At 51.7% G+C, this 70,642-nt stretch overlaps 1 protein-coding gene and 1 pseudogene across 3 annotated transcripts; both read left to right on the top strand.

Annotated features, from left to right (window-relative positions):
* Window positions 1–36,308: 36,308 nt before the first annotated feature.
* Window positions 36,309–36,944, top strand: LOC309793844 (methylsterol monooxygenase 1-like; annotated as a pseudogene). The gene has a single exon. The product of its transcript is annotated as a methylsterol monooxygenase 1-like (transcript).
* An 11,362-nt stretch (window positions 36,945–48,306) lies between these two features.
* Window positions 48,307–67,327, top strand: TNS4 (tensin 4). Of its 2 annotated transcripts, XR_014291920.1 has the most exons (13): window positions 48,307–49,419; window positions 55,063–55,465; window positions 56,606–57,027; window positions 58,543–58,641; window positions 58,967–59,092; window positions 60,182–60,274; window positions 60,367–60,444; window positions 61,792–61,863; window positions 62,739–62,907; window positions 63,709–63,777; window positions 64,018–64,044; window positions 64,519–66,668; window positions 67,050–67,327. XR_014291920.1 is itself a non-coding variant. In XM_082603960.1 (12 exons), exons 1-12 carry the CDS (start codon window positions 48,981–48,983, stop codon window positions 64,658–64,660), a joined length of 2,139 nt encoding a protein of 712 aa, XP_082460086.1. In that variant the 5' UTR covers window positions 48,307–48,980; the 3' UTR covers window positions 64,661–66,949. The 2 variants fall into 2 exon arrangements, 1 of the variants encoding a protein (XP_082460086.1); XM_082603960.1 differs by lacking the exon at window positions 67,050–67,327 and having other exon boundaries at window positions 64,519–66,949.
* The last annotated feature ends 3,315 nt before the right edge of the window (window positions 67,328–70,642 follow it).

Raw genomic sequence — 70,642 nt, 5'->3', positions numbered from 1 at the left:
CTCCCAGGTACTGTGTGCCTATGATGTGCCAGGACTGTGCTAGGTATACCGCCTCCTGCTGAAGCCTTATGACAACAGGTGAGGAAACCGAGGCTTAGAGAGCTTGTGTCACTTACCTGAGGTAACGCAGCTAGCAAGAATAGCTACAACCTTATTAGGATTTTATCAGATGCTACACACTGTACTAAGCATCACATCTTATCCCATTTAATCCTCACCACAACCCTACTCGAGTCCCATTGTACAGAAGAGGAAACTGAGGCTCAGAGAGGTTAAGTAACTTTGTCAATGTCACACAGCGACCATGTGATAAAGCTACTAAATTCAACCAGTTCTAGCTGGGCTTCCAAGCCCGCACGCTTGCCACTCCACTCCACTGGCCAACTAAATAGCTCTTTATTCGTCACCAAATATATACAGAGCCCCTACTTGGCGCCCGTCATCATGCTGAGTACCTCCAACACAGTGAATGCAGAGCACCGACCCAGGAAGAGGGAGAATCAAATGGCAAAGACACAGCCCACTCTGCCCAAAGGGACGTAACCCCACAGCTGGGCAGCAGCCAGGTCTTTGCTGTCCCCTGTGAGCTTTGTCTCCCCTTGTCTCCTCCGGGCCCTGCTTTCCCCACAGACTTCCTCCACAGGCTAATCCTGCAGGGCTGTATGCTTGGGAGGCTCGCTGGGCGACACTGGCAGGTCGTCTCCCCTCTCTGGGCATCCATCTCCTTAGCTGTGAGATGAGGGAGCCGGACTAAATGGGTGGGGTCAGCCAGCAGGGCTCTGGGCAGCTGATGCCTGGAAGAGGCGCAGAGTGGATGGGTGAGGGGGCCGAGGAAGCTGCCCCACCCCCAGCTGTGGTTTCTGGTGGGGCCACCTTAGCAGCAGGTGGAGGGAAGTGCTTGTCACCCATCCAACAAAGACAGTAAAACAAAAGCCTCCCGGGGCACTGTGGGAGCAGGCGGCCAAAGAGCCAAAAATAAAACACACACCTTTCCTTTGATAGACCCCAGCTGAGGAGGGGCCAGGCCTGGGGGTTGCAAGGAAAGAGCTCAGATTTCATACCAAGCCCACACCCCCAACCCCTAACACCGCCCCACCCCGGCCCCCTGCCCGCCCGGTGCACGTGCACACACACACACAACACACTCACTCATATACACCACCAGCTTCATGGGTCTCCAGTGCAACCACACAGGGCATGCACTCAGGAGGACCCACACCTGGTTTAATGCTCAGTTGTCTCTGTCTTGAAATTCTTAATAATTTTTTTTTTTTTTTTTGGCGGTACGCGGGCCTCTCACTGTTGTGGTCTCTCCCATTGTGAAGCACAGGCTCCGGACGCGCAGGCTCAGCGGCCATGGCTCACAGGCCCAGCTGCTCCGCGGCATGTGGGATCTTCCCAGACCGGGGCACGAACCCGTGTCCCCTGCATCGGCAGGCGGACTCTCAACCACTGAGCTACCAGGGAAGCCCCCGCAATTCTTAATAATTTTTGAACAAGAGGCCCAGCATTTCATTTTGGGCTGGGCCCTGCAAGCTCTGTAGCTGGTCCTTTGGGTATGCATTCATAAGTACGTGCATTCACCAAATGTTTAGGAAGCACACCAACATTTATATCGGAGAGTACATACACTGCACGCATACACACAGAAGTACAAATACATGCACGCACATACCCACATCCAGCAACAGCCCCCTCATCCCTCACGCACACTCACTGTAGCGCACACACATGACCCAGAGGGCCACGGACACTCACAAGTGACGCTCAGACACCTGCAGCCCCATTGGCACCGTTTGATCGACTTTAACATTGGGGGCAATAGAGCAAAGCACTAGGAAAGGGGCCCGGGGGCAAAAGAGATTTATTTCCTCTACGCCCCAACATTCCCAACAGCTACAGCTGGCTGCTCTCATCAGCCTGGGACCCAAAGAAAGGAAGAGCTTGGAAAGTGGAGGGATGGATGGGGAGCGGGCAGGGCATGGGGGGAGAGGGAGAGAGAACAGCAGGGCAGGAGCCGAGTTTCCCGGCAAATGAGCCCGAGCGGTGGTCCCATAAGAGCTTAGAAGGTCTTGGACCCAAAGAAGAACAATTCCCCTGACCTTCCCGAAAGTACAGCACCCCTCACCCCACCCCAGAAGGGAGGCAGTCCTAAGATCCCACCTCTGCTTCTTACCAGCCACAGGGCCTTGGGCAAGGCACTTAACTTCCCAGCCTCAGCCCTCTCCTCACGTCCCCACTGCAGGGTTGTCAGGTAGGCACGGATACTACGGCCTCACCTCCTGGAGTCTCCCCAGCGCTGGACATCTGGTCTCCTCGTCAGGACTTGCAATCTCATCCTGGGTTCAGAAACTCCAGACCCGTCCGTCCCTTCCCAGCCAGAAACAAACGTTAGAGGTGGACCTAGCCCAGCATCCTCTCCGGTACCGTCAGCATCCCTAGGTTCCTTTTGAGCCCACTGCCCCTCCCCCACCCCCGAGCCAAGAGGACCCCAAGACCTGGAACGTTTTTCTTCCTCTTCTACTTTCCGCCCCCAAACCTAACCTTCCCTACTTAGAACTATTCCAGGCTCTTCCCCTTCCCTGAGAGCCCAATCATCTATTAGGTGGCACCAGACACCAAGGAGTTAATTGGGAAACGAATCAGTTCTAAGGGGAGTCTACCATGCCATTGTGCCCCGTCCCCACTGCAGTCACCCACGTGGAGAGAAGAATAGCCACCCAAGTGGCCACCATAAGAACCTCGATTGGGCTTCCCTGGTGGCGCAGTGGTTGAGAGTCCGCCTGCCGATGCAGGGGACATGGGTTCGTGCCCCGGTCCGGGAAGATCCCACATGCCGCGGAGCGGCTGGGCCCGTGAGCCACGGCCTCTGAGCCTGCGCATCCGGAGCCTGTGCTCCGCAACGGGAGAGGCCACAACAGTGAGAGGCCTGCGTACCGCCAAAAAAAACAAAACAAAACAAAAAAAGAACCTTGATTTCACTGGAATTCTTACAAGGCCGTAGGTCGCTCAGATTGCATTCCCCCCACCCCACCCCACCCCCCGCCAACATACTCCCTCGATTTAGTGAGAAGGAAACGGGAGGCCTTGAAGAGTAAAAGGATGTGGGCAAGCAGCACAGTTGGGGTCTGTGGTCTTTCTGATCTGCAGCCCCTAGGAAACCAGACACAGAGCGGTCCCTTCCCCACCACCCAGACTCTCCAGCGCACAGCAAGCTCCTATGCCCCAGGCCAGCCGGGGCAGGGGTCTGGTCATCAGAGGCCCCTTGACAGGGAGGAGGGAGTAAAGCAAAGCCTCTGGTGTCCGATTCCCATACCAGCTTCACCATTTACCTTCTGTGTAACCTCAACAGTACGCTCTCCTCCCCAGCCTCAGTTTCCCCATCTGAAAACGGGCGCAACGTGGTCCTAACAACTTTCCTAAAGCTGTTGGGAGAATTCCATTCAATGAGATGGTGGATGGAGGAGCTCTCTGTGACCGCAAAGTGACAGGAAAAAAAACCCTCTTTTTTTGTATTGGCTCGCTTAATGATTCTAACCGGGAAATTAACACACAACAAGGGCCTCATCTTGGTGGTGACCAGACATGAAATCCTCCAGCCTAGACATCAATCTTTGGGGATGGTAAAGATAGACACTCTTCCCATGACAGTCAATCACTGGAATAATCCCCTCTCAAGGCGTGGGTGCCAGCTTTGACCTCTTAAGGGTAATTTTTTCCCCAGAGATGTAGGAGTTAGCTCCCCTGACACGTGAGAACAGAAGTCCCTTGCTTTGGCTGCAGGGTGAGGGGAGCGGCATTGCTGCAGCTGTGTGCTCCAATAGCATGTGGTCTCCGACAAGTCCCCGCTGTGCCCCTTTTCGACCACAGTTCCTTCCAGGAAAGGAGGTTTCAACTACCAACCTTCGCAGGTACGTACCAGCTCCTGATTGGCTGGCCTAGCCCAGTGCCTGGCACAGAATAGATCAGAAACGTTTGTGGAGTCAATGTAAGAATAGCGAATTTGGGGGTCTTCCCACACCTTTGACTCATAAGTTTTCAATCTACCCAAAAGCCCCTGCATTGCAGAGATATGCCTGGGGCCAACGGGTTCCGTTATGGGAAAAGTGCTGGTCAAGGGCAAAGGTAAGGGCGCGCTTTCAGACTTGCTGTCCTGGGAGAGTCCCGGGCAGTAAATAGACGACCCTGACCTCCAATGTCCACCCCCGCCGCCCCACACAAGCACCCGGTCAGAGCCGTCCAGCTCTGACGCGGGCTCCTTTGCAAATAGATGCCGTTTCCATGGGAACTGAAACCCCTGGGGTTTTTTTCCCTCTAAGACACTCTGTAATTTCCAGCTTGGTCTGTGTAACAGTCAGTATCGTAACCCCGTGGCGAGCTGCTCCTCCGAACGTGTATCCCGAGCAGGGCAGCTGAGCTGAGCCGGAGAGGTCACGACAAGGCTCCCCGCTCCACCACACAAGAAGGGCCTTCAGTGGCCGTGGTCCCCAGCCCCCGCTCACCTCCCCAAGAGGCTCACAGAGCAGGCAAAGCCAGAGATGAGTCCTTGAACCTTCCCGAGGGAGGCCTGGCCGTGGCGGGGGGGGGGGAGCGGGGGAGCGCTGATGGGGGCTCATTTCCAGTAAAAAGTGGGAGGGAAGCAAAAGTCTCAGTCTGGCAGCCTGGGCCCCAGCAATGGGTAACAGATGATTTCTGGCTGCAGGGGGAGGGGAGGTTGTGCTCTCAGCGGTTGGATCATCAGCTTCTATTGTCTGAGCCTCTGAGGAAACAGCACAGAAGCAAAAGCAGAGCGGAGGAGAGGGGGACTTGGGGCGCTGGGAGGGTGGGAGTGATTGGTGGGCGAAGGAGTGGTGAACTTAAAGGGCAGGACGAGAAGAGGGGGAAGGGGCTGCCCTTCCCGGAGGGTCCTCTGCTCTCTGTCCCTTATCCCATTCAGGCTCAGGGCCTGGGGAGGCAGGTCCTTCCCCAGTCGAGCCCTGAGAACACAGCCTTGGCCGCAGCCTGCGGGAGCCCCAGAGCCCAAGGACCCAGCTGAGCCTGCTCGGACTCCCCTGGCGGCCGTGGCCCTGTCTCCTTACATCTGCAAGGGCAACAGGGAAAGGTCTCTCTTCGGGCCCCCACCCCACCCCGGGTAGAAGGGCGTAGGCCCTCGCGGGCCCCAGGAGGGGAGTGTGAGCCAGGGCTGGAGTCTAGATGCCTTTGAACTGGGCTCTTGACCTCACTGTCACTCAGAGCGCCCTCGTCAGCAGATGGGGCATGACAATAACGCTCACTCTCTCCCCTTCCAAGGCTGTGTTGTGGGCGAGGTGAGGAAACCGGTGTGAAAGTGCTCGGGCCCGGAGCCCTTGTTGTTGTTGTTATTATTATACCTGTAAAGAGAGCTCCACCCCACCCGGTTTAACCCCAGGCTCCACGCTGCCCACCCCCTCCTGCAGAGCCCCCAGCCACAAGCCAGGGCGCTCAGGCCCTGTTCCCCAGTTACGCAACAGGGTCCGCCAGGGAGGCTTCAGACCCGGCCAGCAGGCGCGGGAGAGGAATGCTGGAAGGGAAACAGGATGCGGCTGGCGATGTCCTGTCCTCAGATTGACGGCTGCTTTCGGGGGACCCCCGTGGTTGGGGAGCCAAGGGGTGGGGACCTGGTGACCCCTGACCCCAGCCTTCACCCTCCTGCCCTCAGCCATCAGCGCTTGCTGAGGCCACGCCAGCTCAGGCCACCTCCGCACTGCATCGTGCGGTTAGCAACAGCAGTCAAACCACTGACCTGATTTTCTGCAAAAGGGAAAAGATAATAGGGCACCTCCACGTGGGCGGCACACACACACACACAATGGAAACTTTCTCTGTTTCCTTGACAGGAACCCAGCCCTGAGAGAGAGAGGGAGAGGCTGAGGCATCTGTGCCGGGAGCTTCCTGGGGTACAAAGCTAGGTGTTTACCTGCTGTAGGAGGCCTGAGTTTCCGGAGCCCTCCTGCCAGGGGACGGTGCCTCTAAAGCGATCTGAGTCTCTGTGAGGCATCTGCTTTCACACAAGGGTGATAAGCTCCCACAGGGTAGGGCCGTGGACCAGGCCTCTGCAGACCCCCCAGCTCTGGCACTGAGCTGGGCACCCACAGAGGGATTCATAAGAGCTTCAACCCCTCCCTCCCCAAAGGACCGGAGAGGTCCTGGGTGGAAATGTTTGCTAAATAAACAAATGTCTCTCATTCCTGCACTTTCTCTAAACCCCGGGGTCCCACGGGCCTCAAAAATATCTTGGGGCCAGATTCTGCCATCTGTAAGGGTTGAGATCTCCTCACAGTAAGTTCTTGCGGATGGGTAACTGTCTTATTAGCAATCACCCACACAGGCAACCACCTTCCTCTGGGCCTGGGACAGCACCCAGAGGAGCAGCTGAGGGGATGGACTCAGCACTGGCCACCCACCAACACGTGGTGTTAGAGATGCACAGCAGCAGAGCAGAAGGGACACCAGAGGTCACAGGCCAGCCTCTTAGGGACATGCCTAAGGCCTGGAGCGTCCTTAGCCCCCACTCCCAGTTACCCACCCTCACTCCTCAAGCTGCTGGTCCTGATCCAGCAGCGCCAGCAGCAGTGGGAGCTTATAAGACATGCAGATGCTCAGGCCCCGGACCTTCAGACTCAGGATCTGCCTTTTGACCAGATCCCTAGCTGATTCCTCAGCTCAGGCCTAGGCCTCCTAGGAGATACGTTCTGCCCAGAGCTGCAGGGCCGTGGCCAAGAGAGGCTGAAGCCAGCCCCCCTGAGACACCACTGCTTTCCTCTCCCAGCCAAGACAGTCAGATGAGGTTGGTGTGGTTATAGCCTCAGAGGGTCCTAGCTGCCCGTGTGGAAGGTGGGCAGGATACAACAGCCCCCTCCTGGGCGTGGAGAAGCTGCAGGCCCTCTCCTGCCTCTCACCCCACCTCCTTCCACCTTCTAGACTTCGCCCTTCTTAAATCAAAGGGCAGTGGCGGGCAGTGGGCCACATGCAAGGTCCCACCTGGTCTGACCTAAACTTTTAAGGCCTTCTGGCTCACCCACTTTCTAGCAGCTGATGGTCACAAAGGTTCCAGTTCTGCCTGTCCCTGCCCCTTGGCTTGTGTCCCTTGGTTAGCCCTATTCCAGACCCCAGATTAGAGCCCAGGCTTGGGCCTCCGCTCCCGGCAGGCAATCAGCACTCCAGCTGAGCCCCAGCCGGCTTCAGCGGGGAGAGCCGTGCTGGTAAGAAGGCAGTTTGGCTGAACCGGAAAGCCATTAACAGCTATCAACACCCCTAGGGTGTGAATATCATTGATTCATTTATTGCTATAACATCCTGGTGCAAATTCACTGCTGGCTCTTTTTCAATGGGCTGGCAGAGAGTGGGATGGGACATCTGGACTGTCAAGTTTTGATAGAGGAAGCTGGCCTCAGGAAGGAGAAAGCACAGGTCCAGCTCGTTTCCACCCCTCCCACCCTACTCCAGCTGGCCCCTTGGCTTGTCTCAGCCCCACGCGGTCCTAGGGCAATGATGCAGGAAGAGTCTCCACCCCAGAGGTCTGCACCTGTGGGTGAAATTACCCGTTTCCTGTTTTCTCCAGTGTCCCGGCCTGGGATTCTGAGGGTTCTGTGGAAAGGGGGGTTGCCTCCATCTACCTATGGGTCATCCCTCTCAGAGCTCTGCTTTTAAGGCGGCCATCATATTCCCCATGAAGGAGGGAGGAAGGGAGAAGGGAGGAAGGAGGAAAATTATATCTAAGGGGCTCAATATGTGGCAGTCATATGCTAACTGTGTAACCATTAGGTCATTCAGTTCATTAGGTCCCCTCACAACACTGTGAGTTGGTACTGTTATTATTCCCATTTTACAGTCAATGAAACTGAGACCAGAAGAGGTTAATAATGTGCCCAAGGTCACCCAGCTCATAAGCGGCTGAGCCAGAGTTAGAACCAAGATCTGTCCATCTCTCCCACCAGCTGCCAGGTCCAGAGACGTGAGGCCGTGAGTCTGTCTGCTCTTCCTCTGAGACCAGAGGAAGGAGGTGGGGGCTCGAACGCCTCCTTCCTCGTGGACTCTGGACGAACACTGGCAAAATGAGCCTTCATCCCGAAGGCTCCCTCCTACCGTCTCTCCTCCTGGAGAAAGTTAACAAAGGGAAAGGGAGATGGCAAGCCAGACTGTGCAGCGCGGTCTGGTGACCTGGATTCCTCGCCCTTTTCTGGACCCAGTGGCTATGCCAGCATCGGCCTGGGGCCCAAGGATGCCTGAGCCCCCTGCATTCTCATTCTCGGCCTGTCACTCCCTCTAGGATGGTCACTCCCCGGGGCCCACGTGCCTCTGGCGCTCCCTCGGGCCTGATGTGACGCTGGCCAGCATGGCACAGACCCCGGGGCAGGTGGAGGAGCCAGCTGGGCCTGGGAAGGGGCCAGGGCTCCCCCCAACCAGGGTGGGCACAGGACGAGAAGGAACAGGGGCGGCCTCTCCAGACTGAGTTGTCAGCACCACCGAATAGCTGATCCTCTCCCGCTCCCCTGACCTGTGCCAATCCCAATATTTAAGAAACTAACATTTACTGAATGTGTGGTCATCACAGTTTACCATGAGTGGTAGGTGCTGTTACTCCACATCACTTCGAGGAAACTGAGGCCCAGAGAGGTTTACCCACGCACCCAGAGTCCCGCAGCGGGGTTGTGGGGCGTTTACTGAAGCTAAGGGGCAAGCCCAGGCCTCTCTGCTCCCCGCCTCCCTCTGGCCTGATACCAGGACCACAGTCCTTTAAAAGTGAGCCTGACTTGATTCCAGAGATCAGAAGCAGAGTCTCCGTGCTCCCAAGTCCTCCGGACCCTTGACTGTGGTCAGTGTCACCCTGAAGGCTGGAGGATCTCATCGCAGGGCGAGGGCAGCTGGGAAGTTGTGTCCCACATAAAAAGCAGGCTGCCAGCTACCTTATCACCCTTCCTCTGCTCCAAAACCTCTCAAGGCTGCCCATCGCCTGCTCAATGACGCACACTTCCCATACAAGCCCTCCTCCATCCATTGACCCCCCCAATTACCTACCCAGTCTCAGCGCCCCCGCGGCTTCCTACCACTCCTCTTGTTTCAACTAAACTGGACAGTTCTGTGCTCCCCCGATGAGACCTGTGTTTCCCTCTCTCTCCACCTTTGCACGTGCCCTTTCTTCCCCCTGAAGCCCCCTCCCAGCCATCGTCACCTGTTAGAATCCCATGTCTCCTTTGTGACAGATGCCGCTTCCTCCAAGTACCCTTTTCATTTGAACCTGACCCCTTCACAGGGTTTATAGTTCTCCAAAGAACATCTCATTCCCCCAGTCGACTATGAGCTCCTGAGGGCAGACTCCTGTCTTGTTCCTCCGTGTATCTCTCATGGCGCCGGCTCAGGGCAGGTGCCTAGCAGGCCTGGTGGAACGGAATCGCCAGAGCATCTCTCTGAGGCAGGTCTTGCACCTAGAGCGCTGGGGTGGCTCAAAAGAGACTCGCGTTTCCTGGGGTGTGGGGTCTCCTTAAGCAAGGCTCTACCCCTCTCCCGAGCTGCTCAGAGGTACCAGCTGTGTCACCAGGAGTCAGGAGAAATCTGGGAACAGTGAGCAAAGCCAAGGAATGTCCCACCCATGGCATCTGGAGCCACTTCCTTCCTGGAAGGTGAAGAAAGGAGAAAGGGGAGACCCAACCTCCCCCTGCAGGGAGGGTGTGGAAAGCTGGGCTCCAAGGCGGGCAGACCTGCGGGAAAGGAGGCTGCCTGGTGACAATCAGGGGCCCTGGGGGACCCCTTCTCTGCTCCTCTGTGAGCCCCAGACTTTTGTCGTCCACCCCTTTTCTCTCTCCTTCCTCTCCTCCTCCTCCCACATCTCTCACTCCTTTACCGCCATGAGCACCACTCCCCGGGACTCCACTGCAGAAAGACCGCGCATGACTCTGAATTTCTGCCCCTTATCTTGCCATTCCAGGCCTTCCCAGTGGGTGCCAGTGCCTCTCCACCCCTTCCTGCCACCGACTCTCCCCCTCCCTGAGCTTCCCCACTTCTTGACGCTGTTCCTGTGATTCCCTCAGCCCACAGTGACCTTCCCGCCCTGCTCTCTCCATCTCACCCTGTACAAGTCCTGCCTCTCTTCCAAGGCACTGCCCGACCCCCCCCCCCTCCCCCCCCGGTCAGGATACATCCCTCCCTTTCCTAGGCTCCCACCATGCTTTCACGTCCCAGCCAGCACTTACTATACCCTGCCCTGGATAGAAACAGTATAATTACAATAAAAGTAATAAAAGTCTTTGTTTACCAAGTCCTTTTCCCCTTCCATAGTATAGGGTTGACCCTGGGAAGTGGCTCCCCACTGGGGGAATTTCTTTCCCAGCCCCCATGGCACTAAGATGGGGCCATGCGATGAGTTCTCACAAATAGAATGTGAGCAGAAGAGGCACTTAAGAAGCTGGTGCGCCTTCTCCACTCTCTCTTCCCCATCCACTGCTTGGATGCCAGTGGCCAAAACGATCCTGGAAGCCACATATTAAAAAGGGCAAAGCTGTCAGCAACCTGGTCTCTGGATGAGCACCACTGCCAATCTGGCATTTCCTAAGACCATTACAAGAACAAGAAACAAATTTCTATCATCTCTAACCCATTATACATTCTGAGCTATTTGTTACAGCTGCCGATTTACTGAGCACTTACAATATGCCAGGAAAAATATGAAGTCCTTTTACATCCATTACCTCAGTGAATACCGCACTTCTAGGAGGGAGCTACTGTTAAGTCCCCATTTTACAGATGAGAAAACTGAGGCTTAGAAAGGTTAAGGAAGTTGGCCAAAGTTCTCCAGTCAATAAGCTGCATTGTCACTGGAGCCAGAGTGCAGAGCCACCGATGGTGAGTTTGGTACACGTCTAATATCCTGCCCTCGATTACTGTCACTGGGAAGGTCCAAGTGGTGTTATGGTCACACCTTTCCCCCCTGCAGAGACAGGGGTCTGACCCACACCAGATATTTTTTAATGTGATTGCTTTTTAGCTCCCATCTCCTGAAACTGCTAGGTCCTACAGAGAGTGGAGGGCATGTCACAGATGTCACTCGGATCATCCCAGAAGCCGTGCCAGGTGGGTATTTTGCTGATCTGGAAACAGACTCTGGGAAGCTAAGGGACCTACCCAAGTAACCCAGTGAAGAAGGAGCGAGGTCTGTTGAGCCCTCACCTCCGTCCTCCAGCCCACGCCTCCGCCTTGCCGGGTCCTTTCTGACCGCAGAGGCAGCGACGGCGTGGGGTTGGGAGCTTCCAGCAGGACGGCCGTGAGGGTGGAGAAGCGCATGCGTGCAGTGCGTGCACGCACATGTCCTGCGTGTATCAACGTTCCTCCGCTTTCCGTCGCTCAGTCTGGTTTTCACTTCTTCAGGGAAGGGGGTGGAGTATGACAGAAGAGTGGCGGGAAGGAGAACTCCTCAGGCTGAGGGAATAAAAGATCAGAAAACATCATAGTCCATAGGAACTAGACGTGTCATGGCCAACCCACTGGCTTCACCCGGGAGGAAAGGGGCCCAAAGAAGCAAACTTGCTCAGTGAGTTGGGGTGGAAACCTGCACTTCTAAAGCCCCCACAAGTGCTCTTTGCACCAACCCCTCTGCCCCAAAGGTGCCAGAGCACCCACTGTTACATGGCTCAGCTCAGGGGTCACCTCCTCCAGGCAGCATTCCTTGGCATCTCTACAACTCCCCTGCACCTCAGTGGTTTACTCACCCACTAGACTGGGAGAGGGCAGAAACGATTCTGCCTTTGTCACTGGCGCCTTCCCCGACCTCAGGAGACCTGGCACATGGTAGGCACTCGATAAGTATCTGTGGAACTCAATGTCCAAATGAGTGCATGGATAAACCACATGATTATACACAATAATGGCCTCACACCCTCACAGTACTTTCATTTATCAAGCCATATAGTCTCAGTGGAACCCCATAAGACCCCTATGACAAGAAGAGTAGCATCAAGTATACGCACACATGTGCACGAACACACACACAAACCAGCATGTGCAGCTCCAACCTTGTATGTGTGTACGTGTATAGACTCACAGACCCATCCCCTTCCTAGCCAGCAAGGAGGATGCCATGACATGCCATTTTCTGTTTTATCTACAGAGACAGAGGCCTCCCCGACCCCAACCCCCACCCCAACACACACACACACACACACACACACCCCTGGTCCTTCGCCAGTGTAGGGCCAGTTTTCCTTTTTAGCTGGGGGTTAGCAAAAGAAAGCCAGCTGTCCACAAGGGGGCATCCAGAGACCATCGACTCCGTGTACTACTTACTTGGCCTCAGAGAGAAGAGAAGATCCACAGGAAAAACTGAGGAGCCTGGCTGGGGTCTCGTGCAGGAGCCCAGAAGAGATGGTCAACTACTGGAGTAACAGGACAGAGAGATGGAAACAGAGGCTCAGTCACTAAATAATAGAAACGCTGATAATGGTTGCTCTTAATATTTATTCAAGGTTTGCCTGATCAATGTTTGCCCTGTCCCATGTGCTGTAATCACTTAAGGTGTAATAACTCATTTCATCTGCATCTCACCTCACAAGGTGCAATATTACTCTAGTTCCTGTTTTATAGATGATAAAAACAAATGACTCAGAAAGATTAGGTAACAAAGTCAGAATTCGAACTCAGGACTTGTTGGCCATCACGGACTCCAATAACTGCTCACTCTGCTCCCTTGGCGCCGGCGGGACTTCAGATTTCCTACTTCTAACCCAGTACTCCTCACTGGACTCCTCTCTCTGAGCTCTTTCTGGTAGTTTTCAAAGGGCCTGGAAGCTGATTTCATAGGCATGAGAACCTTGTTGCCCTGAAGCTACCCCCTCATACGCTCTAAACTGTCCATGTTGAGTTGGCATAGCTCCTTTGAAAGCAATAAAGCAATTCCTAGCAACACTCATAAAGCCGTTCCTCCCCCTTCGACCCAATCATCTCATTCCTGGGAATTTATTCCAAGGAAATAATTCAAACGGAAGCCAAGTGTTATCTGCATAAATACATGCACTGGAGTCTTTCTTTAAAGGTCAAAAACTGGGAACCAGACTGGGGAAGTGGTTTAGTAAACTGGGACGTCCACACAATGGGCAATCAGGCCTGGAAAACCGCAGCTGTATGACTGTGACGGGAACAGGGAAAAGGCTTTTACTATACAATGCGTCACCATCGTGCTACCCCCAAACTAGCTAATTCAACAAATCATGCTTATCGGAGAGGGAGAGAGAGGGAGAAACCTCTGTTCCTGTTCAAAATAGATTCTTAGCCTCCACTGCCCCCGAAGAAATGGAAGAGAAGCTGAAATACAACACCAACATCAAATTAAACAATCCTTGGCTTTGGAGTTTCCAAGGCCCCAGCTCCTGACAATCTACGGGATTTTCTGAGAGCAATTTTCATGATTGGTTATTGGTGACTTTCACCTTTCACACTGTACTGTGATGCAATTCTTCATATTAAATTCTGTAAAGATAACTGATGTGGTTTTTGTTTTCTGACTGGACCCTGATGGACACATACACAATCCATGGACCCTGAAGGATGATATATCTCCCACATTGATAAGGAAAAAAGAGAACTTCAAAATTAGAGTGCCCACCATGATTTCAAACTACGTGAATATATGTACTAGGATGTTGACAGGTATGGCTGGCCTTTTCCAAATTAAACTAAGTATTCCTTACCTATTGCTGCAAACTATCCTAAAGCTTAAGTGCTGAAGGTCAGGAATCCAGGTGCAGCTTAGCTGAGCCCTCTATTTCAGGGTCCCTCGCAGCTGACAATCAAGGTGTTGTCCGGGGTTGTAGTCATCTCAAGGCTCCACTGGGGAGGGGTCCACTTCCAAACTCATCCACGTGGCTGTTGGCAGGATCCAGTTCCTGGTGGGTTGCTGGACTGCAGGCCTCGATTTCCTTGCAGCCTGTTGGCTGGAAGCCGCCCTCAGTTCCTTGGCACACGGGCCTCTCCATTGAGCAGCACCATCGTGGCAGCCAGCTTCGTCAGAGCAAAGGAGAGAGTCATGGAGAGTGAGTGCGAGCAAGATGGAAGGCACAGTCTTCAGTGGCCCCATCTCAAGACTGTCATCCTCTCACTTTTGCCATATCCTATTCATTAATAACAAGTCCCTGGGTCCAGCCCACCCTCAGAAGGAGGGGACCATACAGGACATGTGGTCTGCCTACCACATACTTCAACATTTATAGCATTTTCTCAATAACAAAAAGAGTATTTTCAAACATTACTTGTCTAATATGGAGATTTTCTAAATCGGTCTGTGAATTCCCATTTCTCGCCAGCCACAGTCCCCCTGCCCCCTGCCTCCATGGAAGGAATATCCACAGCATCAGACTTAGCAGAAAGCCCCCGCCACCCCCGCAGAGTGAACTTGGAGGGAAGGAGGCAGCTGTGGGAGGACAGGGGCAACTAGGCACTTTCAGAAGCCAGAGGAGTCAGAGGAGGGCAGAAACCCAGGGCTCCACCTTCGAAAAAGGCTCAGATGGTCCCTGCCCCGAGCGCATTCTCAGTGCTTTTATTTTTCATTCTCACTACTTTCTTTTTTTTTTTTTTTCATTCTCACTGCTTTTTTTCTTAACCAGCCCAACAAGGCTTGGCCAGAAGTGGCCTCATCTACCCTCTCCAGGCTCAACTCACCTCTTTCTTCCCAGCTCTCCACACTCCAAGCACACCAGCCTCTTCTCTGGTCTCGGGCCAGACTCTCCCCCTCCTCTCCCCAAACCTCACCTGCTTAACTCCTACTGAGCCGTCAGCCTCAGCTGGACATACCTCCTCTCAGAGGCCTTGCCTGAGTCTCCAGACTAGGCCACTTCCCCTCCCTGGGGATTTCTGATTCAGACCAGGGATAGTATTTACAAGCCCCGGGCAATTTTTTAAATAGAGCACACTTTGGGAGACCCTGCCCACCCCTGTCACAGGCTCTCGCTGGGCTCTTCTTCTTCCAGTCTCACTCGGCACACCTGGAATGGGTTAGTTAGTCCCTTAGGGCCAGGTACACATCTGTCTTGTTGGAGCTCAGAGGGGGTGAGTAGTGAAGGGAGAGGCAGATTGGAAGGAGGTGAACTTGAACTGCTACTGTAAAGGGGGCGTGGAGTCAATGAGTACGTTGCTTCTGATACGGGCACGAGCGGGGCTCAGCCTGGTTCTGAGAGAGGCAGGCCCTGCAGGACATCTAGGTTTCGCTAAGAACATCAGGGTGCTAGGGGAGAGGCAGGATCCAGGAGCAGGAGAGATCTTCCAGAGGTCCTGCAGAAAACCAGGATCTTTGAACTCCTTCGGGTATAGTGTGGGTTGCCCACAGACCCACTCTTTGGGATTACAACCGGGAGCCCGAGATTTAAAGTCACCAGATTTAGCAAATAAACATGGAAATGCCTATTAAATTTGAATTTCAGATAAGCAACAAATAATTTGTTAGAATAGGTATGTCCCAAATAGGACACGGGCATCTTGTGTTTCATCTGGCAACGCTGCCAAGTATGAATTGAGTCTAAGGCACCAAGGCTGGGGTCCATGATTGTTCCAAGGGATTTCTGGAGAATAGAACAAATCCTAGGGCTCTAAACAGGCCAGGCGCCAACCATATGGCTCAGAAAATGGCAGCAGCCAATCACTACTATAACAGTTCCACATTGGAATCAACCTAAACATCCTTCAAGAGGAGTGTATTAGTTTCGTAGAGCTGCTGTAACAAATACCACCAACTGGGTGGTTTAAAATAACAGAAATTCATTGTCTCACAATTCTGGAAGCTAGAAATCCAAAGTCAGGGTGTCAGCAAGGCCAGGCTTCCTCTGAGACTCTGGGTAGAATCCTTCCTTGCCTCTTCCTTGCTTCCAGTGGTATCCATCAGTCCTTGGTGTTCCTTGGCTTCTGGCTGCATCATGCCAGTCTCTGTCTCTTTCATCATGTGTCATTCTCCCTGTGTCTCTGTCTCTCATCTTCTTGTAAGAACACCAGTCCTGTTGGATGAGGACCTGCCCTAATGAAGTATGATCTCATCTGAACTCATCAGTTGCAAAGATCCCCTATTTCCAAACAAGGTCACGTCCATGGTTACCAGGAATCAGTGTTTCTACATATCTTTTGGGGGGACACAATTCAACCCATAACTGGGGAAATGGATGAATTAGGAATAAATTATGGAAGAATGTCCATTATGGATCTTTGATTTAAAAAAAAAAGAAAAAGCAAGGTGCAAGAAAAAAAGCATACATAGAATGATCCCCTTTTTGATCCTTTTTTTTTTTTTTGGCCACACTGCATGGCTTGCGGGATCTTAGTTCCCTGACCAGGGATCAAACCCATGCCCCCTGCAGTGGAAGCACAGAGTCCTAACCACTGGACTGCCAGGCAATTCCCTCCCTTTTTTGATCTTAAAAACAGAATTTATATATGAGCCTTTATGAGTGATTTTTACTTTTCATTTATTCAGTCAACAAATATTTACTAAGCTCTCACCAGGGATATAGCAGGTATCCCTGCTAGGGACTAGGGCAGGTCCCACCCCTGCCCTCCTAGAGCCTACAATTAAGTATGCAGCTCGCTGGGAGGATGCCCATTGTTTCTATCTCCAACTGACCTTGTAAGGAGAAAGGGAAATATTTTTAAATTTATTTTTTTCTGTATTGCTTGAAGTTTTGTAAAAAGCATGTTATTAATTTGTAACTTTTTAAAAATGTTTAACCTTTTTTTTAATCCTGAAGGCCAGCCCTTTGGAAGCTTCTTTGTATGTCTTCCTGAGCACAGTGGCCCTGACACAGCTGTGTAAGTAGTGAGACCACCATGTGCCAAAGGCTGTTGGACCAACCAGCCTAGCTTTCCCTGAGTGTGGGTAAGTGCAAATTAGTAGGAATGTTGTACACAATTCAATCGCTCACTTATTAAAATTTTATTGAACTTGTAATTATACATTTACATATGTGTTTATTTGATGTCTGTCTCTCCTGCTAGATTCTGAACTTTGAGATAGTGGGGCCATGTTGGTTTTGTCCAACAGTGTATAACCAGCCTCCAGCACAGCATTCAACACATATTAGCTACTCAGTAAAAGTGTGTTGAATGAATGAAAGAATGTCAAGCCTTGGGTTGGCTCCTACCATTGTCTAGTCTAATCCACTTATTTTATAACTGATAAAATTGAAACCCAGAAAAGTCAAGCCACAGAGCAAGTTAGCGGTAGCCAACCTCAGAAGAGCCTTATCGTTCCCAATCCAGACTCTAACCTTAAAAAAAACAATAATAACATGATACACATTTTATAGTGAGATGAAAAGACATATAGCCAATTAAACACAGAGAAGTACTGTCTAATAATAATCAAAATTGTAAACCATTCTTTTCACCCAACTGTGCCTTTTCCCACTGGGGCTAAGTATTCAACAGATGTTGGGGTTTGTGGGTGCTAGTTAATCACACCCCTCACTTTTTCAAGTTCTGATCCAATTAAGAAATAGGCACAGGAGACAAGTAGGGATAAAAAATGTCAGCTTTATTGCTGATCCAGATGGGTTGGAGGAGGTGGCTTAGACCCAAGGCCCAAATGGTCTTCCTTCCGTTCTCTCCTGATTTGACCTTACCCACCCACTCACAGCAGAGCAGCTGGACCATGGAAGTCCTCCCGAGAAGGGGCTGGGCCTGCCCTGGTGTTCATTGCCTGGAGGAGGTAGGAGCAGAGAACACATGCTGCTTGTAGTTCGATCAGTTCTAGACAGAGAGCCAGGAATGGGCTGAGCAAGGCACACTTGATACCTTTTCCCAATGCTGCCAACCCAAGAGGTCACTCCTCCCCTCCCAGTGAGGAACAGGAAGTGGGTGTCAAGAAAGTCAAACAAGTTTTATCCCAGAACTTCCAAGAGAATGTCAATTCCTGTTTTATGGGCTGATAGGAGAACGCAGAGAGGAGAAAATTGTCCCCCTTAATGACAGCCTTCAATTCACTCAATACCTTTTCATAGAATCTAAAAACCTCTGTGTTCCAGGAAGCACACTTAAGGTTAAAGTTGTGTCAATGGAAGGTGAATTGCTGAAAAAAATAAATAAACAAACAAACAAAACAGGAAATTAAACAATTGGTAACTTAAACTAATAAGGGGTCTGTTTTTCATAATCAACAGGAAATGCAGAGGCAGGCAGTCCTGGATCCATGTGAAGCTCCAGGGCCAAGGCTCCTTCTGTCTTTCTGTCACACCATCTTTACCAAGTGGCCTTTGCCCTCACGCTCACAGGATTTCTTCTCCATCTCCAATCATTCTATCTACATCCCAGGTGGGAGGAAGGGTTAAGGGCAAAGGGACAGCTAAGTCTGTCCCTCTTATCAGGAAAATAATAGCTTTTCTGGACACTCCATTCAGAGCATATGTGTTTTCATCTCATTGGCTAGAACTGTGTCACTTGCCCCATTTCTCTGCAATCGCCTTTGATTTAATTTCTAACTTGGCAAAATTGCATTCTTTCAAATAAAGGAAGAGTAAGAATGAATATTAGATAGCAGAATGACCTGCCAGAAAGGTCACAAAACAATGTTGAAGGGCTTCCCTGGTGGCGCAGTGGTTGAGAGTCCGCCTGCCAATGCAGGGCACACCGGTTCGTGCCCCGGTCCGGGAAGATCCCACATGCCGTGGAGCGGCCGGGCCCGTGAGCCATGGCCGCTGGGCCTGCACGTCCGGAGCCTGTGCTCTGCAATGGGAGAGGCCACAGAAGTGAGAGGGCCCGCGTACCACAAAAAAAAAAAAAAAAAAAAAAAAAAAACAATGTTGAAGAAAACATAGAAAATATTGTCAAAGAATTGCTTTTTTAAAAAGATCTAAACAGGTTGGGTTGTGTATATGTGTGTGTGTGTGTGCGTGTGTGTGTGTGTGTATATTTCATTTTTATTTTTTGGCAAACATTCAAGAAAGAGATTATTCCCTGTGCAGATACTTTCAGAGCATAAAAAGATAGAAAATTTAGTTCATTTTACAGAGCTGGCATAACCCTGATACCTAACAAAGAGAAAACACACACTAAATAAACAAATTAATTAAAACTACGTACCAAGCTAACTTGCAAACTGACAAAAATCCCATGTTTCCCCCCTCTCTTGGTTTCTCCCTTGCTTTATTGAAGCACATCCTCAAATGACTTCCTAAGAAAGAGTATGTGGGAAGTAAACTCTCTTAGTCCTTCTGTGTCTAGAAATGTCTTTGATCTGCCCTGGTACCTAATGGACAGTTTAGTTGGGTATTGAATTCTAAACTGAAAGTCATTTTCAGTTTAGTCATTTTCCCTCAGAATTTTGAAGATATTGTTCCATTGTCTTTTGGCATCCAGCACTGCTGTTGGAAATCTGGTGCCTTTCTGGTTTTCATTCCTTTGTAGGTGACTTTTTTCTCTCTCTGGGAACTTTTAGTGAACATCTTCTCATGTTCCTAGGTATTCTGAAATTTCAAAATCTTGTTTGTTCTTTATGCTGGGGACTAGAGGAGATCTATTAATCTGAAGACTTGAGTTTTTTTGGTCTGGGAAATTCTATTCAATTATTTATTTGAATATTCTCTCCTGCTTTCTCTCTTCTACCTAAAATACCTATTAATCAATCCTAGACCTCCAGCACTTTTTTGTGTCTTATCTTTTCTCTAATGAAATTCTGTTTCTTTCCCTTTCTGCTTTATTTTCTGACAGAATACCTTGACCTTAACTTTCTATCTTTCCACTGAATTTTAGTTATATTTTTTATGTCCAGGGACTTTTTTTGTTCTCTAATTGTTCCTTTTTCATAACACTACTCATGTTTCATAGATATAGTGTCTTCTTGAATTCTCTTTTTAAGTTCTCTTCTACCTATAAATTGTTTCTGTTTTCTTGGAGGTCTCTTTTTCAGTTTGTTTATCTTAGTTCTGTCTACTTCGTATTTCAGATTTCCTCAAATAGCTTCTGGCTTATGGTTGCCCATTCATAGTTAAGAATGAAGAAGTAGAAAAGTTTCCTGAAAGCTTTGTGTACACAGATAAGAGGAACTGAATGGCAGGTCTTGTTTCAGAGTGAGCTGGTCTTTGTGTTTGGGGACTTCTAAATGTCAACCTGCAATGTGCTTTACTCTAGGATACCACCTTAAAACCAGCTCTCCTAGTCTTCCTCAGACAGTTTCATTTCTTTAAAGAAGACCCTCCCTTTTAGTGGGGAGGAGGAATATGGGGAAGGGAGTGGCAGAGCTGAGCAATCTGCATACCTGGCTGAGTATTCTGTGTACGAGGGGCAGAGAAATTTTTTGTCCCGTTTATAGACTTTCAATTAGATCCCCGTTTTCAGCCACATACCCACTTCCCACCCTCCATTGCACCCAGCATATCCACATCTCAAACTTCTTCAGGCTTCCATGGATGGGTCAGCTCCCATCTTGGCTGCAGATCCTGCCATGTGCATCCAGCCTACAGCATCTCCATCCTTCTTCCTCAGTCACGACTCTTCCATCAAACCACTCATCCAGAAATTTGTTGAGACTTCTCTTGTCCACAAAAGCCCTCCCCCCAACTCTTTTCTTTGGAAAGACTTATATGTTTCTTATTTATTTCTGAGACATTTCTGAGGAGGAGGAGATAAACCCATGTGCATTTGGTTGGCCATCACAAACTGGAAGTCCCACCTGCCTTGTAATGGGGGGTGGTGGGTGTTTGGGCATGGGACTGGGTTCTCTTTTACAATTTTACATTTTTACAATTTTACTGAGCAGAGTGCGAAGTCTTTCTAAGAGATGACACATTTACAAGAAATTCAAAAATATGCACAGAGATGCAAGGAAAACTTTTTTTTTAATTACATAACACATTTGAGTGTGTTGATTAAAATATATTTTAAATATGAAACTAAAATCAGACATGTCCCTAAAGCATCTCCTCAGAATCTTAAACATTTCATAGAATATACTCAAGAAACCACTGGCCTAGTAAAAAGAGCATGGAATTGGGAGTCAAATAAACCTGATTCAGATCCTGGCTCAACCATCTGTTCTCTCCAAATGTTACTTCACTCATCGGTACCTACCTCCTTACATTACTGGGAGAATTGAATGAGACAGTATACATGCAAAGTACCTGGCACAGACCCTGGTGATTAGCAGGTGCTCAGTAAATGCTGATGACTATTTGTAGGTGCTCAGTAAATGCTGATGACTATTCTTTCTCCCCACTTCATACTGAGCTTCTCACCACGCTCCACTTTGTTCTCCACTATTTCTACCTCCCTCCTTCTCTACCTCTTTGAGTGCCTGCTCGCTCTTTAATGTTCAGATCACACATTCCCACATTTACAAAGTCTTCTCCCACCCTCCAGAAGGTTCACAGTTCTTTCTTCTGTGCCTCCATCCAACCCTAGCACTTGTTCACACCTCCGTTGTAGTTCTAATCTCTCTGCGACAGAGAGAGCTGTGTGCACATCTGTCCCTGTGCTGGAGAAGGATTCCCCAAAGGCAGCATCCTGATCTTGTTCCTAGGTTTCCCCCCAGCACCCACTGTGGCAGCTGACACATAGTAGGCACTCGATAAATGTTGGAATCTAATTGAATTGCAACAAACCAACCTGAATTAGGGACAGCCTGAAACAACTGCCAGGCTGAGATACAAAAACGAAGCCATGACCCAGAAAGACAGATTCTAACTTGTCCATGACGCAGACACCTCGTTCCTTTCCTGTAGGAGTTTCTGAGCTGTTGTCATCATGACCTCCGCCCCCAGTCCTGACCATGTGCCAAACACAACACGTTCAACTCCGGGAGACAGAACGTTGGTTTGCCTCGGCCCTTTCCCCACCCCATGAGACAGGGTCAGGAGGACCAGACAGAGCTCACCTGGATTTACGGGAACCCACTGGGTGGGGATAGGATTTTTCATCCTCCAGAATGACATGTTTAGCTCTGGGGCTGGGCTGGGGCAGGATGCTTGCTCTGTTATTCTCCTTTGCCTTCTTCGGAAGCCCATGACAGAAGAAAACATTGGGGGCTCTGGCCTCTCCCCTCTTCCGCCCTCTGCCTTCACCTCTGACACAGGCAGGGTCAGGCCATGAATCAAGCAAAACCTGTTTTGTGTCATATCTCTTATGACACTATCTGTAAGCGGGACCCAGTTCTGGGGCCTCACACAGACTACCCATATTGGGGGTCACTGGTGTCATGAAGGATGCAAAGTCCCTGTCCTCCAGGAACCCCTAGTCTAATGAGCGGTGGGGTAGGGAGATACAGTATAGTCCCAGCCCTCGAACTGCTCCCCAGCTGATGCAGTCACACCCACACTAGGGAATACCCAGTCCAGAGTGGGGGACTGTGCAGGTGCACACAAGCATCATCCAAAGTTGAGTAGATACAGCCCCAGTCATGGCACCTACTGTGTACCAAGCATTTGACATATGTATCATGTACATGGTCATACCCCGGGGGTGCGGTCTCAAAGCTGTGCTATCATCAAAGGTGGCAACCAAAAAGTAACAATTTCAAAGTAACTCGGTTTGTTGACTTGAAATGCCTGAACCCGAACAAAAGGGCTTCATGGATCACAGCGATGCTTCTTCAGTCTTCTTGCTCCCATCCGCTCTTCTCCCTCATACACTGAAGCTGCTCCCAAAGCCCCCTGCTCTTTCTTCCTCTCTCTATCCTGCCAACTCTATACCACATTTGCCCAAGGATCTTTCTGACAAATCAGCCCCTTCCTTAGAGGCCAACGGAGGCAAAGAAACTGAGTCAGCCAAGCCAGAATTTTCTCCAACGGGCAGGGAGAAGGGAATGCCTGGGAAAGAACACTCATACACTAATAATTTCCATCCTGTCATATATATATATATATTGGTTGACACAATTGTCCTTATTTTATAGATGAAAAAACTGAGTTTAACAAGTAACACGTGACCAATGGCAGGCCATTGGGCAAGAGGGACTTGAACCCACGCCTTCTGGCTTCTGTGCAAGGGGAGATGTGGTCCCTGAAAGGACAAATATCAATTAGCAGGGTGCCCAGAGTAAAGGAGTCGGGTGACTCATGGCTCTGTGGAAAGCATCTCCAGGGTGAGGCAAATTTTTCTTCACTACCTCAGGATACGTATGTGTTTGTGTCTGTGCATCTGGGGAGGCGGTGAGGTGACCACGGGGAGTTCCCCTCCGCCAAGGTCCACTGCCCACACTTCCCAGTGTGGGAGGACATTCCACACGGAGCTGCTCATCCCGGGGAGGTTCAGGGAGCACTGTGAGGCTGCCTCCAACGCTAAGGAAGATACACAGGGTCAGAGTGGGCCCGGGGGCTCCTGGGGGCCAGCCTGAAAGCATAATTCACTCACGGACGTCTTGTTACAGAACGTGAAGGTTCTGTCTTCAGCAACACCAGGCTGGTGTAGCAGAGAATTTTGCCAATTTTACAACTGAGAAAACTGAGACCCAAAGGAGTTTCACCGCCAGGCTGACACCCAGACCTTCTGACTCCTTCCACAACCTGCAGCCACCCCGGCTGCTGGGGAGGGGTAGACACACCTGTACCCCTCTCCCACGCCCCCAACCCACCCCAAAATGGTGCCTCAGATGGCCTTTGACACCTCCCGCTTTTCTTTCTGGAGCCCCCAAGTGACTCTGGACATGGGCTCCTCGGGGTAGACCCAGGGAGCTTGTCCAGCTGGCTCTTTCCTGGGCTCCGCGAATGGAGGGCTGCAGGCAATGACCACACTGTGGGGTGGGGATTTGAACCCTGGGCAGGGGACCGCTGGGGACCTCTTCCTGCTCTGCCGCAAGCCCACACCCAGGGCGGTCTTCCTCCACTGCCCAGGAGGAGGTGGGAACATATCACAGGGTATAGAACCCCGGTGGGGGGAAGGGGACAGGACAGGAGGGCAGAGGGCCCTGAACAGTTGGGACACTCACCCCTCTCCTCCCTGCCCAGCCCCCTTTATCTGGATTACCTTTGTCTTATCTGTCTACACTGACTGGCAAGCTTCCATTTGAAGAAAGGGTCCAGCATCCTCCCTTCTTTCTTAGGAATATCTTTTCACAGGCTTTGTTTGCAAGCATTTTCTGTTGTGTGTGTTTAAATCGGGATTTCCCTCTCCATTCAGGAGGTTCCTAGGTGGAGAATGAAGATGGGCCAGGGGAGTTGTCTCACCTTCACTGCTCCTGGGTTCCGCTGCTCTTGACCCAAGAAGTATTGAAAATCTGGCTTCTCCTTGAGGCCTCCGCCCCTGGACACCTCTTCCTTCTCAGTATTTGAACTTTCTGAACCTCCTCTGTCTTTTACCCACCGTGGTTCGACCCTGCCCGATTCAGATGCTACTACCAAGAGTTATTTCCCCAGTTCTTCTAGAAGGGAGTTTGTGTGGGATATCTCTGAGGTCCTCAAAGACATCGGCCGCTCCCGTGCCCTCAGACCTTCTCACGGCAGCTTGAGCATCCGTGGGTTCCAGGAGGGATTTTGCTTCACCTGCACGTCGGTTCCATGTCGGATGTAGAAGATGCCCCTGAATGATGCTTGTTGGCAGTTAACTGCGCTTTCTCTTCTCTTGTCGCCTCTGCACAGCTGTTAAACCCCACGGCCTCTTTTAAAGCCCTCTAGCTCCACTGATTCTGGCAGTGGAATGCCTGGAAGAAGGACCTTGGTCCTGGTCTTCTTTGAAGAAAGAATTCAGCAAAGAGATCAAGATTGTGAAATTGAGACAGTGTTTATTAGTAGCAAAGGACATGAGGAAGAGCACACGGGTGAACTTGGAGTGAGCTGCTCACAATAGGCGTGGCTTAAGTTGCTCCTATGGGTTTTCTGGGTTGTCTCTGGCTAATCATCTTGCTTGTGCCCAGAGTCCTTCCTGGTGTGCACGTGCATCTCTCAGCCACGTGCATCTTCCAGCACAAAGGTTTCTGGGAGGTTGGCAGGACATATTATGGGCTGGTGACTCCTTCCTCCTTTGGTCCCTCCCCTAGTCTGAGGACCCCTTCTGCGCAGGTGTCAGGCTGGGCTTTCACCTAATCAGGACCCATGCTCCTGCTGGTATCTTGTGTCAGCAGGAGACCAGTTGCAACTGCTCAGCCTGGGGCCTATCTATCTCCTACCCCACCAGGACACTTCATCCAAAGACCTAGAGTACTAGGGGAAGCAGGTGTTCTAGTCCCCCATGCACCCTGCCCTGTGACCTGAGCACTTTGGGTGGACACCCAAAGGTAGTGAGACCAGAGCAAGGATTTGAGGCTGTTCAGTTCACAGCTCACATTGGAGAATCCTACCCTGGAAGGAAGGCAGGGGGCTGGATTGGATGACCTTGGGCCCTCAGTGCTGAAGGTCAGTGGTGGGGCTGCTCCCAGAGCCCCAGGTGCTGGTCAGCAGAGTCTCTTTTCCCTCCGACCTTCGAGGAAGATGTTCTTCCCCTCCTCGTGCAGGTCTGTTGACTGGTCTGTGAAGCAAACCCATGAGGCAAAGGAGGGAGCCAGAGGCAAGGAAGGCAGTGGGAAAACCAGCCCGCGATCAGAGGCCTGAACTCCATGTGTCCCCAGCATCCCCATAAATCCGGACCCCCATGCCAGCCAAGGCAGGGAGTGGGCCCTGGGGCTTTATGAATGAAATGAGTGGAGAAGCACCTCGAAGCCAGCGAATGCACCCCACAGCCTGAGGCCTGAGCCCTGCCAGAACCACAGGGAGGACGGAAGGATGGGGAGACAGAGTTGCGGCCCCACAAACCCACCCCCGCCACTCACCACGCCGTACATCAGGAGGGTTCCTCGGAGGGTTCCTCAGAGCCTCTTGGGGAGCCTGCGGGTGGCAGGGTGTTACCTGGCAACCAGGACTCTGGTAGGGAATGTTCCTCAAGGCCCCAGTTTCAAGACAAAGAAACAGCCCTGCCCTTAGGGAGCTCCACTCCAAGGGGGAGACCCAGACCTTACTTGGGGTGTAGCAGGCGTTGGGTCAGGCTTGCTCACTGGGACACCTCAGAGGGTGGAGATTCCGTGAATAAGCAGGGTTCCTAAGGGCTGCGCTTCCAAGGAAAGTGACTCAGGCAGGGAGAGAGGAGAAGCCCTCACCTGGCCTAGTGGGCTCAGCTGCCCGGGGACCTGGGAGACTCCTGTGCCTTTGCGCACCCTCAGGCGCCACTACTCCCAGAAAAGTGCCTTTGGAGACAGGCCCCTGTGTGGCTCAGGGAAGATCCCCAGGGGCAAGAGGCCTGTAAATGCTGGTAGGGTCAGGAGGAGACCTTAATGAACTCCTCTCCCAGAGCCCTGACTTCTTTCTGCCCGGAGCTCAAACAGCGTTTTCAGGAAAGCATCCACTGCAGGTGCCTGGTCTCCCCCTGGGCATGCGCCTTGGACACATGCCAGCTGACTCTCCTGAGCACTTGGCACTTCAGCCTGGCTGGTCTGCCTCCAGCCTGTCCTCCAAGACAGGCAATGAGCTGCCTGAAGGCAGAGCCCAGCCTGGCTCCAGCTCCCCAGGGCACTTTGCTCAGAGCAGACTCACGATGGGTGTTTGCAAGTGTTGAAAAGCCTACTAGGTACAGTATTTCTTAAGGCCGGTCACATGCCCGCATCTCCACCACCACCACCCTAAAGCTTGCACCCTCTCGGACCTGCCACGACCTCGGAGCTAGTCTTCCAGCTTCCTCTCTTGACCGCCAGTCCCATCCTTCAGGCATACCACAGCCAAAGGACGTTTCAAAACAGTGTCATCATGCTGCTTCAAATACTGTTGTTCCCACTGCTCTTGGGATAGATCTAAGATATCTAACCCGGTCTGCAAGGGCTGGGCCCTGGCTACCTCTCCAGCCTTGTCATTGTAAACCCCATTCTTTGTGTACCAGCTGCACTGACTGTCTCTGGCTCTTCAAGTGGACTACTATCACTTCTACCTCAGGACCTTTGCACTTACAGTTTCCTCCACCTGCCAGCTCTTCCTCTCTGCCTTCACACTCTTTGCCTGCCTAATTCCTATTGTCTTTGGACATCAGATTAATTGTCTCCTTCTTGGAGAAGCCCTCCCTGATCTCCCAGAAGCAGGTTCCCCACTACATATTCTCAAAGCGACCACAGCTTTTCCTTCATAGCATCTTTCACCATTTGTAATTATACATATGCATGGTTCTTTCATCAATGTCTATTCCCCTCCTGCCCCACAGTCTGTCAGCAGGATATAGACCACTGCCCAGCCGCAGCTGAGGGACACACCTGACCTAGAAATGTTCTGCACCCCAGTGGGCTGAAACTTGGGAAGTACCTGACCCAAGAGGTAAGCCCCACCCTCTGCCAAAGGTGTGGGGAGGAGGAACAGGGGTGGGGAGAGGCATGCATTCTCACCAAAAGGGAAAGAGAAAGCTGAGGAATATTTAGAGAGGGAGATAAGGTGGCCAAAAAGCAGGAAATGAGCTGCTGGGAGCTGTTGGCTTCAGGCAGGGCAGTTTAGAATGAAGGTTGCAGATCAAAGCCACAGGAAGTGGGCTGTTTTCTCAGTAACGGAAGAATCAGATCAAAGCCACACTTTCCTGTCTGGGTGGGGTAGGCAATTCATTCACTTATTCATCCGGTACATTATCATAGGTCATTCAACAAATATCGATGGAGCACCTTCCTCTGTGCCAGGCCCCGTGCTATGCCCTGAGGCTACAGTGATGAGTAAAAGTGGATTGGACCCCTATTCTCCTGAATTGACAAGCATCTTGCTTAGTGTCCAGACCAGTTTTTAAGTGGCAAGGTTGCAGTCCCTTTAGTGAGTTATTGCCAATAGTTTTAGAAATGAAATACAGAATGGAATGGGATGGGATGCAATGGGAGGGAATGGAAAGGGATGGGATGCAATGGAAAATATCACTGTATCCCACAAAGTAGAAGAAAAAGGAAAAGCACTGTTTCAGTTGTATATGTATTATGTGAACTGGATACCAGCATAAATTGTATTTCTTACTGTTGGTCATGATCAAAAAGGTTTGAGAGGGATTCCCTGGTAGCACAGTGGTTGAGAGTCCACCCACCGATGCAGGGGACATGGGTTCGTGCCCCGGTCCGGGAAGATCCCACATGCCGTGGAGCGGCTGGGCCCGTGAGCCATGGCCGCTGAGCCTGCGCGTCCGGAGCCTGTGCTCTGCAACGGGAGAGGCCACAACAGTGAGAGGCCCGCGTACCGCAAAAAAAAAAAAAAAAAAAGGTTTGAGAAATACCAATCTCAAATAAATATTATTTAACTAATTCCATAAGCCCATAACGAAAGTCTGTGATAGGGAGCACACAGGGACAGAGTGCTATGGAGAATGGAATGGTACAACCCCCATCTGGTCGGGGCTGGAGAAGGGTGGTCAAGGAAGTCTTCCCTGGGGAGAAGATGCTTGAGGGAGGAGGAGAGGGAAGGGGTGAAGGAGGGGGAGGGGGAGAAGCTGTTAAATAGGCCTATCTTGAGAGGCCCAGCGTGGGGCAGAGACAGGCAGAGAGAACTATGGGGGCCATCTGGGAGGAAGGAGCATGGAAACTTTAAGGGAAGGAGAGCAAGGGCCTGCAGTTTGGAGAGCAGAGAGGAGGATGGGGAGGCAGGAAGGAGTCTTGTGGGGCTTGTTGGAGAGCTTGGCCTCTGAAAGGCAACAAGAAGCCGCTGATGGGTTTAGTCATTCCTGTGTTCAGCAGCAGCTTTAGTCATTCCTGTATTCACCAGGTCATCCCTTGACCTGGCTGTCCTGGTTCTGGAGACACAAAAGTAAAAGCACCTGCAAGCTGCTTCCAGGCCAGCTGGGGGTCAAGACAGGTAGGAAGTGGTCAAGGCAGACTCTCATCCCAGTTGAGCAAACTGGTATCTTGGGTTGGGTTTCCCCGTGGCAGACTCTACAACAAGAATGTGCATGCCAGGGACTTCCCCAGCGGTCCAGTGGTTAAGACTTAGCGCTTCCTTCCACTGCAGGGGGCGCAGGTTCGATCCCTGGTTGGGGAAATAAGATCCCACATGCCGCTCAGTGCGGCCAAAAAAAATAGAAAAGAATGTGTATGCCATGCACCCCAATGTTCACTGCAGCACTATTTACAATAACCAAGACATGGAAGCAACTTAAATGTCCAATGACAGAGGAATGGATAAAGAAGATGTGGTACATATAAATACAATGAACTATTACTCAGCCATAAGAAAGAACAAAATAATGCCATTTGCAGCAACATGGATGGATTTAGAGATTATCATACTAAGTGAAGTAAGTCAGACAGAGAAAGACAAATATGATATCACTTGTTTGGAATCTAATTTTTTTTTAAATGATACAAATGGACTTATTTATAAAACAGAAACAGACTCACAGATTTTGAAAACAGACTTATGGTTACTAAAGGGGAAACATGGGGTGGGGAGGGGATAAATTAGGAGCTTGGGATTAACATACACACACTACTAATATAAAATAGATAACCAAAAAGGACCTACTGTATAGCACAGGGAACTCTACTCAATATTCTGTAATAACCTATATGGGAAAAGAATCTGAAAAAGAATGAATACGTATATATGTATACCTGAATCACTTTGCTGCACACCTGAAACTAACACAACATTGTAAATCATCTGTACTCCAATTAAAAAAAAAAAAGAATGAGCGTGCCAGTCCTTACTTGGGGGGTGATCCCAGGAAACACTGGTAGGAAAATGGAAAAGTGACACAGAGAAGGGTAGGAGCCAATAGAGGGGGGTTGATGAGCGCCTCCCACCAGGGACCTCCAGGAGACCGCAAGGAACAGAACTTCCTAGGGGAGAAGAGCTCTGGTTTCCATCATCTCAGTCTCATCTTTCACTGGCTGAGCCTGCTCCTGGGGACACTCCTGGCCTGTCTCTTGCACAGGCCGGGCCTGCTTCCACTGCAGAGAAAGCCATCTGGAAGAGCTGCAGGGTTGCAATGCCAAGGGGATATGGACAAGGCATTGACCGTTTCTGCCAAAATCAACCTGTACCGTGTCCAGAGCATTCTGTGGTCCCTTAACTCATCTGCATTTGATTTAGGGTGATGACCTCGAAATCTCTAACTCCAGTTTTCACTTTTCCTCTGGCCTCCAAATCCTTAAATCAACCAACCATCAGCCAGACCTCTCCCTTTGGATGTCCCATGAGCACCTCAAGTCATCAGATCCTAAACTTAATTCATGTGAATCTCCACCCCCACCAGCAAACCTCCACCTCCAGTTTCCCTATTGGTATGAATGGAATCCCAATTACCCAGTCACCCAAGCCAGAAACCAACTCCCTCTTCCCACTGCCTACAACCAGCTGATCACAGCCCCTCAATCCCATCACCCCTTGGTCTTCTCCATCACTCCCAGCCTGAGGGTTCCCCACTGCTTTAACCCAGATCCACACATTGGCACCCTGGTTATCTTTCCCACCCCCCATCAGGCCATCCCTGATGCAGCCCAGTCGAACCTTCCAAAACACAGATCTGGCTGGGTTTGTCCCCTGATCGAAATCCTTGATGCCTCCCCAGCCGCCCTGAGGATGAAGTCAAACACTTCTGTGTGGTAGAAAGGCTTTCCCATCCCCTCCTAGCCAACCTAACATCCCACACCATCATGACCACCATCCCACCACATACGCTCCAACTATTCTAAATTATTCCTAATTCCCCTGACACAAATCCATTCCTTTGCTAAATCCACTCTCTAAACTCAACATCCTCTGCCTTGTCCATCTGGCACATAATCCTTTCAGTCTCAGCTCAACTCTGCCTCCTCTGGAAAGCCCACCCTGATTCCCCCCACGCTCCCACCATATCTTAACCGCCCACCTTCAGAGCAAGGACGTCATGAAATTGTGAAATTGTTGTTTAACCGCAGATCTGCCTCCCCTGTGAGAGCTCTTTGAGGGTAAGGCATTATTTCATCTTTGTTTTCCCCAGAAACTCTCACACAGACTGCTCCCAGAAAACCCTCCATAAATATTGGCCAACCAATGAAGTGACCAGGCTCAGGTGACACTGCTAGACAGTGGCCGAGCTGAGATGGGAAGCTGGACTCTTTCCCACCCTCATGTCAACACAGGTGACACTGACCTGTTAAGACGAGAAAGCACAAAGTGGTCCTTCATCTCCCTGCACGGCGCTGAAACTTGTCAGCAGGACTCGGAGTTGTCAGGACAGTGGGGACAGTTAGCACTGAGCCATCCACACTCTCTCAGGGCCAGAGGCAGGGTCAGACCAATAGACAGGCTTTGAACCTGGGCAGAGCAAGGAGTTTCTATCTCACTGGGCACTACAGACAGTCTTGACTTCAGGGCCACTGGGCTCTACCCACACGGGCCAAATGGCCAGTGAGCGTCGGGGCCAGCGATCTGCTGTCCGGTGGGTGACTCTGGACAAGTCACTTCCCCTTCGTGGGCGTCAATCTCCCCACCTGTAAAATGGCAACTTGAACCAGGGTCCGTTCCGGCTCAAAAATACTATGATTTGGGGAATTCCCTGGCAGTCCAGTGGCTAGGACGCTGCGCTTTTACTGCCGAGGGCGTGGGTTCAATCTCTGGTCAGGAAACCAGGATCCCACAAGCCACATGGTGCGGCCAAAAAAAAAAAAGTCAAAACAAAATACACAATGATTTTGACTGTAATCCCCCCAAGAAACAAGACTGAGAGCCAAACCAAGGGCTAGTGACATGATGTGGAAGAACACAGTGTTCGGGGACGCCTGCCCACTGCCCAGCCTCTGCCCTCGGTACCCGTTCCCTTTACCTTCAGTTTCCTCGTCTGTAAAAGAGAATAACGGCCGCCACTCTGTGAGGCCTGCTGTAAGGAGAAATGCCCTGAACGACGTTAACGTGCCTGCTGCACTATTTGACCCCCGGTTGATGCCATCATCGATGCGGTCTCTGTCCCCTGGTACTAGAAGATGCCTGTGGGTGCAGAGCCCGAGACCAGCTCACCTCCTCCCCTCCCTGCCTCACCCCCAATCCCATCTGTGGCTTCCCTCACCGCTAAGCTCAGCTCCTCGCCGGAGGCTGGCAGAGTCCCCAAGTGGCCAGGTGAGCGTGGTCAACCACAGACGTGACCACCCAAGATCCCAGACCAGAGTGGCAGGGCCTGGATCCACACTGAGGTCTGGGGGCTCCGAGTCACAAAACAGCAGACCCCCGTGTGACACAAGCCCACTGGCTCACTGCCCACCCACTGTCCAGCCACCCTCCCTCTGTCCCCAGGTGACCCCACCGCATTCCTGTGGTTTGGAGTTTGCTGGTGTGAGGGCAACCGAAGTCTTGGTCCCCTCCCACCGGCAAATGGGGAGGGGTCTCCGGGGGCCAAATTCTTTTTCAAATGAGATTTCCGTGGTTTCCTCAGCTGAGGCGTCTGCGGAGCAGAGAACAAACAACGTGGAATTAAATTTCTCTGTGGAATTAAACAGGCCCCGTAAGTGAAGATCTAAGCATCTCTTTGGGCGTGGAGCCGACTTCGCCCGGTGCCAGGCTGCACTCCCACTGCCTTCCAGCCCCAGTGGTTGAGCAATCCCAGCTCCCGAGGCCATGCACCCCTTCCCCCACCAGCAGCCTCTCCACCCCGTGTGACCTCAGAATTGTCACCAGAGAAGGGCTCCAGTTTTTAATGGATTCAGCTGGGGCCCCCCGACCGGAGACCGCAGGAAACCCCGAAACAGGGGCATCTTCCTGGGACAGGTCCACACCAGCTGTGTCTGATGCCGCCACCACCACTGGGCAGGATTTCGGGATCAGGTTGCAAAGACTAGGGGAGGAGGTGAGACTGGCTGTCTCCCTGCGTTCCCAGGCCCCAGCAGCGTGTTCTAGATGGACAGACCCCAAAAGTCACAGAGGAGAAAAGAATAAAGGAGCAGAACCACCAGCTGACTCTCCCCAATCCCCAGCCCGGTACCATCTTAGACCCTGGCCGGAAAGGCCACTGTACATGTGGTCTGTCCATCTGAAAGAATATTATTCTGCCACTATTTCATGCATGAAGTACTGATTCATGCAACAACACGGATGAAACTTGAAATCACGTGCTAAGTGAAAGAAGCCAGTCACAAAAGACCACAGAGTGTATGATCCCATTTATATCAAATATCCAGACTAAGTAAATCCATAGAGAAAGAGCACAGATTAGTGGCTGTCAGGGCCTGGGGGAGGGAGGAACAGGGAGTGGCTGCTTAATGGGTCTGGAAGTTTCCTTTTGGGGTGATGAAAATATTCTGAAACTAGATAGAGGAGGTGGTTTCACAACATTGTGAATGTATCAAATGTCACTTAGGGTAAACTTTGTATGTATTTTAACACACTAAAGGGAGACAAGCAAGACCCTTGCCCTGTGTCCCCAGCTGTAGAGCAATCCTGCTCTGGCCACCCCAGGGGAAGGAGGAGTCAGAAAGTCCTAGTGGATGTTCCCACCAGAGCCGTGGCCTCCCTTCTAGACCATACATGGCACATCAAAGACGATCACGTTCCAGCCTGAACAGGCCTCAGATTCTCCAGGTTCCTTTTCCTAAAGGCAAACCACACCCTGGGCCCCAGGGCCAGGCGAGGGACAGCTGTTTGCAGGGGGAGTGAATGGTATTTAGGTCATCTGGCCTGGGCTCTCCACCCCTCCTTGTGCCGGATGGAACCAGGAATGACAAGAGAAGAGGGGTCAGACCACAGGCCAGGGACTGGGACCCAAGGGCAAGCCCTCCCTGGGCAGCTACCTGCTGGCACAGAATTCTAAATCATCAGAATTACGAATTTGGCCCTGGCCTCCAAGGTCATTATGAAGGTGTATATGTCAAGATAGATGGGTAGACCATATTTGATTAACAGTTCGTAAGCTTGACTTTTGGCTTTGGAATATTTAGACTTGTGGTATTCGTCTGTATTTGTCTTCTGTTGCTGCATAACAAATGACCACAAACTGAGTAGCAAAAACACCCATTTATTAACTCACAGCTCTGTGGTGAGAAGTCTGGGTGAGTTCAACTGGGTTCTCTGCTCCCACAAGGCCAAAATCAAGGTGGGCTCTTATCGGGAGGTTCTGGGGAAGAATCCACTCCCAGACTCGTTCAGATGGTTGGCAGAATCCAGTTCCGTGTGGTTGTAGGACTGAGGTTCCCATTTCCCTGCTGGCTGTCAGCTGAGAGTTGCTCTTGACTGAAATCCTTCTGGTGCTTTCAATCTCTCTAACGTCCTATTCTGCTACCAGAGAGGAGAAAATGCTCTTCTTCTTATAAAGGGCTCATCTGATTAGGTCAGACCCATCTAATTAATCTCCATATTTTAAGGCCAACTGACTTGGGATTTTAACGATATCTGCAAAATTCCTTCATACAGTACCTAGATTTGTTTTTTGTTTTTTAAATTTATTTATTTTTTGGCTGCATTGGGTCTTTGTTGCTGCGCGCGGGCTTTCTCTAGCTGCGACGAGCAGGGGCTACCCTTTGTTGCCGTGTTCAGGCTTCTCATTGCGGTGGCTTCTCTTTGTTGCGGAGCACAGGCTCTAGGCACACAGGCTGCAATAGTTGTGGCTCGCGGGCTCTAGAGCACAAGCTCAGTAGTTGTGGCGCATGGGCTTAGTTGCTCCAGGGCATGTGGGATCTTCCCGGACCAGGGCTAGAACCCGTGTCCCCTGCATTGGCAGGCGGATTCTTAACCACTGTGCCACCAGGGAAGCCCCCCTAGATTTGTTTCTGATTGAGGAACCAGGGGATGAGGTCTTAGGACGGGGACATCTTCAGAATTCTGCCTACCACTGCTTCCTTTTGAAATCTCCCCCCCAGGCCTTGAAACTGTTAGTGGGAGCCTGTTCCAGCCCAGCCTGTCCAGCTCTTTCTACCTCAGGATTTAACTCATGGGAACTTTGCTTAACCTAGAGCAAGCGTGGTCGACATCTGTGATACAAATGCCACCCTTTCTCCTTCAAGGACTTGATGAAATGCCACCTCCTCCATGAAGTCCTCAGCCTGAAACCCAGGCCGAATTAATCTCCCCCGGACAGCACTTCGCTGGTACCTCTCCTCTATGGCACTTCCCAGCCTGCCTTAGGGTACAGCTGAGAGCTCTGAGTCCTCTCCAGACAAGGAGCCACCTGGGCAGGGGCCACTGGACATTGGACACTCTGCCAGGCCCAGCAGGGACCCAGAGAGATGAATCAAAAGCCATCCCTGCCTTAGAGGATCCCTCACAGTCCAGCAGGGCCAACGAACCTGTGTGCCCATCACTGTACATACCTTCCAAACACGCTGTGATGCACATACATCTACAAGTGAGGAAACTGAGGCTCAGAAACATTAATCAATTTTCCCAGAGTCACGTGGTCCATCTGTGGGAGAAATTGGGTGTCCAGCTCCAGAGACTAAACCTGTAACTTCCACACTAAAAAATCTTAAAGAATTTGGGAATTCCCTGGCGGTCCAGTGGTTAGGACTCAGTGCTTTCACTGCCGAGGGCCCGGGTTCAATCCCTGGTGGGGGAACTAAGATCCCACAAGCCACATGGCATGGCCAAAAGAAATCTTAAAGAATTCAAACCCCCTGACTTCTCATCTGGGGTCAGACACTGTTACTTGGGCTGTCACCTGCTGTACCCACTCCAGTGTTTCCATGGCTTCGCATATAAAGATGTCTTTCTCACACAGGTGCAATGGGCATAGGCTCTGTTACTCATAGTTCTTCAGGAACTCAAGCCCCTCACAGCCCACTGTAGTAAGGGCCTTGCCATCCTCCCCTGGGTCCTCCACATCCGGCCACCGGACAGGGGAAGAGAGTGAGCCAAGGTGGAGTTTTCAGAGGTCAGACCAGGACGTGGCATGGTTTACATTTCTTCAGCCACATTCCACTGGCCAGAACTCAGCCCATGGTTCTGTCTGACTGCAGGGGAGACTGGGAAATGTAGTCTTACTACGTGCCCAGGAGGGAAAGGAATTGAATTTGAAGAACAGACACATGGGTGTTGCCATGAATGCCACACGCTTTGGCCACATGTGGCTCCAGGGGTGCTGTATGCAAAGGGCTGCCTGGTGCCGTCAGTGACAACAGAACTAAGCTCAAGAAGTGAAGACAGGGGTGCCTAGTGAAGCTCAGGAGGCAGCAGCCGCAGACCCAGCGGTGTGCAGAATTATAAGGCTGTCTGCTGAGGTTTGAAAAATGGCAACAAATGAGAGTATCAGCATCTTTAGTTCAGCATCCCTGGCTGGGGGATATGTAGATTCACTTTTACCTGAGAATCCTCTACAGGAACCATTTTAAAATGCTTGGAACTCTATGTTGAATAATTATACAAAGTTCCAGATTGCAACATGGGGATCCCTCATAGTTCATGAGGTCCTTTATTTCTTGTTCTGTTTACCTGGATTTTTGTTTCAATTTATACCTTACATGAAAAAGTACAAAATTCAAAAGGATAAACCAGAAACGTGGGAAAATCAATGGAAATGTTTTAAAATGCTTCTCTTTAATCACTTTTGTATCCAGCTTCTTTGATTTGTGGAACCTATTATTTTACAGAGTATTTCAATATTCCTTATGATTGGGAAACAATGCCAAGATGGTACATGCTTTTGGCAAGATGCTTTGGCTGTGCAGTGATTGAGGTTACCGGTGCTATTTCCTGCATAGGCTCTTAAACCACAAAAGAATACATAAGCATATTCACAATATTTGTCATGAGCTTCAGGCGCCATTTGGAATGGAAGCTGAATATGCACATCCTCTGGAAACCCTAATTCTTGGAACTAGATATTTCATTGGAATCATGCTTTTATGTGATCCTGTTATTCTTCTTTGGGCCTGGGTGACCGTTCTTTTGACAGAAACTGTTGATGTCCATAGTGCTTATGACATTCCTCTCAACCCTTTAAATCTCATTCCTTTCTATGCTGGTTCTCAGCATCACGATTTCCACCACGTGAACTTCATTGGAATTTACGCTTCAACATTTACATGGTGGGATAGACTTTTTGGAACAGACTCTCAACTTATTGCCTATAGTGAGATGAAGAAGGTTGAGAAAAAGACTGAATAAACATCTCACATAAAGCTTCCTCAAGTTACACATTTCCTGATGAAGCTAGTAGCTAACATTGCTTCTGGGGAGTGAAAATAAACATGTGTCTTGGTTGCTAAGTGATAAAAAGAACATTAACAACTTTTAATTATCTCCCTAGTAGGAACTTTTATATGTTGAAGTACAGTTTCCCTGAGGAAGCTTTAAAGGCCATGTTGCTAACCTTACAAAAAGGATTTTAGCAATGGAAGGAATATTAATGTATGTCTTTTCCCCGAGTTGTACCATAGGCCTGAAGCTGAAATTGGTCTTCAAACCTTTTAAATATACAGCGGCCATTTCAAGAACTCTTAGTGGTAGTGAACTTTAAACACTTTTTTGGAATTTGCTTAAAGATCAAATGCCATGGGTTGAACCACACCAATCTGTATAGTGTGAGTGAATGCTGACTCTGAAATAGCCAGCACCGGGAATTTCTACTCTTATCTGGAGCTGACCAGTTTGCGGTGATTCTCTTTCTCTGAGAAGTCCGTTTTGATTGCAGTGTACTACTCTTATCTATAAATTAAGGCATTTCTGAATTGATGAAAGACTATTTTAGTCTAAAGGTTTTCAGTTTACTTGAATTTTTTAAAAACACTGAGCTTTATTTCTACTATTTACCCTTTCTTTTTTGTTTATCAAGTTTGCATTATACTTAAAGCTGTATCTTGAAACTCTGTGTACTGACTTGCTGTATTTGCGCTTGGAGCTATTGAAATAAACGTGATTTTGTTTGGAAAAAAAAAAAAAAAGAAGTGAAGACAGGGCGGGCACACCGGCAGGGGCCGGGGAGTTGTGAGAGCACAGAGTGTCCTCTTAGTCATGCACTAGGCTCAGCAGGAGGCCATGCTCATCCGATGAGCTCACCTTGGGCCTAGGGCTATGCAGGATCACCAGCAGCACCCCCGTCCTCCCCTGAGCTGGCCAGGGCCCCCTTCTCCAGGCCAGGCCCTGAACAGATGATCCAGCAGCTTTGGCCATAGCTGCTCTGGCCAGGGATAAGGCACAGGCGCTGATGTCCCTAGCAGTAGCCACACTCCTCCCCTCCCCCAAGCTGGGCAGGCCCAAGGGTCGCAGTGCTGAGCCGCCAGCCTGTCTGTGACTGGATGCAGGTGGCTGATTTTCTTTTCAGATTTAACCCTGAGGTATTAAAAATCACCAGATTATGTCCCAAAGCCAAGGACAAATTATTTGGTCCAGAGGAGTCACATGACTTAGCCCTGGTCCTAGTGATGCAGACTCTGTCTGTCATGAGGGAAGAAGGGATGGGAAAGGAAAAGCGTGTTCTAATAGGAAGCATGTGCACACCTGCACTGGGGCCCACCCAGTGTACTCCCCAGAGAGCAGAGGAGAGGAGATGCCAAGGTCCCAGCCCTGGGTCCCAGTAGAACAGGTATCCCTGAGGCCACAGGACCCGGTGCGGTGGGAATGGAGCTGCAGTAACCACCCCGCATTGCCTCCACATGTCTCTGTGCGGGTTGGGGGAGGGTCCCGGAAGGCAAGGACCTGAGTCTCAGTCTGATTCTCTCACCACTTGCAATGGGTCCCTAAGCAAGACCCCACCCCTCCCGGCCCGAACCTCAGCTGACCCATCAGTCCAGGGAGGTCTGACCACATACCCCACAGGTAACACAGAATGATCCATTTTCTTCCAGGGGGAAGAAAATTTTAGAATTTAACATGTATGTGTCCACATGTTTTTCTATCTAAAAGTAAGAAAGGAATTTAGCTCTACTAATATTTAACATAAAAATTGACCCAGGGGCTTCCCTGGTGGCGCAGTGGTTGAGAGTCCGCCTGTCGATGCAGGGGACACGGGTTCGTGCCCCGGTCCGGGAAAATCCCACATGCCGCGGAGTGGCTGAGCCCGTGAGCCATGGCCGCTGAGCCTGCGCGTCCGGAGCCTCTGCTCCACAACGGGAGAGGCCACAACAGTGAGAGGCCCGCGTATCGCAAAAAAAAAGCAAAAAATCGACCCAGGCACCCCAAGGCAGTCTGTTTTGGTCAGTCGTGTCCTCCACATTAGTCAATGTCTGGAAGGAGGTGCAGCCGCTCCATCAGGCAGAGAACTTGAGGATGGCACCCTCTCTCTATCACTCAACTTCCAACCTATGGGAACATGTTGCCATTTACATATGCCCAGTTCAGTGGAATTCACAGATTGCAATGTCTGATTCAAACTAAATTAACCTGCCTTAGAAAAGGACAAGTGGCCTAAAAAGATTTCTGCCAAGAAACGGCAAGAAAATAGACACACTTCCCCTGATCCTAGGCCATGATTTCATCTGACATTTCAGGAAGGGGAAGCAAGCGTTGCGTGTTGAATGCTCCAGCAGAGATTTCCAAAAGTGAAATCTCTTTTCATGAGGATAAGGGTGAAGTTTAAACAGTCGTTAAGGAAGTAATTTTTTTGGAAGGACTATAGTATGAGAGAGAATTTAGAGATAACGTTGAAAAGTGTTCCTATTGTTTATATGATGTTATTGCTGAAAACCTTGTGTGTTCCCAAGATCTTTCATATCCACCCTTCAAAGAAAACAGAAAGGAATTTTTAACTGGCTTAAAAACCTTCCAAATGAAGAGTTTGAGTGAGTGTTAAAATCCATTTGGTGAAAGTATTAAAATGCAACATATTCCAATTTCTTTGCAGGAAGAACTGATTGACATGAGAGAAGATGGAAATTTGAAAGTCAATTTTGAACAGAACCTTTGCATAATTGGTGGATGGCATTGAAAACTGAAAAATGAATGTCATGGTTTAATGAGCAGAGCCCACAATGCACCTCATCCGTCTGGATCTAGATATTTTCACAAGGCCTCCTTTTCAGCTGTGACAGCCTTTAAAACTGAATATTGAAATAAACCGCACAGTACCAGACATTCAAGTCACTGTGTGAAACCAGGATCTTCAAAAGTAAAGAAGGATATTCGATGGTGTCGCTCTCGTTATGAGAGCAAAAAGGGATTTTAGGCCATTATGAAGTGAAATGTCATAAAAATTTCTTTAAAACAGTTTTTTTATTACCTCTTTCATTTCTAGTTATATAGTTTTATAATGTGCGCAAAATAATAATATACATAATGTCTAGTTTACTCATATATTATAGTGTACCTAATATTTTATAATATATATACTTTTATATTGTACATGCTGTTGTATATTTACGTATATAGTTCATGGTTATGATTTATTAGGTTCTATGTATATAATTTATAAACAAATAGGTATCAGGGATGCCTGCTCAACATTTTTTACTGATGATATATGAACAATAAATTTTGAGTTCAGGGTGATGGCAATGCCCAAGGGGCCCCTCCAGCTCTGGCATTGGAGGCCATGTGGAGAACACTCTGCTCTGAGTGGGGACATTCATAACAGAGATGGCCCTAGATTGGGCCTCACCTGGCATACAGGTGGAGGTTCAGGCATGCACATTTTATAGCTAAGGAGTCACAAGTACAAAAGGGTAAGACATGAGGAAGGCTTCACCTCGCAAGGGCAGCCCCATCATAAAGACCAAAATCCCCTCCCCAGGGATAAGAAAGACCACAGTCTTCCCTTTCTCATCCCTCCCACTGCAGCAGAAGGAAAACAAGACTTTCCTTCTGCTCAGGGGCTCTGAGTGGGTAACTGTCTTTCCTGGAGCATCACAGCAAATTGGCAATGGAGACGAAGTGTAAAGGCAACCATCCAGAGTGCTAGGTATGGCCTTTTACCTGCTCTGCCCTCTCTGGGCCTTGATGCAGAGCCTGGTGTTTAGTTACCAAAGTTCTCACTCTTGTCTCTGTTGGGAAGCCTGTCCTGCTCTTCATTTCAGTCTTGCAGGCTGCAAATAAAGCCTAGAATGTTCAGGAGGTTAACCAGTTCAGTCTTCTGCCCCATTGTCGCAAAGAATATCCCTCTCCAATCTTTGGCATCTGTCTTAACCCCAGAGAAGGGAGTCCCAAAGAAAAGTAAGGTCTGCACCTCTGCTACCCTCTCAAGGGGCTCAGCAGCTCCCTGAAGCAAGACGATCTTTCTCTGGCTCAAAGATGTTCACATCGCTCCCCCCCCCCGCTCCTGCTCTGCTTAAAAGCATCCCTGTGTCTCCATCGCCCACAGCAGAAAAGCCAGGCTGCTTAGGCTGACCTCCATGCCCTTGACCCCCTAGGTCAGCCCACGTGCATCACTCACCAGCAAGAAACAGAAGCCACACTCGCTAATTTAAGCAGAAAGGAATTTCATGCATGTAATTCTATGCTGACAAAATCACCAGAAGGGCTAAAGGAACAGGCTGCAGGAATGGCTCCCAGAAAAACACGGGACGCACCTTGCGAAACACCTCCTCTGACACCGTCAGGAAGGTAAAAAATCAAGAGCCGCCCAGGGTCTGTTGGCTTCAAGAAGCATCACCTAACTGATTCAGGGGTCAGGAGGCCATTTCAGCAACAGCTTCTCCATACCCACAAAACTGGACACTGGATGCTAGAAGGCAGCCGCCCCCCAAAATCAGTGTCTCCACAACCAGGCTGAGCAACAAGCCATGTTCCCAAGTCCGTTCGAGTGACAGAACCTGTTGCCTAATCAGAACTCTAGCAGCAACAGAGTCTGAGGAACGCAGTGGTCAGGGTCCAGCTTCTCCAGCTAAGGAAGGCTCACTAGGAGAAGAGTGGGTGGAGGTCGATGCTATGTACACACTGTCTCTCCAGATTCTTCTCCCAGCATTCTTCCCACCCTCACCCTGACTTCCAGCTACAGAGAACACTCCAACGGTCCTGGGAGCACCCCAGGCTCCTTCTCACCTCTCTGACTTTGCCCAGGCGGGTCACCATACCCCTCCACTTTGAATGTGCTCTGAGTCTGAGATGCTTTTTCTGGTGCCAGGAGACAGGGGTTACTATAGCCCAAAGCTGTCCAACAGAAATATAATCAACATGTAATTTTAAACTTTCTAGTAGCCACATGTCGAATAATGGCCACCCACAAAGTATCAAGTCTTAACTCCTGAAACTTTCTAATGTTACCTTATTTGGAAAAAGGATCTTTGCAGATGTAATTAAGTTAAGGATTTCATGGTAAGATTACCCTGGATTATCTAAGGGAGCCCTAAATGTCATCATATGGTCTTCATAAGACGGAGGTAAAAGATAACACAGACAGGGGAGAAAGCAAAGTAAAGACAAGGCAGAGATTGGAGCAACATGGCCACAAGCCCAGGAATTCCAGGGCAGACACCAGAAGGTGGAAGAGGCAAGGGACAGATTCTTCCCAACAACCCAATTTCAGGTTTCTAGGCTCCAGCCTGCAAATGAATATATTTTTGATGTTTTAAACCACCAGGTTTGTGGCAATTTGTTATAGCAGCCTCAGGAAACTAATAAAACACATCTCAAATAGTGAAAAGAAGCAGGTGAAATTAATTTTAATAGTATATTTTATTTAACCCAATATCTATAAAATATTATCAACGTGTTATCAATATAAAAAGCATCAATGAGATATTTACATTCTTTTTTTCATACTAAGTCTTTGAAATCTGAATCGTGTTTCATGCCTAGGACACGTTTCAGTTTGGACTAGCCACATCAAAAGGGCTGAATAGCCACATGTGACTAACGGCTACCAGAGAGGACCAAGCATTTCCCCTCCTTTGTAGGATTTGGGGAGCACCAGCCTGGGATTTGGGGACTTATTTGCCTATGAGTCATCCTCTCCCATAGACAGCATGCTCCTTGGGAGCAGGAACCTTGTCCCATTCATCTTGGTATCCCAGTGCCTAAACATAAGAACATTCAATGAATGTATTTTGAATGAATGTGTAACAGATTCTCTACAAGAAAAAAAGCCCCGTCAGAAACTACATTTTTTGTTTGTTTGTTTGATTTTCCCTCTTCCTTAGGAGTGAGAGGAGTTCAGGATCCCTCAAATATAGGCTTGGAATCTCTTCTCTTGGAAGGGTAGATGTAGACCAAGTTGCCCCCAGCAGCCAGGAAAATGCTATATGTTGAAGTTGGAAAGAAATGCTGTGAATAGGCCTGTGTCTATTAAAGAAGTTGAATCTATAATTAATAATCTTCCAAAACTGAAAGCATAAGGCCCCAATGGGTTTACTGGTGAATTCTACCAAACATTTAAGGAAGAAATTATCCCAATTCTGTACAACCTCCTTCAGAAGCTAGAAACAGAGAGAATACTCTAACTCATTCTATGAGGCCAACATCACTCGAATACCACAACCAGACAAAGACATTACAAGAAAACCACAGATCAATCTCTCTCATAAGCATCGATGCAAACATCCTCAACAAAATATTAGCAAATTGAGCCCAACAATGTATAAAAAATTATACAACACAACCAAGTGGGATGTATTCCAGGTATGCAAGCTTGGTTCAATATTCAAAAATCAATTAATGTACTCCATCACATCAACAAGCAAAAGAGGGGAAAAAATCACACACTCATATCCATAGATGCAGAAAGAAATTCTGTCCCACCCCTTGGGAGGCTGATCATGTCGAGAGGAGGTGGGGGGAAGGTAGGGGGAGCAGAGGGAGGTGGGGGTTGAGGCAGAGTCAGGGGGGGTGAGTGGGCGGGGTCTGTGAGGTGACTGAGGCTGGAATCAGTGTTCCCGGGACTGGCTTAAGGTGAAGGAAGCAGCCGAATGTGAACCAAAAGAGTCAAGCCTGCCAAGAAAGACTGTAACCCTCAGGCACAGGGTGATAAGCCTGGGGCTCCCAGACCTGAAGAACTGCAAAAACTGGCCTCAGTGTCAGCCCCCAGGAAGGCAGCCAGGGCCAACACCAGGACCACTCCAATCCTGGCCCGACACTTTCACCCCCTGTAACCTGCCGCTTCCACCTTAGAATCTCAGCAGCTGGCTGCCCGTGAATAAGGCTGCTGTGGGCAGTGCGCCCTGTTTTGCACTGCATCCACCCCAAGGAAAGGGCACCATTTTCTTCATTCAAAGACACAACTGCTCACCAGGCTATGGGCCGGCTGGGCTGCGTGAACACCCAGAGACGCCTTTTCACAACTTTGCACAGTTGTGTCCCCTCGCCTCCCGTGACGCAAGCTCATCATGCCTCCATGAAGCCACAGGACATCAAAAACTTTAAGGTCAGAAGCCTTACCACTGAGCATTATGGGGGCACTGGGCAGCCCACCCACCCCTGAGATTAGTCACTTCGGAAGTCACCATGAGTCCCTGGGCTGGAGACTTTGCTGGCTTCCTAGCTTCAGACCAACCTGCCCAGATGCGGCTCAGCTCTACCAGCAGCGGCCCTCCCCCACAACGGCTGGATGCCCCCTCACAATACTCTGGGACCCCTGGCACAGAACAGGGAGGGATTGGAGCCAGGGAGAGGGAATGCCTGGACTTTTGGACTTCCTGCCATCACTACCACATGGAACTTCCACAATACCATGCAGAGAGATAGTCCATGAGTGAATGAATGAAGTCCAGCAAGGCTTTGAGCCCCTTCTCAAAGCCCTCTAGACACTCAGAGCCTCCTCCCCTTGAGTTAGAAGCCTATTCCCAGGCTAAGAAGAAAAGACAATATCTGTGCCCCGCCTGAATTCCAACGGGCCCCTACGTGGTGCCTGCCACAGGGACCCAGCCCAGAGAGCACAGGAGGAGCCTTTGGGAAGGGTCTCCTGTCCCCTGGCATCCTGCTCCCCCAAGGCCAAGGCTTCACTCTCTGCTAGCCCTGCCAACCCCCCGGTTCCTCCCCTGGTTGGCACTGGGTAAAGGGAATGCCTACAGTACACCTCGGTCCTAACAAGCCCTGTCCAAGCAGGGGTTCCCCTGAGCACGTGGTTCCCACGGAGGGGATGAGCAGCAGGAAGCTTGGGACCCCCCCCACACACACACCCTGCCCCAGTGCCCACCAGGGCCAGGCCGCCCCCCAGTGCTTCCCTTCCCCGCCCATGCCAGCCCCACCTGAGTGGTCTAGACCTGCAGGTGGGGCCTGCCGGCTGTCAGGCCACATGCAGAGCCTGGGAGGGAGGAGAGAGGGCGGGGCTGCCCGGCTGCTCTTAAGGCGGAGCTGGAGGTGAACTGCACCTCCCCTTACTCCTCACCTGGGCTCTGACAGCCTCTCTCCGTCCCAGGAGCCAGGAGGGAACGCAGGAGTGTCTTGCCTGCCCGGGACACCAGGTAGGTGCCTTTATTCTTTAAGGAGACGAGAGGGAGGCTCAGCTTCTTCACGTCTCCTGGGGCTCGGAGTGAAGGTGGAGAGAAATGGGGGAGAGGCTGGGCATGAGCGGAAGATGGTCTCGGGACCACAGACCCGAGTTCTGCACTTTGGGAGAACTTAATCTGTAGCCCTCGGTGTACAGATGAGACAACCGTGGTCCAGGGAGGGGAAGAGGCTTGCCCGGGGGGCCCCCGAGGCTTGGGAAGGGAATGGACCCAGAACCCAGCCTCCTGCCTCCCAGCCCGGAGTCCCTGGGGCCTGGTCGTGAGCTGAGCCCCCGTGCTGGGCCCTTCAGAGGCCACCAGGAATCCAGGGGGTGGCGGCATGGCCTGCGCTGGTCCTGCGGGTCCCTGCCTGCTGTCCCAGGGTCTGCTTCACTGGGTCTGGGTGGAGAGCATGGGGCAATCAAAGCCACTCTTCGAGCAAGGGGGTGGAGTGGGGAATTGGGCTATTGGGACAAGGTGCTTTGGGGGGAATTCAGCCTTCCCCCTCTGCCACCCTCTCCCTCCACTGACCTGGTAAGTCAGGAGAAGAAGCTGGCAATGAAACGGAGGAGGGATTTGCCCAGGAATCAGGATCCCCCTGCCTCCAGAGCCCTTGGGAACAAAGAAAGAGATTCCCGTCCAGTGAGTGGGTGGGTCCTATAAAAAGGGGCCCTCCCTACCCACTACAGCCCACCTACATACATACACACAGCACTGAGCCCAGGGACCTTCCCTTCACCTTTAGAGCAGGAAGGAAAGAGCTAGAGAAGTGTGCTGGTGGGGACAGGAGAGGGAAGGTGTCCAGGAATAAAGGAGTGAGACCAGCCCTGGGAGGTCCAGTGGTGCTTCAGGGAGTGTTAAAAGTGAGACGAGTTTGAAGAAGATCCCAAGGGGCTGCCTGCCCTTTGCTCAATCCCAGGCCTGTCCCACTGGGTTCCGGAACCCCAGAATGGGCAGAGAGAGGTGAAAGGGATCTTAAATCTATGAAGCAGTGGCATAGAGTGTGGGACTTGGAGCCAAGACCACCTGAGTTCAAATCCCAGTTCCACTACCGGGTTCTGTGGGTTGTATGACCCCAGGCAAATCCTTTAACCTCTCCAGCCCCACAGGAAGAGTACCTTTTTCAAAGAACCATTGAGAAAATGAAATGAATATGTTTTAAGTGTCTATTATGATCACTTTCCCATTATACAGATGGGACAACTGAGGCCCAGAGAGGAACGGACACTTGCCCAGCATGGCACAAAAGCACTTTCCAAATCAGTAGGCAGACATCCTGGGTCCGGGTCCTGGTCCTGGGGGAGGACCCAGGTCCCCAGTGTGCTCCCCAAGGACCGTAACCCCAGGCTCCTCTTTGAGGCCCAGCCAAAAACCCTGCAGGGTGTGCTGAGATCCTGCCCTGACAAACCCAGGCCGCTTGGAGCCAAAGCTCCATGTCCTCAGCTGCCCCCAGAAAGGAGCTCGGAGGCCCGTTCCCTTCCACTGCCATTTATAGACACGCTTCCCGAGCTTGGGATGCGCCCGCCCCCTCCAGGACCTGGCCAAGGAGAAGTCTGGCAGCAGGGCTGGCAGGAGTTGTAGGAGAGAGGAGGGTTCTGGCTCTTCTCATTAACTTACTGTGCAAACTTGGGGCAACTCACAGCCGCTCTCTGGACCTCAGGTGTTCCTCGGCATTTGAACTCTGTGTGGTATAAGGAGCTAAGAGTCTGAAGTCCACGGCTTGCGTTTGAATCCCAGCTCTACCACTTTTCTGGACGTGTGGCCGATACAGATTTCTTAACCTCTCTGAATCTCTGTATCTTCATCTGTAAAATGGGTTGGTAATAGGGATGCAGTACTTCCTAGGGTTATGAGAGGATTAAAAAGAGTTACCATAGGGAAAATCAGTGCCTGGCACATGGTGAGTGCTCAAAAAAAATGGGAGCTATTATTATTTATTATTATGAAGGTATTATATTCTATTGATATATAAGCCCTTATTTCCAAGTAATATTTAGAATTGTCTAACTGGTTTCACAAGCAACACCTCGCTGGTTCCACACCACCCTCCAGAAGGGCACAAGGCAGGAATTCTTATTCCCATCTCACAAATGAGGAAACTGAGGGTCAGAGTTACACCTTAAGGAACTGTTTGAGCTGGGATTCGAATCTGAATCTTCAGACTCGAGAGTTCGCATTTATTTCATTTGCCCCAGGCTGGTCGCAATGCCTTTTCCAACACTAGGGTCTGACTCTAAAGCAGGAGGCGGTGGAGGCATCTTAGAAGACGAGAGAAGAGGAGTTGGAGGGTACCTTGGTCGGGGTGGGGGGTGGGGCCCGTGAGGCTCAGAGCAGGCAGTGGAAGCACAACCAACATATCCCAGCTCCTTACAGGTTTCTTGGCAGCCTCTGTTCCAGAGCCTCTTACTTCCTGTAAGAAACCACTAACGTGTGGCATTAAGGCTAGACAAGGGGAAGAACTTCCCGCATAAGGGAAAGGAGGAAGTTGGGACATCTTTTTCCCAGATGAGCCCCCAGGGAGTGAATATCATCTGATGATGTCACTCCTCGGATCAAAACTGTTCTGCGGGGGCTTCCCTGGTGGCGCAGTGGTTGAGAGTCCGCCTGCCGATGCAGGGGACACGGGTTCGTGCCCCAGTCTGGAAGATCCCACATGCTGCAGAGCAGCTAGGCCCGTGAGCCATGGCCGCTGAGCCTCTGCAACGGGAGAGGCCACAACAGTGAGAGGCCCGCGTACCGGGGGTGGGGGTGGGGGAAAGCTGTTCTGTGGCTCACCATTGCCCTCAGGGTTGAGTCAGCACTACTGAGCCCAGCCTGCAAGGCTCTGCAGGGTCTGGCCAGCCTGCCTTCCCCACCCTAACTTCCCCTCCATCCACCCTAGTTTCTCTCTGTTTCCCAGATGCTCAATATCTCCCCTGTCCATCAGGCCTCTGAATACACTTGCCTCCTCACCCCTATCTGGCTGGCCCAGCCAGCTCCTGCTTTTCCTTCTTGTCTCCCTTTATGTATCCCTTCCTCCAGGAAGTCCTCCCTGACCTCCCCAACTAGTGCCTACAGACTCCCTTCTGCCTCCCCGCCTCCCCTCCTCCCCGATGGCACTGTTTATGATTGCTCACCTGCTTACCTGTCTGTTTCACCAACTGGCCCACATGGAGTAGCAGCTAAGTGCAGGGGCCCTGACATCACGCAGTCTGGGGTCCAGTCCTGCTCTGACACCTATTGGCCTGATGACCCTTGGGCAAGTTACTTACCTCTCTGTATCTCAGTTCTCCCATTATAAAATGGAATAATAATAGCATCTACTAACAGGGTTGTTGTGAGGATTTTTATGTGTAAATACTAGGGCATAGGTGCATAGTAATTACTCAGTAAATATTAGCTAGTATGTATTTAATAAATAAGGCTGGGGCATAGTAAGTAGCCAACAAACATCTATTGAAGTTATTTTATTTAATCATCACTTGCATAATGTTTATTATGTGCTAGGCATATTCTAAACATATTACAAATATCAGCTCATTTTATAGATAAGGAAACCGAGGCACAGAGAAGTTAATTAACTTGCCCAACATTGCACAGCTAGTAAGTGGTGGAGCCAGGATGCAAACCTGGGGCAGACTGGCTCCAGCAGCCATGCTTTCAAATGAGTGAATTTAAATGAGTGAAGAAATATGCCTTTGTCTGGGGGGAAGGGAGCCCGGGGCTTCATCTACAGAATTTACTCAGTTCCCACCCTCACTCCCACGCCCGCTTCTTTCAGGTCCCAAGAGCTCCTGATTGGCAAGTGACATCTGTGGGATGTGAGGCTGGTTTGAAGCCAGAGGTAAACTGCCAGGTCACTATCCCCACTATGTCACAGGTGATGTCCAGCCCCCTGCTGGCAGGAGGCCCCGCAGTCGGCTTGGCTTCCTGTGAGGAACCCAGGAGGGCCCTGCAACCAGCACCCAGCCCCGGCCTGCCACCCCAGTGTCCTTACTACACCACAGAAGGCTGGGGAGCTCAGGCCCTGATGGCCCCCATGCCCTGCAAGGAGCCCCCCAGCAGGCTCCAGCAGGCCCCACAGGCTGGAGCCAAAGCCAGCTGCCTCCTGAAGTCCCCTGGGGAGCAGGCCTCGGGAGCCTTGGAGGACCTTGACTCCTACATTGACTTCTCGCTGGAGAGCCTCAACCAGATGATTCTGGAACTGGACCCCACCTTCCAGCTGCTCCCTCCAGGGCCTGGTGGCCCCTGGGCTGAGCCCACCCAAAGCACTACCTCGAGGAGAAAGAAAGAAGAGCCTGAAGCTTTGGGTAAGGAACTGGGGCACAGTGCCAGGAGGAGGGTTTGGGGACCAGACCTCATGAGGAAGGAGTTTTCTATCAGATCAGAGGAGCAGGGAACAGTGTCCTACTGAGGAGTGCTGTGCAGCTCTAAACAAGTTATTTAACCTCCCTGTTTTCTCTGCTCTATAACAGAGATAAATCTAAGTAGCCCTCACTGTCCAATTCTATTTGGTTCTTGAGTTTGGAAAGTGATGGATACCTGTTTTATGTAATTTTTCAGAGAATTTAAATAAGTGAATATAGATAAGCATATTATACAATGCCATGCATATAAATAAGAGCTTGATAAATGTGGTGTCCCTGAATCTCACTGTTCTATGGTGTCTCTCTTAGGTCCTAGCCTGGCACCCTGAAATTTTTATAGGAATAGTATTTTCACCTTACCAATAACAATAAATGTAAATAACTTCGAGTATAGGTAATAGTAAATATAGTAAATAATTGGGATGTGATGAATTTTTGAGTGTTTATTACTTTTGTTTTTAATATGTTATTTCATTGTAAGTTTGTGTAGTTTATTCTTTAGTAATGGTTTAGCCATTACTAAAGATTAAACTACACAAACTTACAATGTTTATTTAGCAACCAGCTGGAAAAAATCTTGAAAATTTAACAGTCAGCTTTCACGAACTGGTTCAAGCCAACTCCAGGATACCACCACGTCCAGGCGTATCCAGAAATCTCTGCATCTGGCTTCAGTTTCCCAAAGAGTTTCAAGTACACTTTGAGGATGAGGGTCACCGAGCAGCGGGCCCATTAGACAGGCTGGAAGACTGAGGCCTCCAGGGGTTTAATCAGCGTGGGTTAGAGGGTGTGGTGAGGATTAGAGATGGGATCCAGGAGAATTTCTACTTATTGAGCATTTCTCATTCTATCCAGGCACTGTGCTGAGCACTTAATAATTGAACCTTTGATCTTCCCAATCCACCTCCATGAGACGAATATTTTATCCTCATTTTACAAACAAAAAGACTGAGGTTGATGGACTTGAGGAAGGAGCCAGTCTAGCCTAATCACTGGAATCAGGCAAACCTTACACAAGCAGTTTACTTCACTTCTTTGCGTCTCAGATTCTTCATCTGTAAAATAGAGATGAGTTTGCGCTTCAAAGGTGTTGCAGGGATTGAAAAAATAACATTTGATGGGTGTTTATCACAAATCCTGGGGCACCGTAGGTCATGATAAATGGTGGCTGTTTGTAGTCAACATTGGGGTTGTGACTAAGACCAGCCCCAGGACAGGTTCAGGCTCTGGGGTGGAGGTCAGCCCGGCACACAGGTCCCTCTGGCACCCGGGCTCCTGGTCTCCAGCCAGGCTTCTGCTCCTCCCATGGAGCATTGCCTGACAAGCCTAGTAAAAGAACCACTTCCACCCCTCAAGAGTCTTCCTGCTTCTTAAGGCCAGTCGTGGGCATGTCTCTGCAGGAAAGGTGACTTGGGCCTAATTATCGCTGGCAGGAGCCAGCCTAGGACCTTAATGCTTATGCCCCAGGGTAGGGCTTCCATACACTCAAGGCCACCTGGGGCAAGACCAACCTCTGTGAGGCATGCACTTGTACAGGGTAGGGGTGTTGATAACAGGGTCCTTCCTCCAAGGGACCGATGGGCAGTTGTCTGTGTTCTCAGATGCCCTGGGCACAACCTGCCATCGTGAGGATGTGTCCACCAGACTCTGGGCAGCAGGGGGTGCCAGAGAGCAGCAGTGGTCAGAGGGTCCTGATGAAGCCACCTAGCTCTGCCCTCGTTCCTTCTGATGGAATTTTTAAAAATCCTCTCCTCCAACCTCTGCCTGGACACCTGTGATGCCTGGGAGCTCACTACGTCCTCAGACAACCAGCAGGTCAGCTCCCCGTTAGAAGGTTCTCTGCCATCACTAAGAAGAGCGAGAGCCTGCAGGTCACTGTGGTGGCTGCACCTTGCTCCCCAAACCCTCCCCTCAGACCACTGCTACTGGTGACAAAGCTCTCCCAGCCCGTGGCACCACAGTGAGTTTTCATCCAGCCAGACGTATCCAGTGTGTAGAACTCCTCTGATGGCACTCTCATCCATCCTACTTTTGGGGTGTTGAGTGGAAGACGTTCTATAATTGTGATGCTAGCAGACGTTCACTGCTTCTCTTTGTCCTAACTTAGCAAAAGCAAAAATTAAACATCGGCGATCTTGTGTCGATCCCTCCCCTAAAAAGGTCCAGATAGATTTTTGTAACACATAATTCCACCCTGTGAAGGAAATGCTGGAAACCTCATTTACAGATGAGAAGACTGAGGCTCAAGGAGAGGAAGCGATGGCCACAGTCACACAGCTAGTGAGTGGTAGGTCAGCTCAAAGCCCGGGCCTCTGGGCTCCAAAGTCCACGTTCTCGCCTTTCTCTCTTCCTTGGAGCTAGTTTCCTGCCCTCCGGGGCTTCAGTGAGGCTCCACCACCCTAGTGCTCTCAAACCTTCATCCAGCTCCCTGCCTCTGCCTCTTGCTTACCTTCCTTCAGATTTACCCTGGGGGGGAGGGGGAGGGGGTACCAGTCCCACAGGGAACATGGCTTCCGGAAGCAAATACCATATCCCTTCCTTTATCCTGTCCGCCACCCCTCCCCATCTTTGGAACAGGCCCCCGCGTTTTATTTTCCAGAATTTCTGCCAGGCAAGGCGGTTTGCCAATCCCAAGTGAAGGGTGTTTAACAACCGTCTTTCCAACCCTCCACCCACCTGGCCTGGTGCCAGGCGCCTGCATCCACCCAGCACTGCTCAGACTTGCCCCACGGGCCTGTAAACAGCCGCTGCTCCCGGGTGATAGGGTGGCGGCCCTCCACCTGCCCAGCCACATCCACCCCGGGGCAGCAGCGGGAGTGACTCACAGCTCTGGACTCCTCCCTCCCTTCCGGCCCGCCTCCACTTGCCTGGCCCCCAAGCAAGGCCTTTCTGTGGTAGGTGTTTGGATGACCCTGTGAGTAGGACCCACGGCTTCACCAGGCCGAGAGACGCCCCCCGCTCCAAAGCAGCCAGGCACCTTCTCACGGTCAAGGTCTTGGGAAAGGGTCCTGAGGAGTCGCGCTGCACTCAGTAAATACCAGCCTTTATTAAAAACGGTGCAATAAATGTGAGCTCCACCGCCACATTTCTCCAAGCCTCAGTTTCCTCCTCTGTAAAAGCAATGCCTGCTGGCACTGGGCACAAAGGCTCTTGTGAGGCTTGAGAGGATTACGGGTATAAACACCATAAAATCCTATTAAAAAAAAAAAAAGTTGTGCTTGTCAACCTCGCAGAAGAATCCACCCCATTCCAAGACTTCTTCTCTTTCAGAGCCCACAATACATTGTGCCAGATATTCTACTCCTGCCCTCAGCAGTGGGACCCCCATCTTAGCCAGAGAGTATTAGCGATCTGGCCAATACTGCTCCCCAGAAGCAGGCAGGCAGGAGATGCTCCTTGAAGCCCACCATGGACCAGGCTCCAGGCTCCATTCATCAGTGTATTTCATCCTCACCGCAACCTTGGAAGGGTGGTTTTAGATCCCCACTTTACAGATGAGGAAACTGAGGCTCAGAGCAGTTAGGAAGATTACCTGATGCTTCTTGGCGGGAAAGTGGCAAAGCCAAGACTCACACCCAGGTTTGTCGACAAAGCCAGGCCTGTTCCTCCACCTGCTGGGACAGCATGCCAGCGCCCCTCATCTGATGCAATCCTCCACCCCCACCTGGCCCATGCAGGCTCAGACAGAGGCAGTAACCATGAGCAGGGCCAGAAGGTCCTCCCCAGGAGCGGGCTGGGGCAGGCAGGGACTCCACAGTCATGCTGGGTGAGGGGATGGTGCGTGTGCCAGAGCCCAAGGGGGTGGGAGACTGGTAGACAGGAGCCAAGGGAGCAATTTCCCACCGACTCTGCCCCAGATTCCATCTGGGGAAGCCAGAGGCAGGACTCACAGCCCTCCAGAGGGAGAAGCTGGGTAACCCCCATCTTCCACCACCTTCCCTAGAACAGCACCGAGGACAGCTCCCCTCCCCCAAGTCAGGAGGAGAGGTGCCCATCCTCACCATGGGAGAACCACAGGGTACCCCACTCTAGGAAGAAACAGGGTCTCAGAACAAGGGTCCTAGATGCCCCCACTGGAGAATGGAAAGAGCATCCGAGGAGTCAGCAGCCTGGGGTGCTAAGAGGCCCACAGCTCAGTAAGGCGGCATGCCCTGTCCCCAGAGAGTTCTCGCTCTAAAGCTAACCCTAAAGCGAACTCCTCAACCTCCAAGGTGCACCCAGATCGCCAGGAATCTCGCTAAAATTCAGATTCTGATTCAGCAGGCCTGGGGTGAAGCCAGAGATTCTGCACAACTTCTCAGCTCCTGGGTGAAGTGGTGCTGCTGGGCTGGGGACCACAGCGGTGCGGCCCAATGCACACTGGAATCAGCTGAGGAGCTAAGCCACCCTGAGGCCTGGGACCACCCCCAGAGGTACTGGCCTAATTGGCACCGGATGGAGCCTGGGCTTTAGGACCTTTAAAAGCTCATCGGGTGATTCTAGCACGCAACCAAGCTTGAGAACCCCTGCCTGCATCGCAGGCACAGACATAGAAACAGCTTTCACAGGCCTGAGTGATAGAGGCATCCGAAGATGTGACTGGTGCAGTCATTTCAGCCTGGGGAGTGGAACCCACATGAACGAGAGGATCTCCCAGTTTTAAAGGACTTACTATGTGCCAGATGCAGTGCTGTGCTGCCTACATGCATCTCAGTTCATCCTTACTGGAACACTAAGAGGCTGCGTATAGCTGCCCCATTCTACGGGCGTGGAAACTGAGGCGCTAGGTGGTGAAGTCATTTGGCCAAGCTCTCTCAGAGAGTAAGTGGCAGAGACAGATCTGAAACCCAGGTCTGTCTACCTCCAGGACCCGTGTTCATGGCACTGCCTCCCCCCACCCAAGGGAAGATGTCACAGAGAGGGTGACTTTGAAACTGGGCCCTGAAGGTGGAGCTGAATGCTGATCCTGATTCCAACAAACTTCTCTCTGGGCTTCAACTTCCTCATCCGTATAAGAAAGGGGAGGGACTTCCCTGGCAGTCCAGTAGTTAAAACTCCATGCTTCCACTACAGGGGGCACGGGTTCTATCCCTGGTCAGGGAACTAAGATCCCGCATGCCGTGCAGCTTGGCCAAAAAAATTTTTTTTTTTAATATATATAGGGCTTACCTGGTGGCGCAGTGGTTGGGAGTCCGCCTGCCGATGGAGGGGACACGGGTTCGTGCCCCGGTCGGGGAGGGTCCCGCGTGTTGCGGAGCAGCTGGGCCCATGGGCCGTGGCCGCTGGGCCTGCGCGTCCGGAGCCTGTGCTCCACGACGGGGGAGGCCACAGCGGTGAGAGGCCCGCGTACCGCAAAAAAAAAAAAAATATATATATATATATATATATATGTATATATATACACACATAGTATATATATGTGTGTATATATATACATATATATATATACGTGTGTGTGTGTGTGTGTGTGTGTGTGTGTGTATATATATATACATATATATATATAAAGAAAGGGGAGACCAGATGGTCTTGCGAACCCTTCCAGCATCCTTGTTCTGCGAGTCCAGTCTCTCTGGTTTCACCAATGCTCTGTTTCTCTTCCCAAAGATATAAAGTACATCGAGGTGACCTCGACCAGACCAAGGTGCCACGACGGCCCCCAGAGCTGCTCCAGCCCGTCTGTCACCCCACCCTTCGGCTCCCCTGGCCGTGGCGGCCTTCTCCTTTCCAGAGACATCTCCCGAGAGACTCGGAGCAACAATGAGAGCCTCATCTTCTCCGGGAGCCAAGGCAGGGGGCACCAGCGCTCCTCTCCCCCGTCGGGGGCCCCCTCCTCTCATCCCCCACCCTCTCCCAGCATCTCCATCCCTGGAACGGGAAACAAGGCCTCAGGCCGCCATGGCTTGGGCTCCCCACTGGTGGCTTCCCCAGCCTTGGAGAAGGGGCTCGGGGGCAGGGTCTCCATGCTGTCAGCCAGCCCAGCATCTGATGTCAGTTACGTGTTTGGAAGGTAGGTCACTCCCACTGCAGCTTCTGACGTTGCCTCCACAACTCACTCACAAACACACACACACACACACACACACACACACACACACACGCATCCTAAAATCACAGAGGGACACCCTACTCTTTCTGAGCAAAATCTGGGCAGGTACCAAAAATAAAAGTGAATGTTCTCTTTTATGCCATCACAGCCATTTGGCTCTCAAGCTTTCCTCAAGCATTTAGAATATGATTCAATATACAAAAATCTTGACTTCTACCTACCTCTCGGGAAAAGAACTACACTGCATTAATGAGGCTCACCTGTATCCTTTCCAGCCTTCCTACTGCCCATCTGTAGGAAGCTTTTAAAAACAAACAAACAAACACAGGATGTAAACAGAATCAGGGGGTCTGGGATGAACCATCCAGGAAAGAAAAACCTCCTTCGTCTTTGTTCCTGGCAAAATCTAGCAGGAAGGAGCCAAAACTGCCTGGGCATTATTTACAATCGCCCCAGCCCAATTCTCTGCAGGCCTCAGAGCAGAGCCACATGCATACCCATCCTGCCCAGGAAGAGCAAACCCCAGGACCTCTGTCCCCCATACCAACTCCAAAGCCACTGTGCCAAGGCAGTCCCTGGCAAGGAGACTGGGATTCCACAGCCATGCCCGCTGGCACAGGCCTCTGAGCTCAGGGATAAGCCTGGCTGGATGCAGAGCTGGCCTCCTTCTCTTCCTCCAGCTGGGGGATTCCGTCTGCATGGGACATGGACATGGTCCAGCTCAGGTCCAGCCTGTGTGCAGGACTCTTGGGAGTGCTGGGGGGCTGGTGTGACAACTCAGTTGGACCTGCCTAGCTGGGAAGGCAGAGGGAATAGAGTCCAGCCTAAGCCCATGTGACCTGCAGGGGGCCAGCCCATTGGCTACTTTAATTGACCACAGACCCTGCAATGCAGGTACACTCCTGTATCCTTCAGCATCCCTTGGGGATCAAGTGGGCATACCCTTTGCTCAGGGCTATGGTGGGGGGAGTGGAGTATGCACTACTCTGACCAAAGCCATGGGTACCTAGATCACTAAATTCCAGAGCCTAGCTCTGGCCCCTAAGTGTCCACCCCCACCTGCTAAAACTCTGCCTGTCTGGTGCTCTCCCCGTGCCACAGCCAGTCCCTCCTCCGCTCCAGCATCTCCAGCCATCAGTCATCTTCGAGATCCTTGGGAAGCCCAGCCAGCTCTTCCTCCAGCCTCCACAGCCTTGGCCCAGTGTCCTTGTATACGAGAGCCAGTGACCTCCAGGTCCCCAGCAACCCCACCCCAAGCATGGGCCAGCCCAGAGCAACCCATTCCTCACCACTGGCCAAGGAACATGCCAGCAGCTGTCCCCCATCCATCACCAACTCCATGGTGGACATACCGATCGTGCTGATCAACGGCTGCCCAGAACCAGGATCTCCCCCATCCCAGAGGACCCCAGGACACCAGGACTTTGTCTGCCCTGGGGCTACTTCTTCCAGCAACCCCTGTCCAGCCACCAGGAGCCACAGCCAGACCCTGCCAGATGCCCCTCTCACCACATCCCCAGAGGGTAAGTTGTAAACCAATCAGTACCTCACACTTTATAAGGTTTGGCTAATGGGGAAGAGACAAAGCACCAATGCATTTGCTTCTGCAACAGCAGGTCAACCAACACATTGATTAAGTATCTATCTACTGTGTGCCTAGCACTGTGCCACATAGTAGGGACACAGTGTAGAAAGAGAGAAAAATACCAAAGGATCACTGTAGAGTAGGATAAACACAGAGGTAAAGAGATGTTCTAAGTCTTACGGGGCTACAGAGGAAGGAGTGAGACTTTTCATCTGGGAACTGAAAAGCCTGGAAAGTGGATCAGAAGTCCATGGCCAGAGCAGGAGAGGAAGGGCAGAGGGAACAGCCAGGCCACAGTCACGAAGGTATGGAAGCACATGGCATGTTTAGGAAATGACTGGAATGTTGGGTGCAGGATGAGGACATCGGGAGTAATCTGGGGCCAGATTGGGAAAGACCTTGAATGCCAAGCAAAAGAGTGCACTTTACCCTTTAGGCAATAGGGGACCATCAGAGACTCTCACACAGGAGAGTGATGGGGTCAGAGACACGTTCAATGGATCACTCTGGCAGCTGCGTGGCAGATGGATTGCAGGGCCTGGCTTGGCAGGGAGAGCAGTTTTTCTTTGGTTCTGTTTGGGTTTTCATCACAAAGTGGTCCAGGGCAGGGCAGAGGGTGGAGGAGAGAAGACAGAGCCAGGAGACCCTCAGGATATGGAAGCAGCAGGCTCGATGACTAACCCAAGAGAGGGAGAGGGAGAGTCAGTCCTAACTCTGACATTGGTGGATGACGAACACAGCCAAGGGGGTGGACAGGGTAACGGAGACAATGCATTCCAGTTCAGACAGCTAAAAACCACAAAACAGCAAACACCCTCCTTCCCGTAGTCTGTGACTACAGGCGTCCAAAAAGAACAAAGCCAACCAGAGCCCAAAGCAGTAAACACAGAGGCTAAGCCTCAGAACCCCCAGGATGTTTCTCTCCCAGGAACAGAGCCCACGGCTCCCTCGTGGCTCAGCCACGAGGCTCCGGAGCTCTCAGTCCTCACTGGGCCACAGACATCAAGGTACTCCTGGGGGGTGTGAAATGTTCACTGTACCCCGCTGCTCGCTCCCACCCAGGAAGCCATGTCAGTGCAAGCAAGAGAAAATGAGGTGACGAGTATGCCTTTGAAGCTGCTCTGATCTGTCCCTAGGACAAATCATTTGCAGATTTCAGTACATTTTTTATAATGAGTTACTCTCAGATGGCCACGACACACCTTTTCAAGATGCCGAAACTGAGAACCACAGCTCTCTGCCTTAGGGACCCAGGAAAATGGGCATTTTAGCATCTCAAAGAGCACATTTACTTAGCCTAAAGGGATTTTGCCCCCTTTAGGCATCTGGAGATACAATGGAGTAGGGGTAGGGGAGGGTGGGTTGAATGGGACTGCTGGGCGGAGGAGGGGGGCGGGTCTCTCGGCTCCCCTCTCTCCAGCCTACAGGGTCCCCCTCCTCTGTCTGTCTCCAGGTCCTGCCAGGGACATGCAGCCCACCATGAAGTTTGTGATGGAGTTTGTGATGGACACATCTAAATACTGGTTTAAGCCAAGCATCACCCGAGAGCAAGGTAAAGGGAAGCCCTGTTTTAGGGAATGAGTGACCCAGGAATCAGGTCCAGGTCCTGGCACCCCACATGGGGCAGATGGGGCCCTGAGTCCAGGTAGAGGAGGGAACGGCAAATGGCAGGTCCAGGGAAGGGGGGTGTCCCGTGAACCCCATGACCTGAGGAAATAATGACTGCAGCAGGAACGGTGGAGATTAGACAATAGAAAGGACTTCCTGGGAACCAAAGGTGATTCTGTACCGTCTGCTCTATGAAGACCCAATGGGGCTGAGGCACAGAGCGTGTCCGGGCTCGGTGGTGACTGTCTCTGACCCAAGGATTGTTTCAGCCATCGAGCTGCTGAGGAAGGAAGAGCCGGGGGCTTTCATCGTGAGGGACAGTTCTTCATACCGAGGCTCCTTCGGTCTTGCCCTGAAGGTGCAGGAGGCCCCTGCACCTGCCCAGAACCGAGCAGGTAGGCACGTGTCTCTGTCCTCACTCAAGACTTCTAGGAGGCCACAGGGTGTGGTGGGTTCCAGTCCCGGCTCTGCCCCTGGCTTGTGGGGTGACCTTGGGCCAGTCCCATAGTGACTCCTGGGAGGAGGGCCTACCTCAGCCCCCTCCTCGCTGCCCCCCAGCACTGAGGCTCCCCGAGTCCCCAGATTCCCTGCTCTACCCTCGTGGTGGGAAGAGGAGGATGGTCCCAGCCCCCCCTCCAGGCTGCTCTCTTCTGGGTGCCCACCTCTGTCCAGACCGGATTTCTTATGAGGGAACCTAATGTAGTAATAATATGTGTGCTAGCTTAACCCCACATACAACACACATCGCTGGGGCATCCACCCTGCCCCAGGCACTGTGCAAGGCACCAGGGAGACTTCACTGGGGAGAGAGATAGAAACAGATCATTACATTACAAGGTACCTGGGTCACAGCCCCTCACCTAAGGCTCAGGACTGTAGCTCTCACACAACAAATGGGTGAGGTAACAGACACTCCCAGAGGGAGTTAATGACCCCCCCAGAGCAAGCAAGTGATAGAGCGAGAGGATAAAAACCCCGTATCCACATTCTCTACACCACGCCTCTCTGTTTAAATAAGAAAGTGACCTCTGGGCAGTGTTAGTTATCAAGGAAGCCTTGCCAGTGAGCCCAAAGAAAGCAGGAAGCTGCAGGCTGGTGAAGAGGCAGGGGCGTGGTCCCCCCTCCCAGGGCCAGCCTGGCGCCAGCAGGGACCATCTGGTGGAGAATAATAGCACCTGGGAGGGGGTGGGTAGGGAGAGAGGGAAACCAGGCCAAAGAGTTGTGATTTGATCTAAACAGCGCCGGCAGCCATCCCTGATGGCTGTTGAAACCAAAAGAAAGGTCTCCTGAAAAAAGAATTACTGGACACAAAAGCCTTTGAGCAAAGGTGTGGGCACCTCCTTCGTGGGAGGCCTTGAGGATAGGATTCCTACCTGCTGTCCCACCCAGAGGCAGAGGGATGGACAAGTTAACCTCTGAATGGGCCCCGAGGAGGCGGGTCAGGAAATGAGTTGCACTCCCATCCACATGCTTTCTCTGTCCAGGCGAGGATAGCAGCGACCCCATCCGCCACTTCCTCATCGAGTCTTCTGCCAAAGGGGTGCATCTCAAAGGAGCCGACGAGGAGCCCTACTTCGGTGAGCTGAGCATCTGCAGCCCCCAGGCCCCTGGGGTCTGGGCGGGTGGCCTGGGGAAGGCCTCCTTATGCGGGGCTCCTGTTTCCTTGCAGGGAGTCTCTCTGCCTTCGTGTGCCAGCATTCCATCATGGCCCTGGCCCTGCCCTGCAAGCTCATCATCCCGAAGAAAGGTGGGCTGGGTCCCCAGACCTGTTTGTTCTCAGTAGAAAGGCTCCTGCTGGTCACTTCTCACCTTATTTAGGGATCATTTTAGTGTCATAGTTAAAAGTGCACACTCTGGGGGAATTCCCTGGCGGTCCAATGGTTAGGACTCGGCGCTTTCACTGCCGAGGGTTCGGGTTCAATCCCTGGTCAGGGAACGAAGATCCTGCAAGCTGGCCCACGCAACCAAAAAAAGAACAAAGAAAAAAAGCGCGTGCTCTGGAGTCCGTCCACAGCTCCACTTCCTGGCTGTGAGAATTTGAGACGGTCAACCTCTCTGAGCCTCCGTTTCCTCCTCTAGGAAATGAGCACAGTCACCATCACACCTCCTTCTAGGACTGGTGTGGGGATGCAGTGAGAAAGCTCAGCAAGGCTCTTGGCACAGTGCCTGGCGCAGAGTAGATTTTGAGAAATAGTAGCTCCTTCCTCAAGAGGATGAAAGGAGCGTAAATCTGCCCGTTCGGCGAGGTTTGGTTTTTACTTCCGGGTCCAACATTTCCTGGGTACCCTCTCCTTCATTCACAGCTCACTCCAACCCTGTGAAGTAGGCATTGCTGTTATCCCCATTTCACTGCTAAGAAAAGGAAGGTTCGAATTTGAACCGAAGTCTCTCTTGCTGTCTTGTTCCAAAGTGTTCAGGGAAATAACAGAGAACTAACAGGACACGGCTGTATCATGAAAATCAAGGAAGAGAATTATGAGAACAAATAAATGATCAATGGGTGAAATTTGGGAAAGAAAGAAAGAAAGAGAGAGAGAGGGAGGGAGGGAGGGAGGAAGGGAGGAAGGAAGGCTCAAGGCATGAAGGAACTTGCCCAAAGGCACAGAGTCAGATCTCCAACCCAGATCAGGAAGCCCCATCCAAAGTTTACAGCCCAACGTACCCCCAGACGTACCCACACCTCAGGGTGTGCAGGAGAGCCACTAGGGGGGCTCTGGGAGAGGAGTCAGGGCCAGGGGAGCCCCTGGTGCGGTGATGGTGAGAGCCTCCCTGCTTTCTGCAAAAATGGCCTGGGTTTCCGGTGGGGTCCCAAAGAATGAGGAAGTCAGGGGCCTCTGAGGCCAGGTCACTGCCCCAGTCCAGGGGCTGGAGGAGGGAGGGATCAAAAGGCTTGCCAGCGAGGTGTTTGGGGAGCCCGTGGCAGGCTGTTTGCCTCATTACAGGAATCACACCTGGTTTCTCAGCCAAGTCACTTCCCGAAGGTGTGGGCGGAGGTGGAAGAGGTTCAAAGGGCTGAACAAGGCCTGTTCCTGGGAGGGGGGTCCACTGACTGCACCCCCGCCCCCTGGGGGCCTGTTCCATTGCTTTGGCTCAGAATTGGGAGGTGGAGACGGGGCCTCAGACCTCTCTGCAGACGGCCGGGCCTCCTGCCTGAAGAAATCTGCGGGTGAGTGGTATGGGACAGGGGGAGGCTCCAGGCTTGGCTGTGCGCACCCCCCGCAGGGCACCTCCCAGCCCTGTGCACACACGCACATGCAGGTCCACACGTGTTTCCCATTGCAGCTTTATTTCTTCAGCTTTAACAAGGTGCCACATTCCTCCCCCTCCCTGTGAGCCAGGAGATGAGAGGCTTCAGGCAGTGGGCCAGGAGGGAGAGGGGCAGGAGAGGGGGAGCACAGTAAGACTTACACCCCCTCCTGCACGCACGGGTTGGGGGTGGGGCACACAGATGTGCTGGGCTCTCGCTGGGTCTGAAGGACCTGCCCTGGGGTGGTATCCTCTGTGGAGTGTCAGGTCCGGGTCCTGGGGTCTTCTACAGGGGAAGGGTCGCTCCTCCTTGCGCCCAAGGGCCAGGCACGGGTCAGCACTTGTCTGAGTGACAGCTCCTACTCTGTGCCCTGAGCACGATGGCCCCCTCCCCATTCCTGTCTCCTCTTCCTTCTCTCAGCAAGGAACCAGGGCCCCAGGGGGAGGGTTGGGAGGGGTGGAGGTGGCACCAGCCATGGGACAGAGGAAGGCTTGCCTGGTCGCCCCTACATAAAGGGCAACATCCCCTCCCTTGCCCCCTGCTGGAGGGCCAGGGGCCAGAGCAATGCAAACAACAGATGACCCCAAAGTCCCCTGGGGTTGGCCCCAAATTTCAGTGGCCCATACACTCCCTGCCCACCTGTCCGGTGGCTCAAAGAGGAGCCCTGCTAGATTTCCAAAAAAGGAAGGTACTCCTATCCCCTGGCTCTGGGCAGAGGGCCAACCAGAGCCTGGGTGACCTCCACCCCGCAGTGGATTCTGGCAGGGCTCCAATGCAGTATCTGCACCCCCCAGATTGCCATGCCCTGTACCTGAGCTCTGTGAGCGTGGAGACCCTGAGCGGAGCCCTGGCTGTGCAAAAGGCCATCTCAACCACATTGGAGAGGGATGTCCTCCCCACACCCACCGTGGTCCACTTCAAAGTCGCCGAGCAGGGCATCACCCTGACTGACATCCAGAGGAAGTAAGGGGCTTCCCTTGCCCTGGGGCTGAGGGCTGGGCAGGGTAAGCTGGAGGGAATGGCTGAGACTGCTGTGGAGCAGTAATGGAGATGGAGTTGAGGCTCCTGGACCCAGCAGGGTCAGTGACGTGCGGAGTGACTCCAGGCAAGTTCTCTGCCTTCTCTGAGCCTCAGTCCAATGACCTCCTGCCAAAGTCCCACTTCATCATGACCAATGGATTTGGAATTAACCAAAAGTCATTGGGCACTGATGAAATCTGTAGCCACTGATGGAACATCTCCTGTAGGCCAGACTCTGGCTGACCAATGAGATCACTCCTTCCCAGGCTCAGGGATTCAATCTAGCATGATCCTGGTCCTGGGCTGGAGGAATAAGAGATGACCGGATGCTGGGAATTCCCTGGTGGTCCAATGGTTGGGAGTCCACACTTACACTGCCGAGGGCCCCGGTTCAATCCCTGGTGGGGGAAATAAGATCCCACAACCCGCGCGGCACAGCTAAAAAAAAAAAAAAAGAGAGATGACCAGATGTAATTCCTATCTTCATTAAATGACATGACAGGCAGTGGGGGTGGAGCAGGTGGTAGAAAACCCCAACCCACAGGACAGAGGGCAGACGCATTTCATGAAAGGAGAGAAGTGCAAACACGTGCCCCGGGCCCAGCAGTGGGAAAGGTCACGGCAGCCTGTCAGGGGTCATCAAACTGAGCGCTTTTGGAAGACAGGGAGCTGGAGATGGTGGAGGCGGGCAGGACACTGGGACGGGCTCTCACCAGCCCCCCTTCTCTCCTGGCCTCTTCCCAGGGTGTTTTTCCGGCGCCATTACCCCTTCACCACCCTCCGCTTCTGTGGCATGGACCCCGAGCAACGGAAGTAAGTTCAAGTCTGGGCCAAACGAAAAAGACCATCCAGGTCCTAGCTGCCCACTGACTCTGGGATTCGGATCCCAGACAGAGCCTGTGAACCTCAAGGGGTCAGGAGCAACAGAATGAGGGAAGGGGGACATGGTGGGAGTGGGGACACAACTGGCCATTATCTCCCGAAGCTCAGCCAGACTCCTGTGAAATGGAGCAAAGAATTGGTACTCAGGACTGTCGTGTTCCTTTCCCACAGGTGGCAGAAATACTGCAAGCCCTCCCGGTAAGGCCTTCCTGTCCACTCAGTCGCCATGAGAGGTCTCCCTCGGGGAGGTCTGGACCCAACATGGGGAGGGAGGGAGGGAGGGAGGGAAGGAAGGAGGCCCCGCCCTGATCTTAAGAGGCCATGGGTTTGATGGGGACGGCACAGGCCCTGGCCCTCAGGGAACCACCAGTTTGATGTCTTACGTGGGAGGCGCAGGCTTTAGTCTGTAAGGACGCCTCAGGCTGATGGTCAAGACACACCTTCGCCCTCAGGAAGCTTCGACTCTGATGGGGAACACACAGGTCGTGTCCTCAGGTGCCCCCATTCCAAAGGAGGGAAACCCAGACCTTACACTCGGGGATCTCTCGGTCTGACAGGGGAGGCTCCCGTCATAATGAGGTGCTGGGCTGGGGAAGGGCAGGGAGGAAAGCTGCTCCCAGCCTGGTACCTCCCTGGGTCCCACCCCTCACTCAGGCTCTCCTCTCCCATCAGGATCTTTGGGTTTGTGGCCAAGAGCCAGACCGAGTCACAGGAGAATGTGTGCCACCTCTTCGCGGAGTATGACACTGTCCAGCCAGCCTCGCAGGTCATCAGCCTGGTGGGTGCCCTGCTGCAGGACCCAGAAAGGATGTAGGGGAGGGAGCTTCCTGTGCGTCTTCCTAGGCATCCCAGTGGGCTTGCTCAGGATGCCCCCTCCACACTGAGCAAGAGGCCTCTTACCACCCTGATAGACCAATCCCCTGGACTGGAGGAGAACGGGACCAAGTTGAAACCCTTGAACTCAGTATGACCTTCAGCGGTGGCCTTCATCCAGACCCCCCCCCCAACCCGGGCCTCAGTTTCTTTAACCTTAAAGGGGGCCAACAGCAGGATCAGCTGTTCTTCTCAGACGTCTGTGGGCATCTTAACAAGCTCCCTGTGATTCTGAAGCACACCCACATCTGAGGACCCCCACACGAAAATAACCTCTGGAGACCCCTGACTCCATCCGCCTGGACACTCCCGACACAGTAGCCTGAGCTAGAGACCCGTGACCCCTGCTTCATGGCAAACGCAGGTACGGGGTCGGGACTCCTGGGCCCTGGCCCGAGGCTGGCCTGAGAGCAGATGGGTTGCCAGCATTGAGGACCAAAGCAGGGATGGACTGACTCTCTTTGCCTCCATATCTGTTCCTTTCCCCATTTCCCTGACAGCTGATTGAGCTGCTGTTCCCAGGGCAAAGCTAGATCCGCCTGCCCTGGATTCTTCAGCCAACATGGCCCTGGTTGTTAGGCAGGTGAACAAGTGTAAACTTGCCCCCATGGTCAGAGATGACCCAGCTGTCCTCACGATCTTGATGTCTAATCCCTTCCATTGCAAATGAGCGTCAGCTCCATCTTTTCTTTCAATTTCTCATAAGCGACTGTCCCACAACTGCCCTGGTGTTACTTGTGTCACTCACACCCGGGGGTAGCGGCAGCGAGACCTCTGCTCACTCAAGCAGACACAGGAGCTGGCTCTCTCTGGTTCTGCCTCAGCCTCAGTCTTGCTGAGTCCTCTGTGCTCCAACAACACACACACACACACTCACACACACACACACACACTCACACACACACACACACAGCCCTCTTCAGTACTGTGGCGGCAACTGACCTCGTAACCACATGGGGGCAGCAGAGAGTCAAGAATGCAAACAGGCAGCCACCCCAAGAGGCTTGGAGAAGCTGGGTGGTCTTTCCCGCCCCACCCACACACCCCTCAACCCTAACCCTAACCCATTAAGACCCCCAAGAATCTGGAATTTTTTTGTCTAGCAGACCTGGGGTCCTAAGGAAACCAAACTATGAGGGTAGAAGATAAGACTCAGAAAAGAAGTCCATTTTTGCTCCGTGAGGGACCAGTGCCTGCCCCCGCCCAGCTGGGGGCCCTGCCAGAGAATCATTATCTTTGGCCAAAGTTGGGCCTGAAGGGTTATTATTTCAACCCAGAAAACCAAACCGGACTGAAGCGGCCCTGGGCTGGCGGGACTGGCTGAGACTAGCCCCCCCACCCGGGCCTGTGGTCAGGCACTGCCCCACCCCGGAGACTACGGAATCCAGACAAGGTTCTCAAGGTCACAGCCTGGGAGCTGGCAGAGAGCACCCCCCATATATCTATGGGGGCCTTGTAGCTCCCGTCATGGCAAATAAAGTGTCTGTCTTTGCACAAGAGTTGGTCCTACGGTATTCAGGGCTCTCCCCTCAGAGATGGAAACCTGGCTGGGCAGGTAGCAGCTGTGTCTGCCTCACCCCTGGCACGGCAGGACAGTCTCCACTGACTTCCACTTCATAGCCGTCGCTTAACTCATTCTGGGTCCCCCACGTGTCCGACACACCCGTTTTCCTTCTTCACGACCCGTTTCCTGCCACTGTGCCAGGAAGACAGGAGGTCCGGGCCCTCCCATGCGTGCCAGGGCTGAGGTGAGCACGTGTGACAGCCCTGCCAGCTTCCAGAGTCTCACTCGGGCTCCCTGAGGGAGAGGAGAGGCTGGTGAAACATAGGCAGCTCAAGAAAAGTCCAGAAGAATCCTTGAACCCAGATGAACCCCGAGCTACCAGCCCAGCCCTGGAGACCTGGGCAATGGCCCCATCATTCATCCTGCTTCTGCCTCCAGTCTTGGGGTAATGTCCCCCCAGACCTCTCCAGACCCGTTGCAGTTAGGGATTCAAGGTGGACAGGCCATGGAAAGCCTCGCCAAGTGGTTCAGAAGGGGCTGCAGCGATGTCCCTTTCCTACAGAGCCTTGGGAAGGGGAGAGGTGCTGCTTCTGTGCAGGCTGAGCTGTGTGACCCAGTGGCAAGGGCTGCTCTGGAGGAAGTAAAGAGACCTTCCCAAGAGACCTTGAACCACCACTGAGAAGCCCCTGCCGCCCCTCCCACTGCCCAACTGCAGTTCCAGAGGGGGCCCCTCTCAGCCCCCCGCCCAGCCCCCTCCCTGGCCATGGACAGAGTCCACGGGAGGTAATGATCTCTACTGCATTTACAGAGCTCATCTTTCCTCTAGGAAGATTTCATAGAGAACTCGACTTCACTTCTGCTGATGGGCAGAGCCGCCAGCCCAGCAAGGGCAGAAGGGAAGAAGGACCTCCACCAAGGCAGGAGCTGGGAAGGGAGGGGTCTTTGCACCCATGCAGGGACACCCAGGGGTTTCCTCTCCAGGCCTTGCGGTCCTGGGTCTTAAGCCTCTCTCCCCCGTACCCACAATGTCACGTCTCCCAACACGTCTGCCCCATCCCTTTCCCATCCTTCTCTCTACACGTGAGAGCACCCTCCCTCCCTCCCCTCCCCCTCCCAGGGTCTCTCTCCTTCCTCACCCTCCCTTCTCATCATACCTTCTCCACCCACCCACCCCCACACCCATCCTCTCCCCCTTTCCAGAAAAACCTTCTCCTCACTCTTGTCCCATGTAATCCCCTCGCCCCTCTGCCCCCGGTGGCTGGACCCACAGCAAAGCCCAGCTGCTGCTGGAGTTGACCGGAAGGGAGGACAGCAGCCCGCTGCGCCACCAACCATTTCTCAAAACCCAGATTCCCATGTCCTCTAACCCCTGCCTCCTCTCTGGCTACAGAGTGGACTCCCCAGAGGGCTGAGGCACCCTCTCCCCTACCCCATCTGACCAGCCACCCCCCAGACTCATCTCCCGCAGGTGGCTCACCTCTGCTTTCATCCTCAGCCCCTAACACCCTACCCCCACCCCCTACCCCTGTCCTAACTCTCCTGCTATCCAATAGGCTGAGAACTTGGAACAAGAGGGCAGGGCTGGGGGGCTAAAAGCCCCCAACCCAGAAGTCAGTACCTTGATTCATGCAGCAGTGTTTTCTGGCTGCATGCTTTGTTCATGTGATCCAGGAAAATGGATAAATATAACAGTGTTATAATGGAGGTTTGTAAGTGTCATACAGAGCTGTCAGGAAGGGTACAGAGAAGATGAACTTCCCCCAGTTGGGGAGAAGGAGGGCAACGTTACCAAGGCAGTAACATCTGAGTCGGGTCTTCAAGGATAAATAGGAGTCTAACAGTAAAGAGGGGGGGAAACCCAACTTTTTTTTTTTTTTTTTTTTTTTGCAGTACGCGGGCTTCTCACTGCTGTGGCTTCTCCCGTTGCGGAGCACAGGCTCCGGATGCACAGGCCCAGCAGCCATGGCTCACGGGTCCAGCCGCTCCGCGGCATGTGGGATCCTCCCGGACCGGGGCACGAACCTGTGTCGCTTGCATCGGCAGGCGGACTCTCAACCACTGCGCCACCAGGGAAGCCCGAAACCCAACTTTTGCTCGGGGGCTCCTATATGCTAAGTGCAATGTGAAGCACATTATATATGTTTAATCCCATTTTACAGATTAGAAAACTGAGGCTCAGAGGTTAACTTTCCCACATTCACCCAGCTAGTAAATGGCAGAGAAAAAGAATTCCAAACTTGTGCCCATTCCACTGGCTCAGCACTCTCAGACAAGCAGATGGATGAATTTGTGCATGAAGCACATAGGTATGAAAAGATTCCCTGTTCAGTGTGGCTGAAGCATATCGTGCCCAAGGGAGTAGGTAAGAGAGGAAGCAAAGGAAAGAGGTAGGAGCTGGATCATTAAGAGCCTTGGGTGCTAAGCTGAGAATGTCCAAGGGATGAATACTTGGTGAATGAATGAATGAATGCATGAATGAGGTGGGACTCAGGACCACTGTGTACAGTTGTGCAAGTTGCATGATGCACATTTGTACGCGGCAACATGCTTGGACTTTATCCTGTAGGTAATGGGGAGACAACAGAGGCTTTTCAGACAGGGAGTAAGTAACCAGATTTGTGGGGACAGGAGAAAGGATCTGAGGCCTGGGCTGGGAAGGAGTGTGATGGGAAGAGGAAGCTGTGAAGACTTGGCGTTCAGGCCAGGAAAGAGACAGGGGCTCTCCTCCTGAGGCAGGCTGGGACAGAAGCCTACTTGATCTGGGCCTGGGGCCTGGGTTCTCTCCGAGCTTGAAAGGACTGTGTGGGAAAGAACTGGACTGGGGCTCCCCCTTCCCCCTTGTATTAGTCTGCTCAGACTGCCATAACAAAGTATCACAGACTGGGTGGTTTAAACAACAGACATGGGCTTCCCTGGTGGCGCAGTGGTTGAGAGTCCGCCTGCCGATGCAGGGGACACGGGTTCGTGCCCCGGTCTGGGAAGATCCCACATGCCGCGGAGCGGCTGGGCCCATGAGCCATGGCCACTGAGCCTGCGCGTCCGGAGCCTGTGCTCCGCAACGGGAGAGGCCACAACAGTGAGAGGCCCGCATACCGCAAAAAAAAAAAAAAAAAAAAAAAAAAAAAAAACCAGACACTTATTCTCTCACAGTTCTGGAGCCTGGAGGTGTAAGATCAGGGTGCCAGCATGGTTGAGTTCTGGTAAGGATTCTCTTCTTGGCTTGCAGACGGCCACCTTCTTGCTGTGTGCACATATGGCCTTTCCTCAGTGCATTTTCCTCTTCTTATAAGGGTACCAATCCTATCAAATTAGGACCCCACCCTTATGGCCTCAGTTAATCTCCTAAATTATCTCCTAAGAGTCCTATCTCCAAATACAGTCACATTGGGGTCAGGCCTTCAAGCTGTGAATTTATGGGGACACAGTTCAATCCATAGCACCCCTCCATACAGGGCCCTGCCCCAGCCATGTTCCCCACCCCCATAATCCCCCCAGTCCCGGCCAGGCTGGGGCTCTCAGCCCCAGCAAAGCAGACCCTCTTCTTCTTGAGTCTGTGCCCTTGGAGCCAGCCAGGGACTCGTTTTGTAACTCTCTGCTTCCTGGAAGGTGTCTCAGCCTTCACCCCTTCCCAGTCAAATCTTGCCAGGGAGCAAGTGAAGCTTGGCTTGGAGCAGGCCTAGGGGGCAGGAAGACAAGCCAGGAAGAGGGAACCAGAAAGAGAGAATAAGGAGGGGGAGGAAAAGGGACAATGACTCCCACTCACTCATTCACTTGGGTCACCAAATACCATGCTGAGTGCCCACGCGAGCAATGCAGAATTAGGTGAACCCCGGTTGGCTAGGAGGTCGGGAGAGGCCTGCACGTGACCCAGGAGAGAGCTTCTCTCCTCCACAGCATTCGGATTGGACACCCCGTGAATACCGAGATGGGATGTATCCTTTCCTTAGTTCACCCCACTCCCATGCGCACGCACACACGCAACTTCTCTCTTCTGCATCAAGAATTAGAAGGCTGGTGGTCAGACAGATCTGGGTGGCAGGTTCCCTTGCCATTGATTAGTTGCATGATTTAGGGCAAGCCACTTCCCTGGGCATTAAGCCTCAGTTTCCTCGATTGTAATCTCCACCTCAAAAAATTAGAGACACACTGGGCGTGAACACACTTTGTAGCCTGTGGAGTACCAGTGTTCATTCTGAGAAGGCTAGCACTCCTATCGACCTTTCATTGAGCACCTAATATATGCCACGTACCAGGCTGCTGGAACAGGAGCTCCACGAAGAAAGAGACTCACATGTTCACTGCTGGATCCCCAGCACCTAAAACAGTGCCTGGCGCACATCAGGCCTACAGTATTTGTTAGAAGCTTTGCCGTGTGTTATCTCACTTAATCTTGATAGCAACACTAGGTAGGTATCATTA

The sequence above is a fragment of the Mesoplodon mirus genome (genome assembly GCF_964341445.2).
Source record: "Mesoplodon mirus genome assembly, chromosome: 18".
NCBI classification, from domain to species: domain Eukaryota; kingdom Metazoa; phylum Chordata; class Mammalia; order Artiodactyla; family Ziphiidae; genus Mesoplodon; species Mesoplodon mirus.
This window is presented reverse-complemented; position numbering and strand designations above follow the sequence as displayed.

What these genes read in the sequence shown, in the direction of transcription:
- TNS4 (XM_082603960.1), top strand. Translation starts at nt 48,981, where the DNA reads ATGTCACAGGTGATGTCCAGCCCCCTGCTGGCAGGAGGCCCCGCAGTC. An exon ending in GTCAGTTACGTGTTTGGAAG is followed by an intron (nt 55,466 to 56,605) that starts GTAGGTCACTCC and finishes CCCGTGCCACAG; the next exon opens with CCAGTCCCTCCTCCGCTCCA. An exon ending in TCTCACCACATCCCCAGAGG is followed by an intron (nt 57,028 to 58,542) that starts GTAAGTTGTAAA and finishes GTCTGTCTCCAG; the next exon opens with GTCCTGCCAGGGACATGCAG.